This window comes from Mytilus trossulus, chromosome 13 (assembly GCF_036588685.1).
Source record: "Mytilus trossulus isolate FHL-02 chromosome 13, PNRI_Mtr1.1.1.hap1, whole genome shotgun sequence".
Taxonomy (NCBI): Eukaryota; Metazoa; Mollusca; class Bivalvia; order Mytilida; family Mytilidae; genus Mytilus; species Mytilus trossulus.
In genome coordinates, this window is record NC_086385.1 from 7,154,031 (window position 1) to 7,226,119 (window position 72,089).

General features: G+C 33.2%; 2 protein-coding genes across 3 annotated transcripts; both read left to right on the top strand.

Annotated features, from left to right (window-relative positions):
• Positions 1–28,403: 28,403 nt before the first annotated feature.
• On the top strand, positions 28,404–49,815 carry LOC134694606 (tubulin delta chain-like). 2 transcript variants are annotated; one of them, XM_063555637.1, is made up of 12 exons: positions 28,404–28,585; positions 32,187–32,282; positions 32,847–32,899; positions 33,752–33,830; positions 34,894–34,952; positions 38,782–38,923; positions 39,219–39,371; positions 45,383–45,478; positions 46,345–46,417; positions 47,001–47,148; positions 48,588–48,748; positions 49,685–49,815. In XM_063555637.1, exons 1-12 carry the CDS (start codon positions 28,491–28,493, stop codon positions 49,751–49,753), a joined length of 1,224 nt encoding a protein of 407 aa, XP_063411707.1. In that variant the 5' UTR covers positions 28,404–28,490; the 3' UTR covers positions 49,754–49,815. The 2 variants fall into 2 exon arrangements, with proteins under 2 accessions (XP_063411707.1, XP_063411708.1); XM_063555638.1 differs by lacking the exon at positions 32,187–32,282.
• A 7,072-nt stretch (positions 49,816–56,887) lies between these two features.
• On the top strand, positions 56,888–60,262 carry LOC134695376 (tereporin-Ca1-like). Its single transcript, XM_063556606.1, has 3 exons — positions 56,888–56,992; positions 58,364–58,617; positions 59,858–60,262. The coding sequence occupies exons 1-3, from the start codon at positions 56,959–56,961 to the stop codon at positions 60,260–60,262; spliced, it is 693 nt and encodes a 230-aa protein (XP_063412676.1). The 5' UTR covers positions 56,888–56,958.
• The last annotated feature ends 11,827 nt before the right edge of the window (positions 60,263–72,089 follow it).

Sequence of the window (72,089 nt, forward strand, 5' to 3'; positions counted from 1 at the left end):
GACATACGTACCTAACTCGACGCACGCACGTAACGGGACCGGTTATTGCTAACCAATTAATTTTGTTAAGTGCGTACCTTAAGTTTTAACTAAGTATTCCTAAACTATGTAACTCCTTCATAACATTTTTTTTTCAATATTAAGAATGTCTAAGATGATGAAAAACGAAAGAAATCATGATTTTTATACATCACGTGATTATTGAGATCCCCGCCTAAACCTCACTGTCATAAGACCACGTATATTTACGTATCTTTGACTATCATACGATTCATTTGAGTTGTCTTTCATGTTTTTTTACCGTGACTTTGTTTTTACGATATACTTTGCAAAATTTCATGAACCTTTTATTATTTGATATTTGTATTGCTTTTGTTCGAAATTCATAAATCAATAGAGAAAAAAACATATCCGTGTTAATTATCAGTTTATAGTACATAGTAATTGGCCAAAAATTTACATACAGCTAATGATTAAGAACTATTTATGTCGTTCTGTTACACAACTGTACTAATATGCATATGGGTGTGCCTGTCCCAAGTGAGGAGCCTGTAATCATTGCGTGTCGTGTGTTGTTGTGTTTTCGTTGATTTTTTTAACATTAGTTGTATCATTATATAAAAGTTGTTTTAGTTGTTTTACAAGTGTCATTTAGTGGCCTCTCATAGCTGACTATGCGGTATGCATGGGCTATTCACATTGTTAAAGTCAGTACGGTGGCCTATAATTGTTATAATGTCTGTGTCAGTTGTCTCGTTGGCCAGCATACCACATCTTTTTTAAGTACATGTCACAAATTAAGTATAAAATGTCTTCTACGTACTTTGATCATCAAAATTATTTCCATTTTCCTAAGATACTGTTCATTCACCTGTGCATGAAGAACACGAAGTTTTATCAAGAACCGATTCACTATTGATATTCACCCCACATATTCCAAGTTTTAGATAAGTTTGATTAACATGCAATACATGTCTTGGTATTCCTAAACGGAAGATTATATATACAGAAAAGGAAGTATACTAAACAACAAAACTAACTATTTTATGTATTGTGTCTGTTAGCGCATCATTGTAAATATAACGGAATGTGATGAGTCTGTCATCAAAGTGAGAGGGTAAGCGCTATAAAACCAGGTTTACTCCACCATTTTCTACATTTGAAAATGCCTGTTCCAAGTCAGGAATATGACAGTTCTTGTCAAATTGTTGTTTATGTGTTTTGTGATTTGATTTTGCCATGTGATTATGGAATTTTCGAATTGATTTTCCTCTGAGTTCAGTATTTTTGTGATTTTACTATTAAGATCGTTTGTGCCCGCTTGAATGGTTTTGCACATGTCATTTGTTAGACCCTTTATAGCTTGCTGTTCGGTGTGAGCCTTTACTTTGTGTTGATGACCGTACCTTGACCTAGAATTATAAATTGTTATTTTGATGGAGAGTTAATTCATTGGCATGTATACCACATCGTCCTATAGCTATGTATAATATAATATATTGTTTTCTCTGCCTTTGACATTGACATAGGAGCAAAATTCTTCTTAACCCATTGTGTTGTAAATTTTGCAAATATTTCATATAATTGACACTTACCATCTGTATTAAAAACAATTAACAGATTCGATAAGTATAACATGATCCGACTGTACCATGAAACAACTTCCGTTTAAGAAAATACACATCCATGTATATATGTTCGTCCTTGCAAATTTTGTAATGACTATAAGAAATTTATCAGCTGATTTTTTTAAGCAGTAACATTGCAGCTAGTGCCTATATGATCACATGCAATAATTGTCTGTTTACATGAACACTCGTATTCAAAACTAGGCCTGTAATTCAATTTAAGCAAATATCTTCATTTTAGGGTGGTGTATATTCTGATTTTACACCTGTAGAGGAAGCTCATGAAATATTCCAAAGTGTCGTGATAGAAGAAAGGCATCACTACGATGATTATACACTGAATAAACTGCGAGAACATAGATCTCTAATTCATAAAATACTTAAAGACGACGTTAATGTTCGGGTATCCATTTTTATAAAAGAAAAAGAATATAAGTTTAGAATTGGATCAGGGATGAGATACCTCATTTTCAAATCTGAATGGAGTTACGCATTTAGAAATGATAACAGATTGTTGCAGTTTGCATGGCGTCACAGAGAAATTTCAGCTGTGATCTTTTTTGGAATAGTTTGTTCAATCTCGCAATGTTATCTAGATATCGACACGTTTAACAAAATCCGCCCATACATACTTTCAATGGTGCCTGCATTAGGGTCATCTCTGTTAACTAACTACGCGAGGGATGTAAGAGATCAAAGACCATAGAAGTGAGATGAAAAGACGCATTTTGTGCAATAAGTTCTAGACTTTTATTGGAGATTGTTTGATCTTTACAAATGTAATGTTTGAAGTAGATATGTAAAGTATAATATGTGTTTTGTTCGATTTGACAGTTTCTTCTCATATTGGTCACGAAACGAAACATATAAGAAATTTCGGGATAACATACCTAGCTTCACGGTACAAAATACTATACATGCAACAAGCTTTTGCATCAAGTAACCGTGGTGATGATATGTATAATATTATAATATTCAGATGATGCTTTATTTAACACACGAGTAAAAAAATGTAAAAGATACGTCAAAAAGGGCTTTAGGTTATGCATTATTTGTACAACTTTTTTGGATTTTTGGTTCTCAATTCTCTTCAACTTTGTACTTGTTTGGCTTTATAAATATTTTGATATGAACGTCACTGATGAGTCTTCTGAAGACAAAACGCGCGTCTGGCGTACTAAATTATGATTTCGGAACCTTTGACAACTGTTTTACTAACCACAAGTACAATGTGTCTGAAAGAGAAGGTGTTTGCCAGAAATTGTTTTATCTCCTTAAAATAATTCAGAAAGACAATGTTCTCGATGATAACATGTTTGACTATCAAAATGATTTTCAGACTGTTGGATACCTTGTCACAACGGTGTCTACTATTACAGAAAAAAAACTGTCATGCTTTGATGACATCTTCCTTGAACTTATGTTCATATGCGTCTTTTTGTTTACGTCAAGAATGGATTTTATGGACAACGTCAAGGTTTTTTTTTATTAATTTCAAACATTGTATTTTCAAAATAAAAAATATCACGCAAACGGTTAGAATTGTAACGTCAAATCATTGACTTGATAATGAGATGTTATTTTCTTTTTTCAATGAAACGCAATGAGTACTTGCTGAAATATGACAGATGTTCCTTCTGTGTTGTATAGCTGATGTCTCTTTGTTGTTAACATAATGGGCTTTTTTTCTATTTTCATTTAGAGTAAACTCTTAATAAATAATTTTGTCAAAAGCACTTTTAACATTATCATAATTCATATTCATAATCATATTCTAATTTACGATACAATTAACTAAAAAATATTTATGTAGAAATGATCAATTTATATTTTTTGCAATTGTTGTCATTATGAATAACTCGGGTTGCTCTGTATATGTCCATGTCACACCATTGCCATATTATCTGTTATCATCATTCCATTGTCGATATTGCAAATGATAAAATCTACAATGGATACTTCCGACATTTGAGATACTTGTGTGTTCAATAGTTTTGAATTTATAAATCACCCACAAGATGGGGAAAATCATTCCAGTAATACTTACTTGAAGCAGCGATCCACTGACAAAATCAACTGAATGTACTTCATCTAAACGAAATCCCTAGCAGTTTGATAGAATTATTCGTCTAATATTTAATATATATTTACAACAACTTCTACATTTTGACAGTTTTGGATGTATCGAGACTCACCCACCTTTATTACTTCTTACGCATAATGTGTTGCCAAAATAAACACTGTGTATCATCGTACAGCAGATATAGGTACTAACCAAGCGGGCGTGAGCGATTTTGATCTTACACGGTAACGAAAAATCATTGTTTTGTTCACTTAATATTAATGTGTACTTCAATCTTAACATAATTGCTGTTTTAAGAAATGATTTGGTCGTAGGTTGATGATTAGAGATTTCTCATTATTTTGGTTCTGTTGTTAGCAATTTTAGTTGTGACGTTATTTACGTTATGACGTCATATTCAATGTCAACAAAGAAACGCTGACATCAGGTAACTTTTTTTTATAACGAACAATTTTAAAAATGAATTAGTATTAAGTTACTTTCTGATTCCTTTAGCGGATTTGGCTATACTTTTTGGACCTTTTGGATTATAGGTCTTCATCTTTTATATAAGCTTTGGATTTCAAATATTTTGGCCACGAGCATCACTGAAGAGACATGTATTGTCGAAATACGCATCTGGTAAGAGAAAATTGGTGCCGTAAATTTTATTAGCCTGATAATATACATTTTATTGAAAATCTCATGCAAAGCAGACCGGACACGGAAGTAGATTTCTGCGCAGATCCAGAAATTCAAAAACGCGACAAAAAAAAAATGATCGATAAATTTTCACAATTTTTTTTTTTTTTGAATTTTCTACTGTAATAGGGGACTTCGTCCCCATATCATTTCGTATTTAATGTAAAGTTCAAATTACACTGAGCTTTGTTTTCATCATAAGCAACTGCATTTAAGAATATATTTTTTTGTAACTTCATTGTGCATTTTTGGTGTAAACACGTTGACCGAAGAACATTTTGTATGAAGCGCTAAAAATGTTTGCACGGTCAACGCTTTTACAACCGAATGAAGTTACAAAAAGAAGCATTCAATATTTATAATTACACTTTTTAGATAGGATCATGAAATCACGATTTTTAATCAAGTTTTGAATTAATTTACCTGTGCCTTTTATTTTTGGACCACGTGTCATCACGAATGATGAATTGTACTGTGTAGTAAAGTTGAATAAGGAATAAGGAATAAGGCGAAATTCCAGTGTAGCCAATCAGAATAACGTATTCTAATGCAACATACATCTAATTTAATTGTTTTGGTATTGTTTAAAATTTGATAGAGGCAAATACTTAAATTTCTTTTCGTTGAGACTTGGGGTTTTTCCCCTGTGATACTATTTATAAGTTCAAGGTTGGTTAGTGAGAGTAGTTGTATAACAAGTTCTTGTTTTGGTTATAAATATAGATGGGTAAAATATGCTCGTGAAATACTTTGGCGGTTTAAAAAGTGGGGTCCCGTTATATTATATAAAGAAAATTTGCGGGTGTCATTTATCGAAAGTGCTTGCTCACAGTAACTACGACAGTTTTTGCAGTTTACGAGTTTTACGATCCGCGATCACCAGAGCTTCTTCAAGGAGAAGAAATTACAAACCGTATGATCGTCCGGTGGAAAAATCAACAAATGGTTATAGCCGTGCAGACAACAACGGTACAAAATTCAACACCAAAGAATTTGTTCGTGGCTTTAGCCAATTCAACGCCAATGACAGGAACCGTGGTAAACCAAACAGCAATTTCCAATCAGCAGTGTGCTTTTTCTGTAACCAACCTGGTCACTTCGCAAGAGCCTGTCCATTCAAAGGAGCCCCATCTGCAACAGTCAGCTCACCAAAAGAACAGTTGCCAAAATCAACATGAGGTGAATTCTTCACAGTCATCAGTTATTAATGAAGTTGAGTATAGTTTTGATATTATTAACAATTATGAGACAGAATCGGGAAAAACACTTATTAATGTCAAAGGCAATTTAAGAAGAAATGTTGAGTTCTGGAAAAATGTTTTATGCGCAAATGATTTTATTATTAATACTATAAATTTAGGATATATAATACCTTTTGTTAGTGAACCGAATTTGGCATTTTTACGAAATAATATGTCTGTTATTAAATATTCAGATGCCGAAAAATCCAATTACTTGACTCACATTGTATTAAAGAAGTCACATGTACACCTTTTGTTGTGAACCCTTTAACGGTATCTGTACAAAGTTCAGGTAAAATGAGATTAGTACTTGATTTACGTCATGTTAATCAATATGTTGACAAACAAAAGGTGAAATATGAGGGTGTTAATGAAGCGTTAAATTATGCAGTTAACGCTGAATATGGGTATAAATTTGATTTTCGGTCGGGATATCACCATATTGATATACATGATGATCACAAAAAATATTTAGGCTTTTCATGGAAATTTGGCAACAAAATCAGATATTAGACTTTTTCTGTTTTACCATTCGGCCTATCATCAGCTGGTCATATTTTCACTAAGACAGTTAGAGTTTTAGTTAAACATTGGAGATCTATGGGTTATCCCATCATAGTTTATTTCGACGATGGTTTTGGTTTAGCTATTGATTTTGATACATGTACAAAAATGGCTAATCAGATTCGTGCTGATTTGAAAAAATCTGGTTTTGTTGCTAATGAAATTAAAAGCGTGTGGACACCACAACAGAGTATTGAATGGTTGGGATTTATTTAGAATTTTTCTAATACATGTAGTACATTAGAAATACCAAATAAAAAATTTCAGGGTTTGCATTATTAGAAGGTACGATTACTGCTCACAAGGAAGCTATTAAACCAAGAGTTCCAAATGGTGAAGTTGAAATCATCCCTTCGTAAATTTTACGGACGCCATCACGAGTTGGTTGACCGTTATGGAATAACCGTTTCACAAATGATATCGGATATGTTCCTTACGTCGTAACTACAATCACCTTCCCTTTCATGAATTTGACCTACCGAATTAGACTATTTACCGGATTTGTAATCACATAAGCAACACGACGGGTGCCGCATGTGGAGCAGGATCTGCTTACCCTTCCGGAGCACCTGAGATCACCCCTAGTTTTTGGTGGGGTTCGTGTTGTTTATTCTTTATTTTTCTATGTTGTGTCATGTGTACTATTGTTTTTCTGTTTGTCTTTTTCATTTTTAGCCATGGCGTTGTCAGTTTGTTTTAGATTTACGAGTTTGACTGTCCCTTTGGTATCTTTCGTCCCACTTTTAGACCAACTTGTAGAAATTTAGCTAAAGTATGTGGTAAAATTATATCCATGAAACCAGCATTGGGTTCTATTTGTCAAATTATGACTAGATATTTGCATATGATGATTAACACTAGGATATATTGGGATTCTTTTATACATTTAAATGACGACATTTTACAAGAACTCAGATTTTGGTATTTTCAGTGTGAAAAATTACATTTTAAATGTATAACTCCGATGTTTAGATTAACTGAACGAATTATATATTCAGACGCTAGTGAATATGCTGGCGCAGGTTTTACTGTAGGTGATAACCATATTGTACATTTTATGTGGGATAAGGAAGACAGAATTAAGAGTTCTACTTGGAGATAATTAAAAGCTGTCAAAAATATATTAGAATCATTACAATTAATGTTATGTGGAAAACTTATTAAACTTTATACAGACAATCAGAATGTTGTTTAAATTGTACAGAAAGGTAGCATGAAATTAGACTTACAAGTTATAGCATTAGATATTTTTCACATATGTTTAAACAACAATATAGTATTAGAAGAAGAATGGATACCTAGGAATGAAAATACCTGCGCAGATGCGCTTAGTAAAATATTAGATTTCGATGACTGGGGTGTTTCACAAAATATTTTCAATTTTTTTAATTCTTTATGGGGTCCATTTACTTGTGATACTTTTGCAGACGACAGAAATAAGAAACTAGCTGTATTATTTTCGAAATTTTTTACTCCAGGTACATTAGGTGTAGATGCATTTGCATATGATTGGTCAAAATTTAATAATTGGGTAGTTCCTCCTGTTAATTTAATTACTCGGGCAATCAATCATATGCAGATGTGCAAAGCCAAAGGTGTTTTATGTAAATGTAACGCATCATGTAAATGTAACGGAATTTGATGAGACTGTTATTAAAGTGAGAGGGTTAGCGCTATAGAACCAGGTTTAATCCACCATTTTCTACATTTGAAAATACCTGTACCAAGTCAGGAATATGACAGTTCTTGTCCATTCGTTTTTGATGCGTTTTGTTTTTTGATTTTGCCATGTGATTATGGACTTTCCAAATTGATTTTCCTCTGAGTTCAGTATTTTTGTGATTTTACTTTTTAGTAGTACCAAAATGGAAGTCTGCCATTTTTTGGCCTAGAATTGTAGATCGTTTTACTGACACCTGTAAAAGATTTTAGAGAATATAAAAATCCAAAAAAACTTTTTTGTGGCTGGATCACATGACAACAGTATTTTTGCAAAACAGCCATTTAACAGTCACGTGTTGGTACTGTTAGTTGATTTTAGCTAATGTTTATTTTTATGAAATGTATGAATCACATATGAGTGTGAAATTTTATGTATGAACATTATTTGTTAGGTCGCTGGGAGCGACGTGATTGGTTGCAAAGTTGCACCATGGAAGGTTGTAATGTATGAACATTATTTATTATAATGTATGAACATTATTAATTATAATGTATGAACATTATTTATTATAATGTATGAACATTATTTATTAGGTCGCTGGGAGCGATGTGATTGGTTGCAAAGTGCACCATGGAATGTTGTATAGTTAAATTTATGTATACAGATATAATTCAAAAATTTTGATTTTCATTTATTCTTTTTTCTTTTTATAGTCTCAATGAAAACAGTTTGAAGATTATGCCAATAATTCAAGATTAGCCAGTGTGATTGAAGTGTTACCGTCTATTATAGAATCATCTAAAGCCAAGTCTACTAATAATAAATATCGTATTTATTTTGAAAAATTTCGGAAATGGTGTGTTTTGTTCGGACTACAGTATTCACCAGCTACATCTACTACTATTTCGCTTTATTTCTAAATATGGTATAGAGAATGATTTGTCTAGTTTGAGAATATGCGTGTTATGTTTATTAGGTTTTTCAGGTTTCCTAAGATACAGTGAATTAGCTGCTATAAAGGCAAAACATATTACCTTTTTTGTTAGTTATATGCCTATTATTTTAGAAAAGAGTAAAACCGATATTTATAGGCGATGTAGTACAGTTATTATTTCTAAAACCGGGGGAAATCTTTGTCCCGTTAAGTGGTTATTAAGATATATGCAGTTAGCTAACATTGAGTTAGATTCTGATCAGTATATTTTCCGCGCATTGTGTTTTTGAAAAACTCGAGGCATTCATAAGTTGTGCAGTAAGAATTCTCCACTTTCTTACACCAGGGCACGAGATATTTTGCTGGCGGCATTGGAATCTATAGGATTAGATAAGAGCAAATTTGGTTTGCATAGTTTAAGAAGTGGGGGGAGGCTTCTACTGCAGCTAATTTTGGTATTTCAGAGAGATTACTGAAAGCTCACGGTCGTTGGTCATCCTATAGATCTAAAGATGGTTACATAAAAGATAATATTCAATCACAAATGGCAGTTTCTTTGAATCTTGGCATTTAATTCATATTTCATTTATTCCTTTGATATGTCGAAGTTACTGCGAGCAACTAAACCTATATCTAGAGGGTTGTTTTATTTATTATACCAAGGATTTAGTAAAGAAATGTTTTAAATTCGGACGAGCATGGCGAGGGAGAATTTTATTAAATTCCTTTTCGTTGAGACTTGGGGTTTTTCCCCTGTGATACTATTTATAAGTTCAATGTTGGTTAGTGAGAGTAGTTGTATAACAAAATCTTGTTTTGGTTATAAATATAGATGGGTAAAATATGCTCGTGAAATACTTTGGCGGTTTAAAAAGTGGGGTCCCGTTATATTATATAAAGAAAATTTGCGGGTGTCAGTTATCGAAAGTGCTCGCTCACAGTAACTACGACAGTTTTTGCAGTTTATTGTGTCATAAGAATGTGTACATATATATGATTATGAATTGTTTAATTATAGTCCATTTAAATGTATTGGACAAATGTGTTTGTATTTATAATATGTTGGTTTATAATGTTATTAAACATTGCTTACTAGAAAAGAAAAACGAAGTTACTGCGAGCAACTAAACCTATATCTAGAGTTTTGTTTTATTTATTATACCAAGGATTTAGTAAAGAAATGTTTTAAATTCGGACGAGCATGGCGAGGGAGAATTTAAGATTTTATAAGCTTAAGGATTATATATATTATATATATTCATTAATATACAAAACCTTATAGTGATATGACATTATTTGTAAATAGAGAGGTATGTTTATGTTTTGTTTGCTAAATCGTGAATATAATCACTGTAATGCAAATGATATTGGTAGTTATTAAACTTCATTGTAATAAACTTTAGATGACGTAAACATTGACATTTAAAACTGTATATTGTAGTGTAGGGATTAATACAAAAATACTGTAAAATGCCTCTTATAGTGTTAATTCTTTAGTGTAAGTGTTAATTCTTAAATGTAAGTGTTAATTCTTAAATGTAAGTGTTAATGTAAACATCGGGAGAAAAAACAATTCGGAAACAGTATTTTAAACAGTTGCTTTTAATCATTTTTATTTAGAAATGTTCGGTAATCAATTGTTTTCCATGCATTGACATATCAAAACTTTGTAACTTGATATTATCAGTTTATTTTAAAAAAAATTGAAACTAACATTTTCAAGTGAATTGTGTTATGCATTTTAAAAAATTACAACGGTATATGTTTTATAGGGAGAGATTCAAACTAAAGAAGAGTACAGACCAATTAGTGTCCCACATCAAGCATTTGAAATTTTGTTAACAGAGTTCCCAGAACTAACAGAAATATACAAATCCCACTTGCGAGATCTAAGAAGCAAGATATACTCGATTTTGGATGAAACCAACGACAACGTTAGGATAACTGTTTGCATGGGTGATAAGTTTTTCCGATTTCAGCTTGGTACTGGACGAGAAAGTCTAACAATGAAAATTTCGGAGGACGGAGTATTCTACAATAAAAGTTTTCCAGCAAAAGTTCAGGAAGGATATTTTCTTTCTTAAAATACATTTAATTACAGTGTTACTAAGACCTGTTGGTGACCTTCTGCTGTGTTTGTTTCTACGGTCGAGTTGTTGTCTCTTTGACACATTCCCTATTTCCATTATCAATTCTATTACTAATTTTTAACAGAGCCTCAAACATATATTTATATTTTACATTTTATTCATGATGATGGTAGATCTACATTGTGTTTTCCATGAATATACGTTTATATTTAATCTTTGAAATCCACTATATTTTATATATAATTTAACAAAAATCAATAAAAAGGACATAAATGAAGCGTCTTGCTTAATTGACCATGACCCAGTTTACATCAATTGTACATGCTTGCCGCCAAACTTGCATTGCTGTGTATATTTAACAAAAATACTCCAAAGTCGTATCACAGTTCGTTTAACCTATGCTAGATTTGAAATACTTTATTATTTCAAATAACCATATGATGGACGTAAACAATTATCAGTTGATAGTGATGTACTACTTTTATAAACATATTTTGAAATCATGAACTTTTTCCGAGATTAATATATATATAAGTATAAACACAGTATATGTTTGCAGACTTCTAACCTTTGATACCTGTGATATTTGGACTTCTTACAGAAAAAAACATATGTATGCAGCAAAATTTGCAATTGCAAATATCAGTTTCAAATTGGCATTCTTGTTAATTATTTAATGATTATAGCTTTTATTTATTTTTAATTTACAAGTTTGATCGTTTATATCAATATACAATGTTATTTCCATTGTTTTATGCAATGAAGGTCTACATATAATAGTAATGCTGCAGCTGATTTAATAAGTTTATGTAAATAAATCGAGAAAAAAAACTTCGGTTTCTTTATAGTACAATCTGAATAAAATTTGGATCTATTATAATTTTCATTCGTATAGTTCTGGACATAATATTCAATTTCATGATGCTTGATGTATAGGGAAAACGGAAGTATTACATTTTCCCAGCATTAGGTTGGCCTTTTGTGTACCCAAGACAGGGCGAAGGAAGTCAACTTAAGAACGCTGTGATAGGATGTATTAAAGGGTACAAGTTATTTTTTTTATTTATCTATTAATAACTGCAGTGTGTATATTTACAATATAAATTTTAGAATCTATTGAAATATTTTCTAGTGAATTATTCGAAAATGTTGCATAATTAGTAAAGGTTGAATCAAGTGCATTTGGTTACTATGCAATTATTCTAAAAATAGTAAAATCACGTGAAGGCCGCGTGGAGTCTGCATGCACAAAGCGTGATAGATATTGTTCGGAACCAAATTGCGTTCTGAAATTCTCTTGACTTTTTATTACTTTAACATATTCCCAATCATTTATTTATTTAGTATATTGATATATAATAAAGCCTGACGAAAGTTCATTCTGGATTGTTCTTAAATACTCGGATACATCGGGATTTTTCAATCTCTAAATTCTGAAAATCAAGTGAAGGCTGCTTGGAGTTTGCCTGCAGCAAAAAACGTGAAACCTTTGGGGGAACAACGTAAAAGTAGCATGTTCTGACAGAATATTAGACTTAAGTGAAATGTTTTTGACATCTCTTTTGAAAAAGGTCAAAATGGCTGCCGTTGATATGGACACAGCAAAATTTGAAAAGTGAACCATTTACGGCCTTCAACAATGAGAAAATCAAATGCATTATATTTAGTTAGAATTTGTTGAAAAAATATGAAAAGTGAAGCATTTACGGGCTTCAACAATGAGCGAAACCAAATGCATTATATTTAGAAGTTGCTTTAAAAAATATGTAAAATGAAGCATTTTCGACCTTCACCAATGAGCTAATAGCAACTGTTGTCTAAAGAGTGTTTCAATGGAAGTCGCGAATTTCTGTATTCTTCCCATTATGATGTCATTGGTCTGTATTCTTAATTTTTGTTTAATTATTTTGTTAAAATTTCTTTATATTTTACCACCCTATTAGCCTTTATTTATTTATATTGGGGTATAAAAGCGTATAGTATGCATTTACAGTTTAAGATGCCATAAATAAATTAATATAATTTCTGACACTATAAATTCTGTTAATTAGATATTTATTTAGGCGCTCCATATAAATAACATGATAAGAATCAATCAAGTTCATATGGACAGGTTACTCGGACATTTTTCTATAAATAGAGAATCAGGTGAAAGCTGCATGGGTTCTTATTATAGGACATTAATCACGACCAGGTCAAAAATGTTGCATAATTAGTAAAGGTTGAATCAAGTGCATTTGGTTACTATGCAATTATTCTAAAAATAGTAAAATCACGTGAAGACCGCGTGGAGTCTGCATGCACAAAGCGTGATAGATATTGTTCGGAACCAAATTGCGTTCTGAAATTCTCTTGACTTTTTATTACTTTAACATATTCCCAATCATTTATTTATTTAGTATATTGATATATAATTGAATCCCACAATTCACATTATGTAAAAATTTTAAGAGTAAAAAATTAATGTTATGTTTCAATAAATTCAAAATAAATTATTGCCATTCATTATCAATAAAGTTCTATAAAAAAAAATAAGGCTCAAAGAACTTTTGATATTATTCATACTAGCAATAATAACGTACATACATGTTGGCGTATGAAATATACAACGTCGGAGTGACAATATTGAAAACAATTTAAAAAAAATACTTTCAACCAATCAGAAGACAGTGAATACACCACATTTATGTATTCAACAATGATAATAATAAGGTAAATCAAAGGAGATGTAAAATTAAATATGTGTTGGCCTTAAATATTCACTATTGAATTAAATTTTCTAAATATACAGAATGGAAACGCAGTATGTAGAAAGAAGACAGCTACGCGAGCAAGGCTCTTCAACGCAGCGAAACACTGATGCACCCGTAATCATGGTAATAAGTATAGATTTCAGCATATTCCTTTAGAATAATATCCTTTAGAATAAAATATTTATATATATATATATATATAAGTACGTCTGAGTCAGTGACAACCCTACAACAGATGTATCCATCGGATCGCCATCAATGATGGTGATACATGGCTGTGTACATAATGTATATACAACTCGTCTAAACATCAACCCAACAATGTTAGATCTGTAAATTTGCTTTCGCAAATTTTTGGTTCTTCCCTCACCAGGATTCGAACCCATGCTTCTGTGATATCGTGACACCAAATCGCCTGCACTGCAGCCGTCCCGCTAGACCACACGACCACCTGGGCTCTCAAAAAAAAGAGCTTTCGGTGGCCATATGTTACCTTTCCACGTCAGTTTTAATCTAGCGGCGTACTACAGTACATGATATATAAGGCATGAAGATGTTATTGTTACAGATCAGCTAAATTATCTATAGTAAAGGATCCTACAAATTAATGTAAGATACAGTCACAGAAAATAATTATATTCATAAGTACGTCTGAGTCAGTGACAACCCTACAACAGATGTATCCATCGGATCGCCATCAATGATGGTGATACATGGCTGTGTACATAATGTATATACAACTCGTATAAACATCAACCCAACAATGTTAGATCTGTAAATTTGCTTTCGCAAATTTTTGGTTCTTCCCTCGCCGGGATTCGAACCCATGCTTCTGTGATATCGTGACACCAAATCGCCTGCACTGCAGCCGTCCCGCTAGACCACACGACCACCTGGGCTCTCAAAAAAAAGAGCTTTCGGTGGCCATATGTTACCTTTCCACGTCAGTTTTAATCTAGCGGCGTACTACAGTACATGATATATAAGGCATGAAGATGTTATTGTTACAGATCAGCTAAATTATCTATAGTAAAGGATCCTACAAATTAATGTAAGATACAGTCACAGAAAATAATTATATTCATAAGTACGTCTGAGTCAGTGACAACCCTACAACAGATGTATCCATCGGATCGCCATCAATGATGGTGATACATGGCTGTGTACATAATGTATATACAACTCGTATAAACATCAACCCAACAATGTTAGATCTGTAAATTTGCTTTCGCAAATTTTTGGTTCTTCCCTCGCCGGGATTCGAACCCATGCTTCTGTGATATCGTGACACCAAATCGCCTGCACTGCAGCCGTCCCGCTAGACCACACGACCACCTGGGCTCTCAAAAAAAAGAGCTTTCGGTGGCCATATGTTACCTTTCCACGTCAGTTTTAATCTAGCGGCGTACTACAGTACATGATATATAAGGCATGAAGATGTTATTGTTACAGATCAGCTAAATTATCTATAGTAAAGGATCCTACAAATTAATGTAAGATACAGTCACAGAAAATAATTATATTCATAAGTACGTCTGAGTCAGTGACAACCCTACAACAGATGTATCCATCGGATCGCCATCAATGATGGTGATACATGGCTGTGTACATAATGTATATACAACTCGTCTAAACATCAACCCAACAATGTTAGATCTGTAAATTTGCTTTCGCAAATTTTTGGTTCTTCCCTCGCCGGGATTCGAACCCATGCTTCTGTGATATCGTGACACCAAATCGCCTGCACTGCAGCCGTCCCGCTAGACCACACGACCACCTGGGCTCTCAAAAAAAAGAGCTTTCGGTGGCCATATGTTACCTTTCCACGTCAGTTTTAATCTAGCGGCGTACTACAGTACATGATATATAAGGCATGAAGATGTTATTGTTACAGATCAGCTAAATTATCTATAGTAATAGGATCCTTTACTATAGATAATTTAGCTGATCTGTAACAATAACATCTTCATGCCTTATATATCATGTACTGTAGTACGCCGCTAGATTAAAACTGACGTGGAAAGGTAACATATGGCCACCGAAAGCTCTTTTTTTTGAGAGCCCAGGTGGTCGTGTGGTCTAGCGGGACGGCTGCAGTGCAGGCGATTTGGTGTCACGATATCACAGAAGCATGGGTTCGAATCCCGGCGAGGGAAGAACCAAAAATTTGCGAAAGCAAATTTACAGATCTAACATTGTTGGGTTGATGTTTAGACGAGTTGTATATACATTATGTACACAGCCATGTATCACCATCATTGATGGCGATCCGATGGATACATCTGTTGTAGGGTTGTCACTGACTCAGACGTACTTATGAATATAATTATTTTCTGTGACTGTATCTTACATTAATTTGTAGGATCCTTTACTATAGATAATTTAGCTGATCTGTAACAATAACATCTTCATGCCTTATATATCATGTACTGTAGTACGCCGCTAGATTAAAACTGACGTGGAAAGGTAACATATGGCCACCGAAAGCTCTTTTTTTTGAGAGCCCAGGTGGTCGTGTGGTCTAGCGGGACGGCTGCAGTGCAGGCGATTTGGTGTCACGATATCACAGAAGCATGGGTTCGAATCCCGGCGAGGGAAGAACCAAAAATTTGCGAAAGCAAATTTACAGATCTAACATTGTTGGGTTGATGTTTATACGAGTTGTATATACATTATGTACACAGCCATGTATCACCATCATTGATGGCGATCCGATGGATACATCTGTTGTAGGGTTGTCACTGACTCAGACGTACTTATGAATATAATTATTTTCTGTGACTGTATCTTACATTAATTTGTAGGATCCTTTACTATAGATAATTTAGCTGATCTGTAACAATAACATCTTCATGCCTTATATATCATGTACTGTAGTACGCCGCTAGATTAAAACTGACGTGGAAAGGTAACATATGGCCACCGAAAGCTCTTTTTTTTGAGAGCCCAGGTGGTCGTGTGGTCTAGCGGGACGGCTGCAGTGCAGGCGATTTGGTGTCACGATATCACAGAAGCATGGGTTCGAATCCCGGCGAGGGAAGAACCAAAAATTTGCGAAAGCAAATTTACAGATCTAACATTGTTGGGTTGATGTTTAGACGAGTTGTATATATATATATATATATGCATCTTATATATGTGTTTTTGCATGAATTATAATATTGAGCTTCGAGATTTTTAGAAACTTTTAAACAGTAGACAAATTTTCACAAAACAGACGATTGTGATAGGTGCAAATACAGTTGAATCCAGGATAAAAATTCAATACGCTAGACGCGCGTTTCGTCTACACAAGACTTAGATCAAAATAGTTTTAAAGCCAACAAGTACAGAGTTGAAAAGCGTTGAGGAAACAAGATGCCATAATGTTGTGTCAAGGTAGTCTGTTCCTGGGATAAGACAATCCATATGTTCTCGAAAAATTCAAAGAACATGTCAGGACATTAGTCAATTTTACACGCCTTTGTGATATCATGTTCATATAGAAGGCACGCCTGTATCATATGTATCCCTGCTCCATGAAAGTTTCATTAACTTTTAGAATCATCTTTCGGCAGGTTAAATTGAGAATGGAAGTAGAGAATATATTAAAGAGATAATAACCCGACGAAAAAAGCGGATAACAGCCTAAGGCAACTAATTGGTCTTCAACGAGAGAAAAAGCAGCACCCGGGGGTATGCCTTAGCTGGTTCGTGAATACAAAAATGTACTAGCTCAGTTAAAGTTAAACCTGGGTTTTAGTGAATATCATTCGTGCGTTTAGGGGCATTGTCACTTCGGTTTACATGTTGAGCAAGTGGTCGGAAAAATTTGATGTTATATTTCACGAAATATTTTGGTAAATTGAATTCTCACAATTGACAACTATCCTTGCTTTCATCTTGTGATTCAGTACCTACGGAATACAATATTTTAGTTTACCCTACACAATGAGGATAGCTAAGACGTGTTATGAACGTTAATAGTGCAGCGATACAGACGATGCTCTCTGTCTATCAAATGCTGTCATAAATGCGCTCATAATTGGCGACTTTTGCCGGTGGAGGACAAATTCGAAAGTAGTCTGATGTCATAGCAGATCTATAATAACCAGTTTACTTTTGTTTATAAGTATCTGTGAGCGATACAGAACATGTCTTGTACAATTTGGCGACCTAAGGTGTTTGTAAATTATTTGTAAATAAGTTCTACTCCATTCCTGACGCGTTCGCAGTTTCATATTTCATTCAAGCCAATCGAATATTAGATACATCAATCAGGTGAACTTAGAGGTTCGAAAGAAATCAACATATATTCAAACTCAGAAAGAAAAAAAAAAAAAAAAAAAACAAGAGTCGACAAAAATATAAGGTTAATAATGAACAAGTTCAAACAACATGAAATGTACTGGAGAATGATAAAGGATACACATGTATAAAAAAAGTTTAATTAATCTAATATATTTCTACATTGTACGTAATCCTTGTGCATGTTGTATAAAGTTTTTATAAATTTACCTGTAATAAAAATACTTTTATTTATGGCAACTGCATTCAACTTTGGATGCATCGGGTAAACACGCCAAATTTGTCGATACGATTGAATGCTTTTGCTAAGACAGACAACGGTTGCTGTAATTTACACCAACTTTTAAGGATTTCTCTGGTTTGATAAATTAATCTGGTTTTATGTTGATATACAATATGTTGCAATTCCACACCACTCAGTCCAAGTTCTAGTCCAAGCAGAAGATTATCATAACCAATGCATGTTGTTTGAGAAATTTTCAAGTAAGAATTCATCTAGAGGAGATCCCAAGACTTCTGCACGCAAACCTATCAATAGCAAATAATAATTTAAAAAAATATATATGGAATAATTGCATTTTGATTTTTGATACTGGCAAGATGACAATATAGATATTAAGCGATCCCACAGTTTCGCAGTTATACAATGCCATTATTCTTTGAATCGTCAATTTGTTTAACCCGTTTATTAATATTGTGTAAAAATATATAAGAAGATAAGGTATGAGTCATAATTTATACAAGTAAGCTATTATATATTTTTTCCATCAAATTTGGTGTCAGAACTTATTTTAGAGAAAAATTACATCCCCGGCCCTTTTTGCAATTAAATATTTGTTACTACCTTAATTTTCTCAATTGAAATGTATATTTTTTCTATGTCTTGGCCTTTTATAACATAAGGATCAATTTAACAAAAATTGTCCTTCTATTAATATTATAACTGTCAATGCCAATCAAGGACAATCAATCAGGCGCGGATCCAGAAGGGGGGTGTCGGGGATTGGAACCCCCCTTTTTTGGACGATTAATGCATTTGAATGGAGACATGTAATTGGAACCCCCCTTTTTTAATGGCTGGATCCATCCCTGTCAATACAGTACAACACAGTTGTAACATGAGAGGGAGCATCTGAAAGATTTAAACCACTTAATTAGTGTAATGTTATACCATCTAGAGTAACAGAAAAAGAACCTCGTCAAATAAAAAAAAGTCATCTTTCTGAGTCATCTTTCTGAAACAAAACAAAAACGCATTTAACTTGTAAAATCTAAGAGCGGCCAGCTTTAAATCTTGTAATGCGATGTGTTAAATTGTACTCGGAGTAGTGTTTGAGGCTGTAAATACAGGTATATTATATTTTATTCATTTGTTATCATAAACCTTAATTTAAAACTAGCTAGCTACACGTGAACAGATAAGTAATACTTTGGTATTCTTATACACATATAAAACCATTAAAGCTATCACCCCTTAATATGTTCGTTTCTAACATTCCAAAATATTTTAAATAATAATGTTTTCAAATCAATTAAACTGTAAAAATCTATAGAATGACCAAAACGCAACATAAAATAAAAGCAAAGTAACGAAAAAAAATTTTGAGAAAATATTTAAATGTAATAAGTATTATTTTCAAATACCACTATGTACATTATTTTCATTGAGATGAAGAGTTTATATTTAATATGTCAGTGAAGAAAAGAGGGACGAAAGATTCTAAAGGGACAGTCAAATCTAAAACAAACTGACAACGCCAAGGCTAAAAATGAAAAAGAAATAAGGAAAACAATAGTACACACGACACAACATAGAAAACTAAAGAATAAACACGAACCCCACCAAAAACTAGGGGTGATCTCAGGTGCTCCGGAAGCAGATCCTGCTCCACGTGTGGCACCCGTCGTGTTGCTTATGTGATTACAAATCCGGTAAGAAGTTGTACCATAACCTAATGAAGTTCTCTGAAGGTTATGGTACCGCCCTTTCCAGGATATTAGTATGCAGTATGGTTGTCTCCGATGGAGTGGGTTAATTCACAGCACTGACAGAGTAGTACAAATACTACTGCTTAACCCCTTTCACTATATCAATAGTGCCTTTTTCTGATGGGCTGTATGTAGCTCTAAGAAATGGTTTTGGAAAAGAAGACTCTCGTTCCCCACTTTCTTTTCTTCATATTTCTTTTAGTCTCTCTTCCCTTTCTCTCTATCCTTTCTCTCTCTACTCATTTTCTTTCCCCCGAACCATTCTCTCTCTAACCACTCTTTCTCCCTACTCCCTAACCATTATCTCTCTCTACTCTCTAACCATTCTCTCTCTCTCTACTTCCTAACCATTCTTCTCTCTGTTACCCATTCTTATCTCTGTCCCTTATCTTTTCTCCTCCCTGACAGTGCAAAAGAGAGTGAATGTGTGCGAGATAGAGAGTGAGAATTTGAGTTACAATGTGAATGAGGATGTGAATGAGACTGTGAGAGAGAATGTGAGAGACAGCGAGGTGAGAATGTGAGAGAGAGAGAGAGAGAGAGAGAGAGAGATATTGAGAGAGTGCAGACAAAGTGGCGATCCTGTCAGTGAGGGAGAGAATGTGAAAGAGTGCCAACGAGAGAGAGATTAGAGAGTATTAGCGAGAGGGAGATAGTTAGTTTGAAGAGAAGGAGTGTAAGGGATAATGGAGTGTGAACGTGATGAACTGTGAGCAAGTGAAAGAGTGTAAAATGAACGTGATCGAAAGTGAGAATAAAGGAGTCTTATACAGTAGAAACAAAGTTTAGAGGGGAAGAAGGAAGTTAAAGATTACAAATAGAAACATTTTCTTTTGTTTACTTTAAATATCTTAAATTAAGAACCTAAGGTACAAATGTACATTTCTCCTCAAAAAAATATTATTGGGGAGAAAAAGGCATTAAAAAGAGGGGCGAAAGATACCAGAGGGACAGTCAAAATAGATCGAAAATGATCGACTTACAGTTTTTTTCTAAAATGTTCATTGAAAGATCGAACCTTGTATATGTATTAATATTTTTTTTTAAACTTTTACCAGGCGTCGGAGAAGAAATTTTCGAAGGAAGAACTAATAAAAAGCACAATAGTTAACCTTCTAGCTAATATAGCTCAGAGGTGGATTTTAAGAGGGACCAGGGGGCCGGGTCCCCCTTTTCTGGGAAAAACTTGGTTGATTAAATTTGGGAAGCTTCTTGTATAGTAGGTGTTTGATCGTTTTTCAAGGAAAAAAAGAACAATAGTTAACCTTCTAGCTAATATAGCTCAGAGGTGGATTTTAAGAGGGACCAGGGGGCCGGGGGCCGGGTCCCCCTTTTCTGGGAAAAACTTGGTTGATTAAATTTGGGAAGCTTCTTGTATAGTAGGTGTTTGATCGTTTTTCAAGGACGCTCAATGACCCTCCGTATTAGTTCTTTAACATTTGTTTTAGTCATTATTGAATGTTTGTTGCTCATTAAATGGTGACATTTCGTGCATAAATAAAAGCAACAGTAGTAAACCGCTGTTCAAAACTCATAAATACATGGACAAAAAACAAAATCGGGGTAACAAACTAAAACCGAGGGAAACGCATTAAATATCTAAAAGTGTTGAAAACATTTGAACCAGATGTTGTTTCGATTGGTCTTGTGGTTTTTTTTGTTACAAGAAGAGCACCTACCTGCCAATATTATAAAGGCCGGAGGTTTGCATCGTCTTGCAAAACCTCGTTTACTGTTGTTTTCCTGCGACCGATATTATGCCACATATTATTTCTTGAATTATTTAAATCTTTATTCCACATTGTATTTCTTGAATTATTTAAATCTTGGACCAGATTATAGAGGTGGATTGATTGACTATGAGACAACTCAACTGGTTAAATAACGTTGGTGTAGACAACTAAAAGATGGTCGTACAACCTTCAATAATGAGTGAATCCCATACCGCATGCGTCTGTTTTTTTCCATGCACAGACCATTTCTTTAATTATCTAAATCTTTAATTAGAAAGTAGTTAATCAACATATTACATCAGGATCTGTTTACTAGAGAGTGCCTAAGGAGTGGGCTGTCAGTCAGCTTAAGTCAGACGAACTGAGTTACGTCCCTTGATAATTTTGCTTATCAAATGGAACTGAATAATGTATGACTTTTGAACATCCTGTAGGATTTTGATTTGTAAAATGGCATTGATTCTTAGTCATATAGGCTGTCATATCTGAAAAAACAATGTAATTGTGAATTGGAAGATATGTGATTTGTTAAACAAGAAACTAGTACACCAGTTGTGTGTGACAATTATAACAACATGAAAGATTGTGAACTTAAATGTTTCTGAGAGACAGCAACCAACGATACACACTCTTAGAGAGCATTTTACATATCTTACCTACTAGAAGTAGGTTACTTAATAATGTTAGATAAGCTGTAGAGAGTTATAAATTGTTTGATGAATTTTTAAACGTTAACAGCATACATTACGCGAATAGAATAAAAAAAAAACAGTTGAAAACCCTCAAATATTAGCATTATGAAGCCATATAAGAGTATCAATAGAGTATCGAAACACACACGCAACCGTGTGGCATTAAACAGCGAGAAGAAAACAATACCGCGTAAAGTATGTTTCTAAAAGCCATGACAGGAAAAATATGAAACAATGCAATTGCGAAAAATAACGACCTTTTTCATTACAATAATCTAAAGTTTACAAAAAACTGGGTCTCATAATATTTCAATGAAATGTAATTAGTCAACGTATTTCACAAAGATATTTTAACTGACAGTTGATATCATGCATCTCAACTCCGTAGAAAGGAGTTATGTCCCTTGATAATTATGTTTATCAGATGGCACTGAATAATTTGTTAGTTTTGTACATCCTGTATGATTTTAATTTGTGGCATAGCATTGATTTTTACTTACAATTGCTGTCATATCTGAAAAACAATGGTATTTTCAATGGGCAGATGTATAATTTGTAATGTAGTTAACTACTACCAACTGTTTTGTGTGGCAATTAAGACAACATTATAAAGATTATGAATTTATTATTTTTGAAAGAGACAGCAACCAATGAAACAAAGCACCAGAGAGTGACAGTCTGACTGGGACAGTTTATATCTAAAACCTGCTAGAAGTAGGTTACTTAATGTAAATAAAACTTTAAAGAGCTTTAAATTCTTTGATAGGATATTTGAACGCCCACCAAATAGAAAATGTTTATCTCTTTAGTTGCATATCTCTTCAGTTGCATGCAATATACATGCATGATATATTTATTGATATATATTTTTTTTACTTTTACCCGGTGTCGGAGAAGAAATTTTCGAAGGAAGAACTAATAAAAAGCGCAAAAGTTAACCTTCTAGCTCATTTAGCTCAGAGGTGGATTTTAAGAGGGCCCGGGGCCCCCTTTTCTGGGAAAAACATGGTTGGTTAAATTGGGGATAACTGAAGCATATTGGTGCATGCCCCCTCTTAGGCAGTCAGTGGGCCCCGCCTTTGAAAAATTCCGGATCCGCCACTGTAGCTAAAGGTCACCATTACAATTACATACATCTTCTTAGAAACAATTGTGACATGTAAACTAAATATTGTACGATGATACTTGCAGGATTTTCAATAAGATTATTTACAGTTTTACAAAAATTACGGAAATATGTCTTTACATTTGTACTTTAAAATTCAAACTGAATTAAAAATGCAATCATATATATAAATAGTTCCAAGCATACATTACGCGCGATAATAAAAATAAAATCAGCAAATTTACAATCTGTCCTCTCTCTGGAGGCGGTAAGGGAGTATAAACAGAGTATCGAGATAGTTTTAAGTAAGAGTTGCTGAGGAGCTGACTATTATGCATCTCTATTCCGTAGAACTGAGTTATGTCCCTTGCTAATTATGCTTGTTAAATGACACTGAATAATGTGTTAGTTTTGTACATCCTGTATGATTTTAATTTAAAAAACAGCATTGATTCTTGTTTATTAAAATAGGCTGTCATATTTGAAAAACAATTGTATTGTCAGTTGGAACATGTATGATTTGTTAAACAGGTAACTACTACAACTGTTGTGTATGGCAATTATAACTACATTAAAGATTATTAATTTTCATCTTTTTCAAAAACAGCAACGAACGGCACAACAAACCAGCAGAAAGCATGCCTGGGACAGTTTACATCTCAAACTTACTAGAAGTAGGTTACTTATTTTTAATTAAACTAAGGAGATCTTTAAAATCTTCGATAGCATACTTAACGCCCTCACCGTACGGCCTTCAACAATGAGCAAAGCCCATACCGCATAGCATGTACAGTATGAAACCTTCACACAGTTAAATAAACCTTCAAAATCGAGATGGTCCAAAGACGAGCTGCCAGATATGTCTGTAACAGGTACCGTAACACTAGTAGTCCGACAGACATGATAAACTCATGAAACTGGCGTAGACTGCAGGAAAGACTGTGAGCACTTGAAGATTTATACAAAATAGTTCATCAAATCATAGCAATCCCATATGTTTTCTCATACCATTAGACAGTGGAACGAGCTAAAATCATAATTTTACTTTTATATACACATTTCAACCGAAGAACATATACATATATTTCTCTAATTCTATGGAAATTTATCCTTTTCTGAACCCGTTGTATAAAAAAATTTAATCAACGTGTGGTTGCTGGTGATCTCAAAAGATCATTGGATGATTTTAAGGTTCATGACCTTTTAAGCTAACTGGATGAATCAAAATATGATAACAGGTGTTAATGAAATTGACAACTTCGTGCAATGTGAAAGGCACTCGAAGGGGATTTTCGGTAAACAAAAAAGAAAAATGCCTTTTTAATCATTAGAGAAACAGATTCTTACATAATTACTCGTGGATTATCGGATTTATCCAATCTCGATAGTTAATTTATAAATTTTAAAGTCCTCGCCGAGGCGGCTCGGACTTTAAAATTGATAATTTAACTTTATCTATTGGATAAATCCGTGATCCACTGGTATCAATGTAAGAATCTATATATATATTTATCCTGCAATTGGGTGTCCTACTATACAGATACAGCCCTACATATATCGCTATGCTGTATCTGTATACTATACAGATATCGCTTTAAAGCTCCGCCCACTGCCGGACTGAGTATTGTTTGAACCTGTGTGACCTCAGAATGTGTATTCCAGTTGCATTCCCATGACGATGTCAATTGTCGATTTCAAAACTTGAAAGTGTATGATTGTGCTACAAATCAGCCATGTCAATTTCAGCATGCATGTTTAGTGAATGTCAAATCTGAAGCGTAGGACAACTCTTACACTTCTTTTTCAAATTCAACAATGTTTTGTTATTTGTTTTTACTGTTGAAATTAGTTGTTATGTTATGAATTGATAACTATTCATCTTGAGCGATGAATTATTGTTGACCATTCGAGATTTTTTTTTTGCGAATCCGTCTTCAGCTTAATGTTGGATTTTGATATTACTACGCGGACCTCAAGGGATTACAAATCGTTATTATGTTAGTTTTTTGTGTCTTTTAATATACAAACAATATACAGAATTAATTGCAGGATAAAGACAATAACTGTTTAGTGTCTTTAAATATCAGCTGTATTTGTACTCGGCTCGAAACAGGTGTAGTAGCTCGTTAAAAGCTCGCATACACCTTGTTTCCTAGCCTCGTACAAATACGGCTGATATTTAAAGACACTAAACAGTTATTGTCTATATATTTTCTCATATACCATAACCAAGTGGAATTTAATGCCAATCCAAAAAGTCATTGTTACTCCAGTCAACACTAGCAGAGAACAGCTCACGCCATCGTTCAAGTTAAGCCAACTGTACAGAAATCTTACATTTTTTTCTTATGTTATATATGCTGTTACACCACTGTATGTTACGCGCATGTTTTTTGCTTGCACATGCCATCCAAAAATGTGCATGCCTTAAGCAAGGAGCCTAATACATGGTTGTTGTTGGATCATGTTTGTCATATTTTCGTTCGTGAATTGTCAAATGACAAAACTTAGCCGTTTGGGATATTTTGCTAATGGTGTAGAGCGGCCATATCATTACAATAGGACTATACATGCCCCATAAATATAAATGTAAAGTGTATGCCAATTCCTATGTCGAATCAATAATTTTTCCGCATATTGGTAAATTATACATGTTTTTACCTTCTGTTAGTGTACAAATGAACAATGACCCGTGTTGTTATAAATCATGCAGTTAGTCATATTAGTTTCCCAAACGTCACAGTTTGATTTTTTTCACATTATTCATGTGAATGTCTTTTACCGTGCAACTATAGAGGGGGTATGACCTTTATCGGGACTCCTGGATCGGGTATTTTTAAGTTCGGGATTTCTGGATTTACCCCTTCGGATTCCGGGAATTCTTTTTTTCAAATTTCGGGATCCGGGATTTAACTTTATTTAAATTCGGGACCTCGGGATGTTTTTAAGCCCGGGATTTCGGGATCAGGACCCCTCCTACCCCCTCACTATACATATATATATAGACCTGTTAGTCCAATGCGTTTTGTTGAAATATACTTTTTCACTTTTTTGGTCTTTTGGAAAATGTTGTTTTACAGTACTAGTGCTGTTTTTAGACCCTTTTACAACGAAATTTGTTTAACATGCACACGTATAAAAATTGCGGTTTTTATCCAACGCAATCATAGGTTTGAACGTAGTTTTCAATTTAGACTCGTTTATATATATAGATATATATACATAAGTACGTCTGAGTCAGTGACAACCCTACACCAAATGTATCCATCGGATCGCCATCAATGATGGTGATACATGGCTGTGTACATAATGTATATACAACTCGTCTAAACATCAACCCATGTTACTGTGATATCGTGACACCATATCGCCTGCACTGCAGCCGTCCCGCTAGACCACACGACCACCTGGGCTCTCAAAAAAAACTTTCGCTGGCCATGTGTTACCTTTCCACGTCAGTTTCAATCTAGCGGCGTGCTACAGTACATGATATATGAGGCATGAAGATGTTATTGTTACAGATCAGCTAAATTATCTATAGTAAAGGATCCTACAAATTAATGTAAGATACAGTCACAGAAAATAATTATATTCATAAGTACGTCTGAGTCAGTGACAACCCTACAACAGATGTATCCATCTGATCGCCATCAATGATGGTGATACATGGCTGTGTACATAATGTATATACAACTCGTCTAAACATCAACCCAACAATGTTAGATCTGTAAATTTGCTTTCGCACATTTTTGGTTCTTCCCTTGCCGGGATTCGAACCCATGCTACGGTTTTTACTCTCATTCTTTAGGGCTATACGATAACCTATAATTACTTCAGTTGTACTCTGTAGCGGGCGTATGACATTTGCGCCGATTTTGAAAATTTTCATTCTTTCATTTGCGCCGATTTCATTTTTTCATTTGCGCCGATTTTTTATTAGCTCCTAATTAGATTTACAGGTAAATTATTACTTGTACATGTACTATACCAATGGTAAAATTTGGTTCTAAATGTTTTTCATTTATGTTTAAGATAATTTTGATTCATATTTTTCTGCAACTTCATTGTAACATGATAGACATATTGCGCACTGAAACTAGCCGAGGAGACAATTTTTTAATCATCAGGGGCCATATAGAAGATAAGTGTCCTGAAATATAACAACATATCTGACTAATGTACTTTAAAACTGTGTAAAGCCAGAGTCACCACGGATTTTATTGTCAAAACACAGATCGAGCATAAATATGTGGCAGATGTCCGAAAGACAGAGGGTAAAGAACTACGGTAACGTTCAGGGAAAATGTCTGGAAATGTATCTTGTAGGCCTTCTTCCACCTCCACACTGTGAGCAAGGGACAACTGTTATATACATGTTATGATTGACAATTCATAAATTTGTACAAGTGGCTAATGGAAGAGGTCTATAATGTTAAATGAAAAATAACATGACTTGGATGGAGAGTTCTCTCATTGGCACTCATATCACATCTGCTTATATCTATTCACCTGTAATTTACCTGTAAAAAAAATCGGCGCAAATGAAAGAAAATATCGGCGCAAATGAAAGAAAAAATCGGCGCAAATGAAGTGCAGATCGGCGCAAATGCAAAACGCCGCTACACCGTCTGTAGCTAGTTGTCTTATTGGCAATAATATCACGTCTTATTTTTAGCCTCCCCAAGGAGATTAGTTCTTATAGTGATTATTTGATTAATACCAAATGTTTTATGATAATAATCTAGGAGGTTTTATGTAGGACTATATTTTTGATTATTTGAGTTATTTTGTTTAAAAAAAATAATGATTATGTAATATATTGACAGAAAAATTTTACGATTATGTGAATACTTGCAAGTTGGACACTCCCACAAGGGGCCTCTATTTTCATAATGAAGATATTAAACGCGGAAACATTTTACCGAAGTTTTTTTTTTCTTTTTTTCTCACAACATCCGGTTGAAATTCAGATTTCGGTCTGTTTTCAATTATACATTGTTTTACAGGACAACGGCATTGTTATGCACAATGCAGTTTTTAACTGAAGATGTCAGCAGTATTTCTACATGTCGGTCAGTGCGGAAACCAAATAGGAAAGGCTTTCTGGAAGAAAACATCACAAGACAAAGCTGTTCATGAAGGGTACAAAAAAAATCTAGTCACTTCGGCACATACTGACCTAGTCAAATTTGCAACCCGTACAGTTATTTCGTCTCCGAGTATTAACAATATATATAAAGTGAATGAGTACTTTTTGTTTTTTACTTTCGTGAATCTCATTTCTTCTCCCTATCAACAGGTCAGGAATAACCACCAATTTGTGGATTATACCTCAATTGACGTATAATGCAAGTGTAAAAGTGGAGCATCATTTAACTTTTAATACAACCTATGTTATGACCATCGTTGTATCCTCCTCAATCCTAGAGTTTCAGTTTGGCCAAAGCCTGCTGCATCTCTTGCATTGTCTTAAGAATGCATATGTAAAAAAAATCTTTTGTTGAAACATCTGTACTATTGGCCGTACTTGACTTTAAATAATGAAAGTCAAGTATTAACAAAGAGCTCCATTCATCTGTGGAGTTGTCCTCATAATCACATGACTGCAGACAGGTGATTAGTGGTTAAATTTGCCAAATTGATCAAGAATTGACAAGATAACAATAGAAGAAACTTCAAATACAATTATTGATTAAATGCAATATGTTATGTCACTATACTTTTAAACTAGGAATGTTTGACATGTTTTCATACCACAATACATTGCAATATGATTTAAAGAAAACAATGCGCCATTTTCTTTGAATAATTTGATTTGATAAACAAAGAAAACATCAATTGGTCTATACACATGATACATGTACCATTATATATGTCAATTAGTGGATTATACGTCAATTGAGGTGCATGTATAATCCACCAATTGGTGGTTATTCCTGACCTGATTAATTTCAAAAATAGAAGTCACTTCTCCCTATAATTCTGAAGTGCATACATTGATATCAATGGAGTAAGACTGTGATAATCATGATAATATATATATATTTTCTGTCTTTTTGTTTTACAATCACCTACAGTACAGGTAGGGACTTATTTTTATGGAAGCCTTAATCCGTCTAGGTGTCAGACTGGTCGGACAGTTGTCCCAGAGTAATAAACACCTGCTGTGCAATATCCAAGTGGAAGGTCGTAAATCAATCTGTACCAGCTTGATTAGAATTAAATTTTACCTGTACAGATATATTTGTATTTATGGAGAATAGATAAATGTAAAATATTGTTTTGTATTCAAAGAGAAAGAATTGAAATTAAAATTAAATATAAGAATTTAAATTAAAAATTGAATATTTAGAATTAAAATTAAAATTGAATATCATGAATGTGGGATTTTTTTTTTTATAATTTGAAAATGAAATAAAAGACGATTTTTAACAATATATTGTGTTGCCAATCATTATAATAGTTTTGTGCCAATAAACTATTTTGTATTTGCATTTGCATTTGTAAACCGAAAATATTTCATCTAATTCAAAATAATAAGCCTAATAACATCAATCGAAGTTTAAATCAAATTGTTGAGACATCAATCCCGTAAATTATACGAGTTTTCATTGATGGTTATATTATTTCCCCCTTTTAAGGTCCTGTTCCTTTATATGTTATTATTAGAAACACAATTTTAAGTATAAGGCCAACATATCGTATTTATAAAATATGTATAGGCATTGTGAATAAAGTTATTTTCCTTTTGATACAACTTTCCCCGTCGGAGCCTCTACATCAATTCACACCTGTCAATCATTTCTCGCAAGTAAAACATTTTGGTCAGACAGATCACTCGTGCTTTCTATTTTGACATATTTCCCGTTAATCTCTTAGAAAGTCAAACAATTGTTTTTTTAAATACAATATTTATAACGCCGTGATCATATTTCGATTCCTATTTTTTATTTAACAAAAAATTGTTGACAATCGAAATATTGCCTTTCTATTTTCATGTCTCAGTCGACTCTTTTATGAAAATCGCCGGTGTTTTTATTATAAATATATTTTACGAATCGATACACGAAAATCAAAATTTAACCTTATATAGTTCATTGAATAAATGCACATTTATACCCCAATGGGGTTGAAGGTTAATCGTACTATTCATGATCAGCTGTCTTTACTTTTTCGTCGTACTTCTAGTCATTCTATAGCTCGCGCAGTCCGTAAGAATTTTTAAATCGATGTTGTCCGAAGTTTAAAGGAGTTCTCCAAAGTAAAATATTTAAATGGGAATCCGGGAAATGACTGATAAAAATAAAACAATAAATAAAAGAAGACTAAATCTTGTTTTGATTTTACATGTATGTAAATCGATTAAATTTCTATTCTGGTCAATCGATCAAGAGCCTCAAAACTAACGCACAATACTGTCAATCATTCCACATCAAATTTAATCATGAATGGATTTTCCCACGGTCGTTCAGTAAGGTCACCTGAGTTTACTGTTACGACATTTCCCGCCATATAAGAATCTCGTGCAGTGGACAAAATCGATCTTTAACATCTTTTATTAGCATTCAATAATATTGTGAGTGGAGTCAAGTTAAAGTTCAACCACGTGCACACGCTGTTGATCACTAATATGTGTATCATGCAATTATCTTTTCACGGCAAATTTTTCTTAACAAATTGCTGTTAAAAATATATAACATACAAGTTTCCTTTTTACATGGATTGTGCGTAAATTAATATTACGCAATTAATTTAAGTTCGAGATTTCGGGATTAACACTTCGGGATCTGGGAATTCTTTTTTTCGCGATGTCGGGATTTTGATTTATTTAAATTCGGGACCTTGGGACTTCGTGTTTTTAAGCCCAGGATTTCGAGATCCGGACCCTATTTACCCCCTACCCCCAAATGCAGATCAATTATTTAAATTTAACATAATGAACAAACACGGAAATCTAAAAATAAACTTATGTCCGGGAAGAATCAATAACTTCTTCTAGTGTTATTATTTGCGTTATATTTTATTGATACATCTCCAACTTTGAAGTTTCGGACAATAAATTGTTTACAGTAAAAGTAAAAACTACAAAGAATCAGCAATCTACTAAATAATATATAAGTATTGCTCACTGTAATTATTTTTTATATCTCGGAACTGACCCAACACAGACTGAATTAAATATTAAATACATATTATCAGAGACTGCTAATGGAATTACGAGTAAAACAAAAATAACCGTAAGCTTCCAGAAATAGAATACATGTAAAAATATTAATGTTTGAAATTTTATGCAAACAAATAAGAAACAGATACACAAAAAAACAAACAAAAAAAAACAACAAAGAACATAGAACAAAAATAATTTTGAGGAACAAATTAGAAAATAAATAGCAGTTGAAATATAAAAACCATAATTAAAAAAATAGGCTATTTTTATTAAAACAAAGTTTTCTCCAGTACTTCACCTGTAAAAATATTTTATGTCAAAAACAATGTAATCAATAAAGTGACTGAGAGGTTAAAATTACAGGTAACCTGATTCTGAAATCAGTGAACCGTAATTCTAGCAGCAGGGATTAAGATGAAAGGACAAATATATTGCCAATCACACCTGGATTTGTTGATTGATGGCCATACTACCTACCATAAAAATGTCCGATTATTGATATCCGACTAGACGGATTAAGACATCCATAAAAATAAGTCCCTACCCGTACTGTAAGTCTCTATTTCTTCCTTTCAGACACACTTTCATACACCCTGATGGAAAGCAAAGATCTGTACATGTAGATAGTGAACCAAAAGTGGTACAAAAGGCTTGTAAAGGTCTAAAAATAAGGTAGAACAAGTAAACAGGCAATTCAGAAATAGCATTTATTATTGTGATTGTTCAACAATATACTCATTATTACTGGGATATTTATTATTACAATTTACATGACTTATAGGACCACCAATGAATTATCACATTGTGATTGGTTAAACGTCGTCACGTGGTGACCCCCTATGAGACCGTATGGGGTTAGTAAGTTTCATATGGGGTTCATGACACGTTAATGGCGACGTCATCTATTAATGTTGTTGTGTTTCATTGTTTATTTTTCAACAAAACGCAGCAGAAAAAGTCCAGAGTCCCCTATGGATTTAACTAACCCTCTATGTATCCGTAGGGTGTCACTAGTGAACCATATAACTTAAAATATTAATTTTATTAGAAAATGCTATCAACATGATCTAGAATTGAACTGCATGTTGTTGGGGTTTTTTTTGGATGCCTTGTTCTCATCACAATTCAAATGAGAATACTAACAATTTTATGTATAGAGAAATGATAACAAAATTAAAATGATTTACAGCAACAAACAATTACATGTACCTTATTATATATTTGATTTTTTTTCAGAGATGGAAATATTGTATCTGGGAAGAGAGGAAGAGGAACAAACTGGGCATTAGGTTTGTTGTCATAACACATTAGCCGACCGTGCAAGGGCTGTATAGCCAGTCAAGGTCGTTAAAAACTTCCATTTGTTGTCATAGCAATGCAAGAGTTATCTCTCCTCCTTTCAATATACATATTCATATAGACATGAACTTTCTTTTGATAAAGTACTAAAAATACACAGAAGAACATAGACATTAAACAATATATACTTTGACAAATAATGGTTTGCCTTTATAAATTGTGACTTGTTGGACAGTTGTCTCATTGGCATCTTCTTAATACTATTTATTGTGATAAAGCCCTGTAGATATAAAGGTACATGTTGAGGAAATAAACAAATCACTTTTACAGGCCTAGGGTATTGAGGAAATCACTGTAAACTTTGGTGATTGGATGTAAAAAGGGTTGGGATTATGATTGATACATTTGTTTTATTGGTTTTTGGAAAAATGCTACGGAAGAGTAAGCAGAACCTTCTCTACACATGGCACCTATTGTGTTGCTCATGTACACACAAACTCCTTGTCTAATTTAGTAGGTCAGATTTGAGGAAAAGAGAACTTATGGTTTAATATGACAAGTGCAACATATCTGTCGTCATTTAAGTTCAGAAACATCTGGTTGCATTTATTTTTGTTATAGTTTAACAATAACTGCTACTAACAAAAATATTCTTGAATGATTTCAACCAAATTGCTCAAATTCAATTACACAACATGCAGGTTGGGTGTTTGATTATTTGATAATTTTTCTGACAATTCAAGTATAAACATGGACATGTACATGCTTATATTATTTGGGGATGATTGGCAACTTATTTCTACCTTAAGAGATTCACACATATTTTATTAAATAATTTATAGGTTACCATGGACTGAAGAAGACTGGAGAGGATCACATACTAGAAGATACTGCCAACCAAGTCAGGAAAGAAATTGAGAGGTAACAATATTTTATTGCAAAAAAATTTATAACATTACATAAAGTAATGCTATAATTGAAATGTTGATTTCAATATTTACATATTTTTTGTCTTGAATATAATGCAGAATAACTTTTTAATTCACAGTAAAATTTTATGTTGCATTGATATTTAAGGAGAATTATAGCATCTACACTGTACATCTAAATCATTTGTAAATATATAAGAAATACTCCTTCATGATTCTTCATACAGCCCGCAACCAGCCTTGAAGCCCAATGGACAAATATCTACTGAAAAGCAAGGTCTAAATAACTGACTTAATTCTGAAATCCAAACACAAAGACAAAACTACATTATTTTGTATATAAAAAAAGCAATAATTAAGGCTAACTTGTTGCATAAATGAAGATAAAGTTATTTTCTTTGCCATATGTCACTAAGTCTTGCATAGGTCAAAGGGAAATAATCAAAGTAATATAATTAGTGTTAGTGTTAAAAGAAGATACACAAGAGATATTCGCATCGAAGACGAACTGACGAGGCCATGGAAAAAACTGTCAACAGAACAGATTATAGAAAACCAAAATTTGTTTTTCATTTCTTGTCAACTAATCAAATTATTCATCAAAGACAAATATTTAAAATTTGTCATCTACATAAATGACATAAAAGGGGCAGTTATTTGAATGATTGAAATTATTTATTCTACCGTGGATTTATTATTTTTGGTGGGATAAAAATTTTAGTAGATTATGTTCGTAAAGGCAAAGCAAGAATTAAATTTTTAAAACAATACATATTTTTATAGGCTTGTATACTGACTGACAAAAATGTGAAATCAATGTTCTGCTTACATTAATTTTTTTGCTCATTCCAAGAAAAGTGGTGCTCAAGAAATTGTATTGATCTACATTATTTACTGGTTGAATCAGTTGTATACGTCAATATAACAATATAAACTAACAACACACAATATTCAAAGACCTTTAGAGGTCAACACAATCTGCAACAGAAAGTAATTAGGTGCATATACAGTATCTCAAAATAAGCCTTGGCCTAAGAATTTCATTTTTTATATAGATGTGATATGTACAGTGGTTGTATAATGATGCACAGTTTGACTGGTGGAACAGGTTCAGGTTGGTATTTGTATGTATGTAGGTACTATAGCATGTATGTAAATGAAACAACAACATTTTGTTATCTCCCCTTGGCCTCTGAATGTAATTTTTTCACATGTCCAAGTTCCATCAATGCTTGATTTGATTTATGGCTGAAACTGGCTTGTAAAATTATAATCTGCATAATGATACAGCAGCTTTAAAATAAAACAATATGAAAGCATACTCTATATGGTCATATATTTAAACATTAAAGTACAAAGTTCTAAAAATGAAACAATTCTACATCATATATTTTTGTTTAATATCATTTATTCAATATTATATATCCTGATGTAAAAAATTAAGACAAAGGGATACAATCCAAACCAGTCACAAGACCTCATGATATTACTTTGGTTTGTCTTTTTGTGATTTGTGGAAATATCAGGTTCAACTTTATAGGGATCTGTATATTCTTAGAAAAGGTATTATCCAATTATTATTTCTGTACCATGCATGGGGGTCATAACAACACAGAACCTGTATTTATTTGTATATTTTTTAGGATTAGGATCTCGTTTTTGTGAGACAATGATGGAGGAATATCTCATGAACAATCTGATTTCCTAGATACTGTGAGAATCATTCCTAAACATAACCTTGGATAGACTTGTATATGTTTTTGGATTAGGATCTCGTTTTTGTGAGACCATGATGGAGGAATATCTCATGCACAATCTGATTTCCTGTACTGTGGGGAACATTTCCAAATAGAACTTTACATTGATTTAAATTTTTTTAGGATTGGGATCTCCTCTGTGTGAGGCCATGAGAGAGGAATATCCCATGAACCACCTGATTTCCTCTACTGTGCAGCAGCCTTCCCAAATAGAACTTTACATAGACTTTTATATTTTTAGGATTAGGATTTAGTCTGTGTGAGGCCATGAGAGAGGAATACCCCATGAACCATCTTATTTCCTGCACTGTGCCACATCATTCTAACATAGAACCTTAATATATTTGTATATTTTTAGGATTAGGATCTCGTCTGTGTGAGCCTGTGAGGCCATGAGAGAGGAATATATTTTTACATTTTTTCTTCCCCCTCTCCCCCTCCCCTTTCCCTTAAATAATATGATTTTTCCCATTGTGTCTATGATTATGCTCTCAAACTTATTTTAGAGTTTACATGTTAATGAATAAACACTACAAATTTACTTTAAAACAACAGATTTTTTTAATTTAAAAGGAAAAACTATTCATTGTATTTTAAACAACTTTTCTTATTGATTGGGCCACTATACTTTTAAAAAATAAAGAAGATATACGTCCTGGAATATAACAAAATTAATGGACATGTTTTGATTATACAATACCAGTATAATCGTAGGGAAAATTTCTTTTAAAGAAAAAATACTGATGTTTCCTTTTGTATTAAGAAGTTTTGTTTACAACAAAACAAAAGCTTTTATCACATGAAATTGATCCCTCGTCTATGTGTAGTCATTACATTGAAGGGCTACTCTCATTCGAGCCAACCTTTTGAATAGATTTCTTCATAATGACAGTTTTATTTTCTTGACCATCGTAAATGAAAAAGTTGAGACGTAAAACTAGGCTAGAAACATGTGTGTCACTCAAACGACTTTAAAAACGTCTTCCTAATCAATTACCGATATTTAAGTCAAAGGATAATTAAAGTTTTAAATCCGAGATTTTTCTTGCTTTTGGACATTTTTCGTCCGTCACAACAACAGCTTTCTTTTCTAAACTATCTTTAAAAGAGGAAGAGACGTCAAAAGTTTGCTTCAAACACGTGCGTCACAAAGTGGTAAATAAATTCTGTATGTGACATTTAACAGAAGCCATTTTGTCAAACAATTCAATCAACACCTTTATTAATATAGTCCTTTGTTGTCGATAGCTATACAATGCAATCAGCTGATTATTGATTTTCTGTCCAAACCTTAATGAGGTCAAGGTGAATTCCGAGTATTGTCTGATCGGGTACAGTCCGAGAAACTCGAAAAAAGTAAATAACCAAGATGGAGGAAAATAAATCGTTCTATATATTTCTTTCGCCAAATTCTTTCGCAAATGACGAATTTTTATCGCCACAATTATTATTTTTTCGCAAATTGTGAAAATGGCGACCGCCAGCGGAAACCCTGCTTACACAGAACCTTAATATATTTGTATATTTTTGGAAAGATTAGAACTTGTTCTAAATCTTTACTTAGGCACCACCCTCCCTAACAACAGGACAGGTTAGCTACTGTTACTAAATGTAGTCACACTAAAATATAGTTCCCTATGGTTCTCATGAATGTGCACATAATACACAAATAAACTGAAAAAACTGGGTATATTATTGCAGCAGTTCATTCAAGAATGTATGTAATTAAGTTGTGTTGATGTGCAGGCTTTTTTAAAAACATTTTGATTAGGTATGAGGGTATTGATTCCACTAGTATGATTGACAACTGTCATTATCACTAAACAATCAGAGACAAGGTGGACCTTTAATTACAATGCCCCACCTCCTAAACTGCCAATCAAATTGACCACATTACCTATCAACCTCAGTCTTACATAATTTTACAGACCACTCCAATATGCATCTAATTCTTAATACACAAGCATTTGACCTCATAATTGAATATACAATTGTGTATATTAGATGTTTGCTATTTATAAGGATGATAGCTAGATTTATTTATTGCCAATTACTTTTGATCTACATTACATAAAGTGATTCTGTAAATTATTTCTGAAAGATAAATGATTAATGGATTAACAAGATCTTACAAAAATGAAATATGAATATAAATATGAATATATAAAAGGTATTCAAGTATGGCCTATGATTTACTTGATAAATTCCCAATAATCATCTGTAATTAATCAACAATTTTTTTTATCAGGAATTGGCTTGAAACAGTTTTAAAATTTATAAACTTTAATTATATAAAACCTTTGTTTATTAGTTTATTTCCCATCAAACATTGTGTCTATTTTAGTCATTTAAATTTTTACTAAAAGTAAATATATATTTTTGCAATCAAGAAAGAATCCATATTTCAATAAAATCGGTTTTTTTAATTGGTTTATGTTGAAAAATAAAATTGAAAATGCCCTGTGTTTGAAAATACTTTAAAATTTGATCAAAAGGCACTCTAAAACTTTTAATTTTCAATGCCATATCACTCTCTTTCAACGAACAAAATGCCCCAAAACAACATTTTTAGATTATATTTGTTCAATGGCACTTTAAAGCTTTTAGCTGTTGGTCTAAATTTATGTCTTACAAGGATATAGTTGACAACATTTACTAGAAGAATTTTTGCATTTTTTTGTTTTTTTTTAAACATGTTCTGAATCAGCAACATAATTAGATATAAACTGCAGTTTAAATAAAATTGTGCAAATTTAGAGACTCATATTATTTAATTTGAGCTCATTTTATCCTCACACTGGAAAAGCAAGTTTCCTTCTAAAGACCTGCTGTAATGCATTTTTCAGCAATAGTGCTTTATAAATGTTCATTTCCCCCCACCATACCTTAATATGAAATAATTCAAACTATTCTTCTAATCTTTCCATGAGTGATATCCATCACTTTGATTAGGATTAGGATCTCGTCTGTGTAAGGCCATAAGGGAGGAATATCCCATGAACCACCTGATTTCCTGTACTGTGCCGCATCATTCTAACACAGAACCTTAATATATTTGTATATTTTTAGGATAAGGATCTTGTCTGTGTGAGTCCATGAGAGAGAAATATCACATGAACCATCTGATTTCCTGTTATGTGTCCCATCATTCTAACACAGAACCTTAATTTATTTGTATATTTTTAGGATTAGGATCTCGTCTGTGTGAGGCCATGAGAGAAGAATATCCCATGAACCATCTGATTTCCTGTACTGTGGCGCCATGTTTGACAGGAGAAAGTCCGTTACAGAATTATAATGCTTTGCTAACACTGTCATACCTTCAAAGGTAAAATAACATGCAATATTTGGGACATTTTATGATAAGCTTAAAATCTTCTAACACAACATCATTCGAATATGATATTTAAGGAAAATCAGGAACAAAAAAAAGAAGAAAATGAAATCTAGGAATAGATTTGGTTTAAGAAATTTCTAAATTTGAATACAAAAAAAGATTGAACAGTTTTTTGGTTGTTTTTTTATTTGCAAACTATGGATATTTTGTAATAAAAATCATCTTTTACAAATGCAGTTTTTGTTTCAGAAATATATTTATAAGGACAAATATTATTGTTTTTCAGGAATACTGACTGTGTTGTTCTGACCTATAATGATGATGTTCTTGGAAAACTTCAGAGAAAGATGGAGAGTGTATCTTTTGATACCATGAACACCTCTATAGCATCTGCTCTCGGTGGAGTATTCCTGCCCACAGATACCATGACACCAAAAAGGTTAGATTATCTCCCCTTGTATAAAGTGGCCATGTTTCTTTTAATGCCATGAACACCTCTATAGCATCTGCTCTCGGTGGAGTGTTCCTGCCCACAGATACCATGACACCAAAAAGGTTAGATTATCTCCCCTTACATAAAGTGTCCATGTTTCTTTTGATGCCATGAACACCTCTATAGCTTCTGCTCTCGGGGGAGTATTCCTTCCAACAGATACCATGACACCAAAAAGGTTAGATTATCTCCCCTTATATAAAATGACCATGTTTCTTTTGATGCCATGAACACCTCTATAGCTTCTGCTCTCGGGGGAGTATTCCTTCCAACAGATACCATGACACCAAAAAGGTTAGATTATCTCCCCTTACATAAAGTGACCATGTTTCTTTTGATGCCATGAACACCTCAATAGCTTCTGCTCTCGGGGGAGTATTCCTTCCAACAGATACCATGACACCAAAAAGGTTAGATTATCTCCCCTTACATAAAATGACCATGTTTCTTTTGATGCCATGAACACCTCTATAGCTTCTGCTCTCGGTGGAGTGTTCCTGCCCACAGATACCATGACACCAAAAAGGTTAGATTATCTCCCCTTACATAAAGTGACCATGTTTCTTTTGATGCCATGAACACCTCAATAGCTTCTGCTCTCGGGGGAGTATTCCTTCCAACAGATACCATGACACCAAAAAGGTTAGATTATCTCCCCTTACATAAAATGACCATGTTTCTTTTGATGCCATGAACACCTCTATAGCGTCTGCTCTAGTTGGAGTATTCCTGCCCACAGATACCATGACACCAAAAAGGTTAGATTATCTCCCTTATATAAAGTGACCATGTTTCTTTTGATGCCATGAACACCTCTATTGCCTCTGCTCTAGGTGGAGTATTCCTGCCCACAGATACCATGACACCAAAAAGGTTAGATTATCTCCCTTATATAAAGTGACCATGTTTCTTTTGATGCCATGAACACCTCAATAGCTTCTTCTCTAGGTGAAGTATTCCTGCCCACAGATACCATGACACCAAAAAGGTTAGATTATTTCCCCTTATATAAAGTGACCATGTTTCTTTTGATGCCATGAACACCTCTATAGCCTCTTCTCTAGGTGGAGTATTCCTGCCCACAGATACCATGACACCAAAAAGGTTAGATTATCTCCCTTATATAAAGTGACCATGTTTCTTTTGATGCCATGAACACCTCAATAGCTTCTTCTCTAGGTGGAGTATTCCTGCCCACAGATACCATGACACCAAAAAGGTTAGATTATCTCCCCTTATATAAAGTGGCCATGTTTCCTTTGATGCCATGAACACCTCTATAGCTTCTGCTCTCGGGGGAGTATTCCTTCCAACAGATACCATGACACCAAAAAGGTTAGATTATCTCCCCTTATATAAAGTGACCATGTTTCTTTTGATGCCATGAACACCTCTATAGCTTCTGCTCTCGGGGGAGTATTCCTTCCAACAGATACAATGACACCAAAAAGGTAAGATTATCTCCCTTATATAAAGTGACCATGTTTCTTTTGATGCCATGAACACCTCTCTAGCCTCTGCTCTTGGTGGAGTATTCCTGCCCACAGATACCATGACACCAAAAAGGTTAGATTATCTCCCCTTAATATAAAGTAACCATGTTTCTTTTGATGCCATGAACACCTCTATTGCCTCTGCTCTCGGGGGAGTATTCCTGCCCACAGATACCATGACACCAAAAAGGTTAGATTATCTCCCCTTAATATAAAGTGACCATGTTTCTTTTGATGCCATGAACACCTCTATAGCTTCTGCTCTTGGGGGTGTGTTCCTGCCCACAGATATCATCACACCAAAAAGGTTAGATTATCTCCCCTTAATATAAAGTGACCTTGTTTCTTTTGATGCCATGAACACCTCTATAGCTTCTGCTCTTGGGGAAGTGTTCCTGCCCACAGATATCATGACACCAAAAAGGTTAGATTATCTCCCTTATATAAAGTGACCATGTTTCTTTTGATGCCATGAACACCTCTATTGCGTCTGCCATTGGGGGAGTATTCTTGCCAACAGATACAATGACACCAAAAAGGTTAGATTATCTCCCCTTACATAAAGTGACCATGTTTCTTTTGATGCCATGAACACCTCTATAGCTTCTGCTCTCGGTGGAGTGTTCCTCCCAACAGATACCATGACACCAAAAAGGTTAGATTATCTCCCCTTATATAAAGTGACCATGTTTCTTTTGATGCCATGAACACCTCTATAGCGTCTGCTCTCGGGGGAGTGTTCCTGCCAACAGATACAATGACACCAAAAAGGTTAGATTATCTCCCCTTATATAAAGTGACCATGTTTCTTTTGATGCCATGAACACCTCTATAGCTTCTGCTCTCGGGGGAGTATTCCTGCCCACAGATATCATGACACCAAAAAGGTTAGATTATCTCCCCTTAATATAAAGTGACCATGTTTCTTTTGATGCCATGAACACCTCTATAGCTTCTGCTCTTGGTGGAGTATTCCTGCCCACAGATACCATGACACCAAAAAGGTTAGATTATCTCCCCTTATATAAAGTGACCATGTTTCTTTTGATGCCATGAACACCTCTATAGCCTCTTCTCTAGGTGGAGTATTCCTGCCCACAGATACCATGACACCAAAAAGGTTAGATTATCTCCCTTATATAAAGTGACCATGTTTCTTTTGATGCCATGAACACCTCTCTAGCCTCTGCTCTTGGTGGAGTATTCCTGCCCACAGATACCATGACACCAAAAAGGTTAGATTATCTCCCCTTAATATAAAGTAACCATGTTTCTTTTGATGCCATGAACACCTCTATAGCGTCTGCTCTCGGGGGAATGTTCCTGCCCACAGATACCATGACACCAAAAAGGTTAGATTATCTCCCCTTATATAAAGTGACCATGTTTCTTTTGATGCCATGAACACCTCTATTGCCTCTGCTCTCGGGGGAGTATTCCTCCCAACAGATACCATGACACCAAAAAGGTTAGATTATCTCCCTTATATAAAGTGACCATGTTTCTTTTGATGCCATGAACACCTCTCTAGCCTCTGCTCTTGGTGGAGTATTCCTGCCCACAGATACCATGACACCAAAAAGGTTAGATTATCTCCCCTTAATATAAAGTAACCATGTTTCTTTTGATGCCATGAACACCTCTCTAGCCTCTGCTCTTGGTGGAGTATTCCTGCCCACAGATACCATGACACCAAAAAGGTTAGATTATCTCCCCTTAATATAAAGTAACCATGTGTCTTTTGATGCCATGAACACCTCTATTGCCTCTGCTCTCGGGGGAGTATTCCTGCCCACAGATACCATGACACCAAAAAGGTTAGATTATCTCCCCTTAATATAAAGTGGCCATGTTTCTTTTGATGCCATGAACACCTCTATTGCGTCTGCCATTGGGGGAGTATTCTTGCCAACAGATACAATGACACCAAAAAGGTTAGATTATCTCCCCTTACATAAAGTGACCATGTTTCTTTTGATGCCATGAACACCTCTATTGCCTCTGCTCTCGGGGGAGTATTCCTCCCAACAGATACCATGACACCAAAAAGGTTAGATTATCTCCCTTATATAAAGTGACCATGTTTCTTTTGATGCCATGAACACCTCTATTGCGTCTGCTCTCGGGGGAGTATTCCTGCCCACAGATACCATGACACCAAAAAGGTTAGATTATCTCCCCTTAATATAAAGTGACCATGTTTCTTTTGATGCCATGAACACCTCTATAGCTTCTGCTCTTGGGGGTGTGTTCCTGCCCACAGATATCATCACACCAAAAAGGTTAGATTATCTCCCCTTAATATAAAGTAACCATGTTTCTTTTGATGCCATGAACACCTCTATTGCCTCTGCTCTCGGGGGAGTATTCCTGCCCACAGATACCATGACACCAAAAAGGTTAGATTATCTCCCCTTAATATAAAGTGACCATGTTTCTTTTGATGCCATGAACACCTCTATAGCTTCTGCTCTCGGGGGAGTATTCCTGCCCACAGATACCATGACACCAAAAAGGTTAGATTATCTCCCCTTAATATAAAGTGACCATGTTTCTTTTGATGCCATGAACACCTCTATAGCTTCTGCTCTTGGGGGTGTGTTCCTGCCCACAGATATCATCACACCAAAAAGGTTAGATTATCTCCCCTTGTATAAAGTGGCCATGTTTCTTTTGATGCCATGAACACCTCTATTGCGTCTGCCATTGGGGGAGTATTCTTGCCAACAGATACAATGACACCAAAAAGGTTAGATTATCTCCCCTTACATAAAGTGACCATGTTTCTTTTGATGCCATGAACACCTCTATAGCCTCTGCTCTTGGGGGTGTGTTCCTGCCCACAGATATCATCACACCAAAAAGGTTAGATTATCTCCCTTATATAAAGTGACCATGTTTCTTTTGATGCCATGAACACCTCTCTAGCCTCTGCTCTTGGTGGAGTATTCCTGCCCACAGATACCATGACACCAAAAAGGTTAGATTATCTCCCCTTAATATAAAGTGACCATGTTTCTTTTGATGCCATGAACACCTCTATAGCCTCTACTCAAGGTGGAGTATTCCTGCCCACAGATACCATGACACCAAAAAGGTTAGATTATCTCCCCTTAATATAAAGTAACCATGTTTCTTTTGATGCCATGAACACCTCTATTGCCTCTGCTCTCGGGGGAGTATTCCTGCCCACAGATACCATGACACCAAAAAGGTTAGATTATCTCCCCTTAATATAAAGTGACCATGTTTCTTTTGATGCCATGAACACCTCTATAGCTTCTGCTCTTGGGGGTGTGTTCCTGCCCACAGATATCATCACACCAAAAAGGTTAGATTATCTCCCCTTAATATAAAGTGACCTTGTTTCTTTTGATGCCATGAACACCTCTATAGCTTCTGCTCTTGGGGAAGTGTTCCTGCCAACAGATACCATGACACCAAAAAGGTTAGATTATCTCCCCTAACATAAAGTGACCATGTTTCTTTTGATGCCATGAACACCTCTATTGCGTCTGCTCTAGGGGGAGTATTCCTGCCCACAGACACCATGACACCAAAAAGGTAAGATTATCTCCCCTTATATAAAGTGACCATGTTTCTTTTGATGCCATGAACACCTCTCTAGCCTCTGCTCTCGGAGGAGTATTACTGCCCACAGATACCATGCCACCAAAAAGGTTAGATTATCTCCCTTATATAAAGTGACCATGTCTCTTTTGATGCCATGAACACCTCTATAGCTTCTGCTCTTGGGGAAATGTTCCTGCCCACAGATACCATGACACCAAAAAGGTTAGATTATCCCCCCTTGTATAAAACATTGTTACATTTAATATAATAATCCATTAAGATTTTTTGAATATCACTTTGTTTACATAAAAAACACTATAATTTCATTAAGGAATGACTGTAATATTTTTTCTGTCTATGAAGAAATAACATAAAAATATGGTGCACACTGAATAATGCGCGTTGCAGGTTATTTTAAAGTGAGCAACACATTTTTAAAGTTATTTCAAATAGACAGAAAAATATGACAGTCATTTCTTATAATTTAATTCTAAATTCCATTTAACCAGATAAATCATGAAAAAACGTCATGCTCACATGACAAAATTATTTCTATGAGCTGATAAACAAAACAATGTCAGCCAATCAGAAGATGCGTTACATTCAAAATTAAATTATTTAAGTATATTTACAAATACCTAATGTTAATTTGAAAACATTGGATTTGTCTGCTTTTAAATTAGATAATATTGACATGAAAAATAGCTTGAATTGTCTCCCCTTACTCATGAAACTTTTTTTTTTTTTTCCTTCTTTAAAGATTAAAAAAACATTTTTCATCATAGAGATTTATTTCATTTCACCTTTAATACATAATACAGTATAAATAATTATAGTATACATGTACACATATTATTAATCAATTTATTGTTACATTTTTTTGTTTTGTAGTGGGCCAAGTATTGGTATGGAACCTTGGGAGATGATAAGATCAGTTTGTCCTCTTCCAGCAAATAAATTTGTACAGGTCCATCATATAGCTAAGAGGTAAGTTAATTAAGTATAAAATTTACTGTAAAATTCAGAATTTAATGAGAGCATTTATTGTTATGATTCTTGAAAAACAATAATGTGAGATTAAAAATTGCTATTTCAGGATAATCTACATGCAAATATAAATGTATCTAATTTAAAAATGTTTGTTCTTATATTTGATTACCTTGAAGGTACTTTAATTTGTGGGTATCAATTGTAGTGGTTTAAGCAATATTAATATGTTTGTGGATTTTAGTTTTCTAATAAAAAATAAATAATTGAAAAATTAAAGCCTTTAGAAATGAGGGTTACAAATTGTCTTGATTGAAGGAAATTGCAAAGTAAACATTGACTCGTGTAAATCATAGTGATAACACTAACCCTACCGATGGGGATCTTTCCTTGTCTTGATTTTGACAATGGTTGTTTTATTTGTAGGACATTTAAGTCATCCACAAAAACCATGAAAATTGGTACCCCACGAATAAAAGTACTTTCACAGTCATGACAGTATCTCACTTAGTCTCATAATTGTAAAGAATAATAAAAAAATTGCCATAATTTCTGAATTTACAGTAAACAAAAGCAAACTTTGTGCCTGATAATACTGATCTGATATCAAATGAAATAAGAATAATTTGGAAAGGAAATTATGATTTACTGTTACTCTATTACTGTACAAAGAAGATATCAAGGGGAAAATAAAGGATGCCTAAATTAATTGATGAAATGATTTTTATTTTGCAGTTTTAATGTCACATTGAACGATACTCTAGCTTAAAACTTTAGTCAGTGATTTCAGCTTCACAATCAGTAGTGCTCCAAATTATAGGAGGTGTATACTAACCAAACATATATTACAATTTTATCTATTACAGTAAGATGTCTTGGGCAGGATTACAGAAACAGATGAGCCAAGGCATTAGACGACATGATGGGAAAGGAAATGTAGTATCCTTATATATATAATTAGTATCAGGGTCACAATTAGGTTTACAAAATCAAATCAATCAAATCAAATATTTCCTAACCAAAGGGCCCTTATAGGCAAATCAATTACAAAAAATTTACAGAAAAGAGAATAAAAAGCAAAAGAAAAAAGGTATATAAAAAATGGGCAAAACAAACTAAAAAGATAAATATGGACTTTTGTTTGGTACAGCTAAAATTTAAAGAATAGGGAAGAAAATATAAAGTGTAAGTGAAATGCCTAAAACATGAAAGAAAACAAGAACGAAGGACATATAAAATAGAAGTTGTGGTATGATTGCCAATGAGAAAACTCTCCAATAGACCAATTAACACATGACAAAAATTTACAACTTTAGGTCACTCTAAGGCCTTCAACAATGTGCAGGCCCATACTGCATTGTCAGCTTTAAAAGGCCCCTAATTCACAAATTATGTGCTGTCTTATGAGTCTGACCACTTTTTGACTCTCCCTTTGGTGGTCTCTAAAAACAGGTTTCACTGTATGTTATTTGATTAATCAAGATGAGAGGAACATTCACATATTTTCCTTATACAGTATCAGTTTGGTAGTATAGGTAATGTAGTGATAGCACGAGGTGACAGTACAGAGTACAGATTTTACCCCCAGATGACACAGGGGCTGGAGAAAAAGTTCCGTAAATCTTTTAACACGGTCAGCTGGAATCCCTTCCCTATAGATATCTGGACAGGTATGTGTAAATTAATATAGAAATAAAAAGATGTGGTATGAGTGTTAATACATGTTATCGCTATTTGTCCGCCATTACTGAATATCAAACAGGTTCCTGTAAAATTTTGACATCATAAAACATAATATCTGAAGCCACAATGGATAAGTGATTGTTGTTGTCATCAAAAGTTCAAGCGACCGGGTCAGTCGGATTAGTGATAAGGTGTATGATACAACTCTTCATCAAGGTCAAAATGTATAAAAAGCAAACAATTTAAGTTCAAAGTACGGTCTTCAGCACATAGCATTGACAATTACATTAATTTAGAGATATATAGTCTTTTGTAGACGTCTAATTTTTTCTATCCATTTATCAAGCAGTTTGAAACTAAACTGACCAATGAGAGAAGAAGAAAAAAAAACACATCTTGATAAAACCTCACAAAATTAGTTTGTACCAAAAAAAATAATTTAAATTTCATATATTTTACAGTATGATTGATAACTGTCTCACAAACTGGATACAATTATTCTTTACTTTGACCTGTTCAGTAAAAAAATATTAATTAATTGAACTTTATTAGTCTTTTGATATCATAAAGCATCTATGCTACAATAGCTTACGGGTACCCCAATTCTTGTTTTGACTAATAATGGAAATTCTAACACGATGTCCTTCAAATGCTTTGAGTACAAACCCGTGTGCAAATATGAATATATTGCTTGGACTGTTCTGATTGTATGGGAAAGGTTAATAATGCCTTCACCTAGAGCACTTCAATCCAAAACAATTGCCTTATTTGTCCTATTAGAATGGAAATAATTCATGGGGGCTTGAATGTATTGTGATTTTACTATCATAATGGGTTGTCCATTATGTCCATTATGTCGATATTTTACCCCTCACTATCACTTAGTGTAAAAATTTTGTATAAAGGTTCAACTCGTGGCAAAATCAGGATATATTCAAGTCCCCAGGAATTATTTCTTAAACAATTTAGTGGTTTTTCCAAGTTCTGTCCTTTACAAAATGTGTCATTCTTTGAACATTTAATTTTGTGGTTCCCCTGTACCCACAAATCAAGAAAATTTGGTACCCAACAAATAATAATGAATCCACATAACACGGAAATTTAAGGGTGTATTTTGAAAGAAAACACTAAAAGAATCTAAAATGGCAATTTAGGAATTAACTACAAATGTTCTTGTCTTTTTATAGGAAACCATAAATCTGTATGTTGATAATGTATAAAACAAAAACTAATAACCAACTGTTCAGGAAAGTATTTTTAAGAATGAGAGAAGTACATAGATCATGTTCATTGGAGAAGACGTAACTAAGTTGTAAAACTTGTGTCTAATCCATTTGTCATTTTGAACAATAAAATATGTTTAAACTATGTACATTATGTATCTGTAGAAGTTTGATCTTGTATTTTCAATAATTTATTGTTTCAGCCAAAACCAACAGTATTGGACCAAAAGACACAGCTTCAATTACAGTAGCATCAAATTCAGAGTCAATAGTAGAATACCTGGAGACTGTCTATGAGAGGTCAAGGGTCAAATTTGCTGCCAAAGCATATCTCCATTGGTACAACAAGTATGGAGTTACCAATGTAAGTAGGATAGTGTTTAGATATTTTAATTTAATTTTGGATGTAACATATGATTTCTGATTGGCTGCAGTGTTTTCTCTTTATCAGCTCATAGACATAATTTTGTCATGTGACTGTGAGTCATCAACATTTTTTCATGTTTACTTCAGTTTGAAATGGAATTTAGAATTAAATATTAAGAAGGAATGTAACTACGCAGGTTAATCATTTGTCATAGACAATCACTCACCTTATATCAACGTGTTTATGACCTTGAAACTGCATTTTTGTTAAGTTTTATTTATGAATTCATTAAAAGTACAGATTACTTGAATTTGTTACCTCATATGCTCCAAATTAAAAAAAATTTTTTTTTACCCTGAATATTTTCTTTGGAACAGTTGTAAGATTGCAGTATTTAAAGAATGTCTTGAGATCAATAAAAAGAATAACTAATCAAAGAATTCAAATAAAGAAAACATGAGCTACATAACAAAAAGTGAAAATAATGGATTCATGTCTAAAAGAGGTTTGGTGGCCTAGTGTTAAATGTATAAGTAGTTACTAGCTATATATAGCCAGTCAACACTTAGGTTGTGAGATAAAACTTGTGCAATAGACTCCAATCGTAAAATTGACTAGGATTGTCAGCTTCTCTATCGAAGGTCAGTGGTTTTTCTCTAGGCCCTACAACTTCCTCTGCCAATAATAACTGGCTATCACTAAATAGCCAAAAAGCTGTGCTAAATTAACTGGTGTTTAAACGCAAAGCATCAAAAATCAAATCTAATGTCTGAATAATTATTATAAATGGTAAGAGATATTCAGCTAATCATTGCACGTCTGTGGAGAACAAGAATAACATTGAAGTAGTTGCTTTTGAAAAAACAGGTCTGAAATCATTTTAAACAGAAAACATGACCACACTTAAATGTTGTTTTTTTATATCTTTTTCAGGAGGATTTTGAAGAAGCATTTGATGTTGTAGAGGACATTATACAGAATTATAAAAGTGCATTTTCATAAAATATGAATGAAATTTATGATTTTAATATTCATGATCATCAAAACAAATGTTTGTCTTATGTTTTAGCTCACCTGGCCCAAAGGGCCAAGTGAGCTTTTCTCATAACTTTGGGCCCGTCGTAGGCATCGTCTTTTAACTTTTACAAAAATCTTCTCCTCTGAAACTACTGGACCAAATTAAACCAAACTTGGCTGCAATCATCATTGGGGTTTCTAGTTTAAAAAATGTGTCCGATGACTCAGCTAACCAACCAAGATAGCCGCCACGGCTAAAAATAAAACAGAGGGGTCAAATGCAGTTTTTGGCTTATATCTCAAAAACCAAAACATTTAGAGCAAATCTGACATGGGGTGAAATTGTCATTTTTTTGCTTATTAGGTCAACATCTATCTGCCCTGAAATTTTCAGATGAATCAGACAACCTGTTGTTCGGTTGCTGCCTCTTAATTCTTAATGTTAAGGAAATTTTGCCGTTTTTGGTTATTATCTTGAATATTATTACAGATAGAGATAAACTATTAACAGCAAAGTAAGACCTAAAAATAAGTCAACATGACCAAAATAGTCAATTGATCCCCTAAGGAGTTCTTGCCCTTATAGTCAATTCGATCTTTTATATCTAGGTGTTATGTATTCAGGTTTAGTTTTCTGTAATTAGTTCAGTTTCTTTGTGTATATCTCTTTCATATTCATTTGATAAAATTTACTGTTTGCAATAGCATGAATTGTTCTATATAATAAGAATGTTCTTATCCCGGGCATAAAAACAATGCCGTATTTGGCGAAACCTTTTCAACTTTTGATCTTCAGTGCTGTACAACTTTGTACTTTTTTCACTTTCGATCTTTTATATCTGGGCGTCACTGGTGAGTCTTGTGTGGACAAGGCGTGTTTTTGGCGTATTGAATTTTAAATTTGATGCTTTTTGTTAATCTATTAATCATGTTTTTCTTTGTCTAATATGTTCTCCTATTTATATGTATTGTAGTCCTGTAATATTATGTTGTCATTTCAATGTTATATTTAACTTTGCCATTAAAGTGCGAGGTTTGGCATGCCATAAAACCAGGTTCAACCCACCACTTTTATTCCCCTTTAAAAGTGTCCTGTACCAAGTCAGGAAGATGGTCATTGTTATATTATTGTTCGTTTCTTTGTGTGTTGCATTTTAACGTTGAGTGGTTTGTGTTTCCTCTTATTTTTGAGATATTGAGATAAGACGTGGCACGGTACTTGTCTATCCCAAATTCATGTATTTGGTTTTCATGTTATATTTGTTATTCTCGTGGTGTTTTGTCTGATGCTTGGTAAGTTTCTGTGTGTGTTGCGTTTCAGTGTTGTGTCGTTGTTCTCCTCTTATATTCAATGCGTTCCGCTCGGTTTTGGTTTGTTACCCCGATTTTGTTTTTTGTCCATGGATTTATGAGTTTTGAACAGCGGTATACTACTGTTGCCTTTATTAAACAATTTTCAAAAAAATTGTAAATTTTAACTAACTTTTTCCACTGTAACTACTTGGCCAAGTTTATTATAGAAAGAGATAATTGTAAGCAGCAAGAATGTTCAGTAAAGTAAGATCTACAAACACATCACCATCACCAAAGAACAATTTTGTCATGAATCCATCTGTGTCCTTTGTGAAATATTCACATAGACCAAGGTGAGTAACACAGGCTCTTTAGAGCCTCTTGTTATATTGTCTTTTTCTATAACCAAAAGACTTAAAAACTTCTATATAGGCATATATGTCAAAAAATTTTTGGTTTTTAAATTTTTATTTTGGTATGTTAAATAGAGCTTTAAAATACAAATGGAACATTCAAACTCTCAAATGTCTAGGATTAAATCTGTTTTTAAGATACTATATTTTATACCTCAAAAAATTTATTGCATTGGGTGTAATTTTTTGACCATCCCTTTGTCTGTCTGTCTGTCTATTAGTCAGTCCATCAGTCAGTCTGTCTGTCCCTTGTCAGTCAGTTAGTTAGTCAGTCAGTCTGTCCATGCGTCCATTGTTTTTGTCATAGCAACTTCTCTAAAACCACACAACAGAATTTCAAGAAACTTTGTAGCTTATAAGGACATACTACAGTTTGTAGATGTGCATTTCAACAGGAAATTATGATTAATTTTTTTTTCTAGAAGTTATATATATAGGAATACGCCCCTTTGAATTTCGGATTTGGCCTAAATATACTACTACAACAGTTTGTCATTGCAACTCCTTTGAAACCACACAACAGAATTTCATTAAACTTTGTTGTCAATGAAGACATAATATGTTAATGTGCATATCCACAATAACATTTTTATATCTTGACTTTTGTAGATTTATGAGTCTTTGAACTGAGGAATTTGGTGATTTTTTTTTGTCAAGTGACAATGTGTGGGAGTGGGCTCACATAGGTTCCTTTCATTTGCGTAAAGAACGACTCTAAGGTTTACATGTCTGTCTGTCTTAGTTTCTCTGATCTTGGTCTCATTTTCATGGGTTCAATGACAACGTTAAGTTAATGTGATAGATGTACAATTAGTTGTATACACTTGACCTTTACAACTGTCAACATAAAATAAATCCTGGTTGATTAAGCAGGTGAGACATTTCAGCGTGGGCATTTTCATCAAAATGTAAAAATTTGGACTGATCCAAAATAGAGGCCCAATTCAATATTTTGACTTTTCATTGTTCAGTGTTGCATGCCAGTAGTTATGTCCCCTTCTAAGATTTTATAACCAAAAGGTCAACTATATTTGGTGTGTGAAATGATTATGAGTAGAACCTGTATCAGTTTGTCTGACAGCGTTCCTTTTACCTTGACACCTAGTTAATGGTTCATTAATCAATAATAAATTTTCTCAGTTTGGTCTGTTTCTTTTATACCATGAGTAATAGGTAATTTATTGTGTAGTAAATGGTTAAAGGGTGTACATGTATGTCTGACTTGTTTTTTTCTGACCTTGACCTCATTTCCATGGATACTTGATAATGTTCAGTGCAAATACGTAAAACACTTTATCGTTAGGACTATCAACATACAACCATTCATGGTAAGTAAAGTAGGCCACACATTTCACTGATTCTGCTCTTGCTTGCTGTATTTTGTGAATGGAGGTTGCATTTGTGTAATGACAATGCAATTTCCCATAGGAATTCCTGAAGCACTTTTACTATGAAGTTTTTGAAAAATTGTATCCCAGATTAGAAAGTTTTTTTTGAAGGTCAAAATATAGGGCTTTACGACATATTTTCAACTTTTGTGTACGTCTCAGAGTTTAAACTAGCAATAACATTCTTTATAACCTCTACCTTTACTTGATGGTTTCAACAAAATGCATATGCATTTTTCCTGGCAACATTCCTAAGTTATGTCTCTACGAGATGAAACATAGATATCATATCTGGAACCCGTTCTTAAACAGAATTAATTATCTATGAATATTATAAAGAGGCGTGGTTTGGACAAAAGCTGTATTTACAAAATGCAACCTGGAATGATTGTAAGGTGTACATGTCTGTTGAAGGGTTCATCCCGTTTCTCATGTTCTTTAAAAATATATGCAAAAGTATAGTTGTGTTTTGTTAATTGAAAGGTAGTATGGTATACCTGGTTGTCTGGCAGGGTTCATAGAAGAGGTGTCACGGAATAGAAGTTCCTTTATAATATAAGTTCCAAAAGGAAAAAATATTCTGGAATATTTTCCACTGGATTACATATTACAGTATATTACGGATTACAAATGTGTCGAGGTTTGTGATTGGATAACAACACAGAGATGTCAGTATATATTCAGGAAACTGCCGGGGTATATACGACGTTTTTATCCCCAATTGGAACCTCAAAAAACGTCATCATAACACCGGTTACTATGTGACGTAGTCAAAAGCTATCAGACTATCAGAGGCTCACAGAAGGAAACAGTGACGTGCTTCATTAAATAATACATTTTTGATAAAAAATCACGCAATTAACACTTTTAAGGTAGATGCATGGTATACAGCCATTTTGGATTGTACAATCACAGAACAAAGTCGGTCTAGTTATTTGACTAAATCTGCAATTTTGAAGACACATTTGTAATTTAATGGTTATACTGTTTATTTATATAAAGAAAACTTGTTAATTTATTGTTTTATTTAAAACATTTTAACAAATATGAAATTTAATATCATTGTTTTCAAATGAGCCTTTTAATGGATGATAACTCTTTCAGTACAAAATTTATACTGGGGTAATAGGGATTTTTTTTTAATTTTTACTTGTAGTTAGAAAACAAGTGCGATGAAACTATGTTTTCTTTTTATTTTCTTAAAACATATTATGAAACCTATCTTCTCAATTTAATCTATCTTATAGATTTTTTTTATGCACACTAATGTGTTTTTTCATAAACAAACTAATCAAACTTAGTCAATTTTCAACGACTTATAGCTTTAAAAATAGCGCGATGACCTATCCTTTTATTACATTTTTGAAAAAAAGCATCGACAAATCTTCATCTTAGCAAATTATAAGAAAAATTCTGTCTCAAAAATATATATTCTTATGATCTACCTTAATACTTAAATTTAATATTAAAAGTGTTATTATAAATGATTACATACACGATAAAACTATGTTCACAGCAAATTAGATAATCCTTCACGTATGCCGAACATATCAGGTTGGGTTTTTCAACTTATAAATGTGTTGTCAACAAATACATGCACTGGAAAATAACTTTAAGTCAGGGATAATCTGTAATGAATGTGTAATTCAGGTCTCAGAAAGTGTATAAACTGTGACATTCCTGGCTAAGGGGTTATATCCCCTTCGACTTTGGCTCAGGGGATATAAACTCTGAGCCGGGAATGTCACAGTATATACCCTGTCTGAGACATGAATAACATTATATGTTCCTAAAGGAATAAATGGTATAGAATATTTGTTCTAACTAGAAGTTATGACAATTTTTATAACAAGGTTTCCGATGGAACTTCTGTTAGTCGGAACAAAAATACGTTGACAGAGGAACTGGCAATGCCATACACCGAAAGAAGGCTTACAGAGAAAAAATGCTTTATTACTTTATTGGTAGTTACTTTATCATTTGGTACAAAAATTAATTCGTATTAACTTTTAAAATGTTTATATTATTGAAAAAGCTCCAAATTATCTCCCTTTGGTGCTAAAATGCCATTTTTGGGCATTATAATTGAAATATCTTTTTTAACTCATTGGTGACCTATATTTTTATTAATATTTTCAAATAAGCTGTACTTAAACTAAATTATTGTAAAATTTGAGAGGTTTATGTAATTAAGTTATTTTTTTTATTTTGATATTACCTCTACATGTATTTCTCCTATTAATTCAACAGAAAAAAGTAGCTTTACAAACATTTATGCTTCTTTCGAAGCCAGATTGTGAGCGTAAATGAACGGTGACCCCATTTTTTGATTTCACTTTTGTCGAGCCTTCGACTTTAGTCGAAAAAGCGAGACTAAGCGATCCTACATTCCGTCGGCGTTGGTGGCGTCAGCGGCGTCAACAAATATTCACTCTGTGGTTAAAGTTTTTGAAATTTTAATAACTTACTTAAACTATACTGGATTTACCAAACTTGGACAGAAGCTTGTTTATGATCATAAGATAGTATCCAGAAGTAAATTTTGTAAAAATAAAATTCCATTTTTTTCGTATTTTACTTATAAAAGGACTTAGTTTTTTCTGTGGGGAAACATTACATTCACTCTGTGGTAAAAGTTTTCAGAATTTTAATAACTTTCTTAAACTATCCTTGGTTTGTACCAAACTTGGACAGAAGCTTGTTTATGATCATAAAATAGTATCCAGAAATAAATTTTGTAAAAAAAATCAATCCATTTTTTCCATATTTTACTTGTAAATGGACTTAGTTTTTTCTGCGTGGGCAATTACATTCACTCTGTGGTTAAAGTTTTTAGAATTGTAATAACTTTCTTAAACTATCCTTGGTTTGTATCAAACTTGGACAGAAGCTTGATTATGATTACAAGATAGTATCCAGAAGTAAATTTTGTAAAAAAATAAATCCATTTTTTCTGTATTTTACCTTTAAATGGACTTACTTTTACTGCGGGGAAACATTACATTCACTCTGTGGTTTAAGTTTTAAAGATTTGAATAACTTTCTCAAACTATCCTGGGTTTGTACCAAAATTAGACAGAAGCTTATTTATGATCATAAGATAGTATCCAGAAGTAAATTTTGTAAAAAGAAAACTCCATTTTTTCTGTATTTTACTTTTAAATGAACTTAGATATTCTTCCAGTTAACATTATGTACAGTCTGCAGTTAAGGATGTCTGCTGGTCATATTTTGGAATTTTCGTCAGATTTTCGGAATTCTCCGGTTTTATCCATTTGAATGATATATAATGATATAATGATATAGCTATGAAAAATCAAGAGAGAACATTTTCCCGCCAAAATTCCAATGGATAATATCTCGAAAACAAGCACATTGACCCCTATATTTTTGGGGCTTTTTTGATTCCTCAATTTATTTCCTATCAGTACATACTAGTTTTATGAAAAAGTTATTTATTCTGAAACTGATTAGCAAACATCCTTAAAGTTTTCAAAACATTTATCAGATTCATTAAATATCCTAGAAGCTTCTTACAATCATAAGATAGTATCAAGAGGAATATTTTCATTGATTTTTTGCCTCGTTTTTTTTAGCCTGCGAGCAACAGTAAAAGTAGGCGAGACACTGGGTTCCGCGGAACCCTTACAAATTTTTCTATTAAGTATAAGATAAAGTCCATTTATAGAAAAAATATAGCGAAATATTAAAAAAAAATGATAAGAGAACCCTTTAATACCATCGAAATTTGCATTCGTATGTTTTTGAAAACTTAAATATTGGTTATTTTAAACAAGGGAAATCAATGATGTAATATGGAATTATATAAATACAAAGGTATTTTGAATGGATCGACACAGTCTACAACCTTACAGGTGCATTAATTGGTACGACAAATGTTATGGTTGCTGTTGTCCATTCCATACGTTTCATTAATAATAATATTTGCATTCATGCATATGTCTACTACACATTAACCGTATAACCTTTGCTTGCAATCTATCAGGATAGATCATATAGGTTATCAACATCGTAAGAACAGGATCAAAAGGTTATCAACTTATTCCACTTAGACTTAATCCTAACGTCCACAAACATGAGAGTTTACCTTCTGATATGTTGTCTAACTGGTATGTACGTGCACACATTTTTTGTCAATATTTGCATTGAGAATTTTGAGGCATTCTTTTTATGCTTTAATGTACATATTTGTATACCTCACAAAAAGGAGGGACGTATATATAAATCGCTATGCCTGCTCGTCGTTATGTATATCCAACTGTAGAACCGGACCAACATGTTAAAGATAGTATACTCGAAACTACGTCATCAACGGCGTCTGTGACATCTATATTTATCATGTTTAGGTTCAGTCTGTTGTTAGGGAAATATTTTTAGCAATCATTTCCTTTGTGAAACTTTCTTTAAATCTATAGAAAATCTTTTTGTATGACAGACAGAAACAACAGCAAAATTTTCTGCGGTTGGGGGTATCGGTAAATTCAGAAAAGCTATTCAGACGGATTGAATTGATAATTTTTTTTATCAAAGAACCAGAATTGAAATTTTGTATTTTCGCCAGAAGGTCGTTTCGTCTACAAATACTCATCAGTGACACTCAATTAAAAAAAAGTTGAAAGACCAAAAAAAGGACGAAGTCTAATAGCACTGAGGACCAATAATTATTGAAGATATTAATCTTTAGTTTTGTGCTCTATAATTGCGGAGAATCCCACAAAGGTGACTAGAGTATATAGTCACTTGGTCCTTTTCCCCGAACGGCAGTAAAACACTTGCCGAAGTTGGGCGTCCGTTGGCTGTACGGGATGTATCAAGTTCGCAGTCACTTCCGTCAGAAGGGGGACGTTAAATCCGATGCCTCGTGTAAAGAGAGCGCCACGTTCTTTGAACGCTAAGAACCCTTGCATCAACTCTTTTGAGTGGTTCGTAGGTGGCCTGTTGCAATTCAAAATTTTTGACCCTATCCAAGACACTCTCATTTTCCAGTGGCAGTCCAAATTTTCCCGACCATCATCCTAGATGGCCTCTATCGTATCAACCTACCTATTGCGTGTATTCATTGTGAACTTGTTCTCGACCTGAATATGCATTAAATATTTACAACAGGACGTTTATCAACCCACAATTAATTAATTAATTGTTATTAAGGAGTAAGTACAAAATTCATGAGGAAGCCAACTTTTAAAAATCCCTTATGCTTTTCATTTGGCAGATCTATAAGATGAAAGATAGCGGAAGTTGCCGGGGTTTACCGATGATTGTAAGGCATTTTTGATAGCTAGGGTCTTCAAATTAAAGTATTTATGCATTATCGTGAAGCTGAATATAATCTGTTATTTTCCAAATCAAAATGTTTTGACATAAACATACTAGTGATTTATAAAATTTAAATCCGTTCGCAAAGTCTTATTTTCAAAATGCTTGAAAAACAGTTATAATATATTACATTAAACAATATAAGATGTTTTTTTAACTTTCAGGGCTATTTTCCAGAGTGACTGGTTTAATAGACTGGGCAGCTGCTATAGCGGCAGCTGGATCGGCTGCAAGTGCTGTAACTTCCGGTGCAAGTGTTCTTAATGGCCTTTTAGGTGGTTCCGGTTATAGTGTTGCCTGTACGGTGGAAGTAGAAAACTGGACCAAATACCCTTTGATATACCCCGAATCATACATCAATGGTGGCATTATTCAAGCTCCACCGGTGGCAGTGAGACCAGGACAAAGGGAGCAATTCGTAAGTAGCAGACATTCATGACCGGTTTAAACGTTTCTAAATACCATTAATGCGATTTTTGTTTGTAATATGTATTTCAATTTGTATTCATCTGTTAAGTTAAGCCTTTGCAACTAATTTGCATAGTTTGTTCTTATGTTTTACTGTTACACCACTGTCACAGCTAGTTAGAGGGAAGATTGAAATCCCTCCATTAAGTTTGACCCCGCCAAATGTTGTAAGTATGTGCCTGTCCCATGTGCCTGTTTGTAATAATGTTCAACCATGCATAAGCAACGCAATGGTACATATTATTGTTTTATTCATAAACATAAAAGAAAAAACATGTGTAATCACGATTATTTAATAATTTATTCATAGTGTAGACAAATTGTGAATTGTGCACGCTAAAATGAATGATTTATAACTTGTGTAATACATATACACGACGACATACAATAGATTAGTAGAAATTTAAACAAAAATGGTATACTTACCAAACTTTATAAGTTAAATCCTGTTTATAAAAGAATATTAGACACACTCGGTAATGCGATAACGCACATGCTTGCCGAACTTTTTCTAAGCCCAATTTCTTTCAATGGAACACGGATCATTCGATAAAATTGATAACGGAAATAATTCCGGAAAATTTAAGATATAAAAAAAAAAAAAAAAGACAAGAAATTTTTTAACAAAGATCTGTATGTGTATTCACAATATTTATTTAATATATTTGTGAAATCAATTATAACTATAGATACTAATATTATGAATAAGTTATATCTTACCAAATAGTGTTTCCCTAAACTATTAGGTAAACTAACATGAGGGATACTAAGTTACAAGCTGTAAACTTGGTAAATTGTAACAGCAAATTTGAAATAAAGATATTTATTACGTTAAAAAAAAAAAAAAAAAAAAAGTATGTGCCTGTCCCAAGTTAGTAACCGATAATTTACTGTCGTTTGGTTACATAATGCAGAAATATAAAATTCGATAAAAAGAAATTATTCTAGATACTAGTAGACTGGTTTATTTATGCCGACCGTTTTATGGATTTATCATTTTATCGTTTTTTATCCGACCATACCGTACCACTTGGTATTCATTTTATATCGTCTAAAATTTTCCAAAAGAAAAATTGCGACAAAGAGACAAATAGAAATATACATTTTTGGTCTTTTGTGGATAGTTGTCTCATTGTCAATCATACCACATTTTCTTTTTTTATTAATTACATTTAATATTTCATTTGCAGGTAGCGCACAAAACCGGCAATACTGCTACTGGTACATACGGAACTGCATCCTGGTTGATATCGTCTACTAATAAGAGAGCAGTCGTCATGTGGAGTTGTCCATACAGTTTTGATTTACACAGCAACGAACTAGGCGTTGGACTAACAGATAAAGGAGTAACACAACATAAAGACTGGTTCCAGCAAATGGAGACTGGAACAAGCGGCTCTGGTTTAAATCTCCAACGTGGAGAATATTACCAACATACTAAAACAATATCTATTAAGGACAGCCAGTTTGAGGTCACTGGAATAATGGGAACCAGTCATAAAGCTAAAGCTCGTATCATCGTCCGACCCTTTGAGTTAAATGATCTTGCTGACTCATTGAAAAAGCAGGTTGAGAAAGTACCTATTGTTGGCTAGCTTCAATACTGTACAATTGTTGATTTTATTATAGTTCTAAATTTTGTGTGTTAATACCTACCTGACCTGACATGACATACTACTGCACATGTATGTACGTCGTAACTACAATCCCCTTCCCTTTCATGAATGTGACCTACCAAATAAGACTATTTACCGGGTTGTTATTACATTTAGCAACACGACGGGTGCCACATGTTGAGTGGGATCTGCTTACCATTCCGGAGCATTGGAGATCACCCCTTGCTTTTGTTTGGGTTCGTGTTGCTTATTCTTTAGTTTTCTATGTTGTGTCATGTGTACTATTGTTTGTCTGATTGTCCTTTTCATTTTTAGCTATGGCGTTGTCAGTTTATTTTCTATTTATGAGTTTGACTGTCGCTCTGATATCTTTCGTCCCTTTTTATATGGTATGTTAAATGGAAAAGTAGTCACTGCAAATCAACATTCAATGACTATGAATAATCATATGCATGTAGATATCGCATTGACCATTTTCTTGAATCTACTTTAACTTATTTCTTTATCCAAGTAATCGGAACACCTAATTTCAATTTTGATTCAAATCAATTTAGTTATAATCCTTATTCGAATCACTATAAAACATGATAAAATACAAAAAAATCATAACCGATTTTTTAAAATTTTAAGAAAGTCCGTACTACCGTCACAGGAACCAACGGAACTAGATCCTTCTTAATTTGGTTTTTAGTTTTATATGCGTGTTTGTGTACTGTTGTTTGTTTATTTTTATGACCCCGCAACGAAGTTGTCGGTGCCATATAGTTTTACGCTTGTCCGTAATTCCGTCATTCTGTCATTTCGTCATTCCGTAACAAGCCATTATTCAGATTTTTTTATGACCGCGTTCAGATATTGGGTTGATTTTTGTTATCAGAGCTACCATGATGAGTTTCAGATCAAGTATAAATATCTTGCCGCTCAATTATTTTTGCCGAAATGATGAGCAGTTATACGGACTTTTCTTTCTAAACAATTTCAGATATTGGAATGATTTGGGGCATGTTAGTTAACCAAGATGAGTTACAGATCAAGTTTAAGTTTTGTTCCGCGCGGCTAATATTTGCCGAAATTACGGGCTATGGACTTTGATAAATTGTTGTAAATCACAGTTATACAGACTTTTTTTTCTAAACGCTTTCAGATGTTGGGATGATTTTTTGTTATGTTGGTTACTCTGTCTCATGATTAGTTACTCATCAAGTTTACGTTCCGTTCTGCTCGGCTAGTTTTTACCGTAATTTCGTGCTTTGGATTTTGACAAATTGTTGAATCACTGTTATACGGACTTTTTTTTAAATGCTTTGAATTCTTGGGCTGATTTTTTTATGTGTGAGCTAACCATGATGAGTTACAAATCAAGTTTCAATTTCGTTCCGCTCCGCAATATTTTGCAAAATTATGGGTTTACAACTTTGATTTTTTTTAAGTCACAGTTATACGGACATTTCTTCTATACGCCCCCAGATTTTGAGCTGTTTTTTTTTATATTTTAGACTACCATCATGTTTGTGTCCACATGTGTTTTTGAAATTACGGATTTTTCAATTTTTGAAACGGGGTCTTTCGTGTCGCTTAGACACATCTTGTTTCTTTTTTATCCATGGCGTTGTTAGATAATTTTCGCCTTGACTTACATCTCGAAATTGAAAATTAGGGTCGATTAAAAACAAAATTTTATAACAAATGAGATGATTTCAGCTTCCCAATTGTGAAGTTGTCATCTGTCGAATAATATCAAGTATAGCTCAGACTACAGTCGATTAATATAAGGTATAGGTCAGACTAAAGTCTAGTTAAATCAAGGAGAGGTCAGCATTCAGTCAAGTAAAATCAAGTAGAGGTCAGACTACAGTGGAGTAAAATCAATTATATATCAGACTAAAGTTGAGTTAATTCAAGAATAGGTCAGACTACAGCCCAGTTAAATCAAGTATAGATTAGACTACAGCCCAGTTAAATCAAGTATAGGTTAGACTACAGCCCAGTTAAATCAAGTATAGGTTAGACTACAGCCCAGTTAAATCAAATATAGGTTAGACTACAGCCCAGTTAAATCAAGTATAGGTTAGACTGCAGTCGGTTAATATTAGATAGGTTAGACTACAGCCCAGTTAAATCAAGTATAGGTTAGACTACAGCCCAGTTAAATCAAGTATAGGTTAGACTGCAGTCGGTTAACATTAGATATAGGTTAGACTACAGCCCAGTTAAATCAAATATAGGTTAGACTACAGCCCAGTTAAATCAAGTATAGGTTAGACTGCAGTCGGTTAATATTAGATATAGGTTAGACTACAGCCCAGTTAAATCAAGTATAGGTTAGACTAAAGCCCAGTTAAATCAAGTATAGGTTAGACTGCAGTCGGTTAATATTAGATATAGGTTAGACTACAGCCCAGTTAAATCAAGTATAGGTTAGACTACAGCCCAGTTAAATCAAGTATAGGTTAGGCTGCAGTCGGTTAATATTAGATATAGGTTAGACTACAGCCCAGTTAAATCAAGTATAGGTTAGACTACAGCCCAGTTAAATCAAGTATAGGTTAGACTACAGCCCAGTTAAATGAAGTATAGGTTAGACTGCAGTCGGTTAATATTAGATATTGGTCAGACTACAGCCCAGTTAAATCAAGTATAGGTTAGACTGCAGTCGGTTAATATTAGATATAGGTCAGACTACATTGGGGTGAAATCAAATAGAGGTCAGAGTATAGTCAAGTAAAATCAAATAAAGTAAGACTACAGTCGAGTAAAATCAAGTAAAGGTCAGACTAAAGTCCAGTAATATCAAGTTAATGCCATACAACAGTCTAGTTAAATCAAGTATATGTCACACTACCGTCGAATAATATCAAGAAAAGCTCAGACTACATTCGAGTTATATCAAGTTTAGGTCAGACTACAGTCGATTTATATCAATTATAGGTCAGACTACAGTCGATTTATATCAAGTATAGGTCAGACTTCAGTTGAGTTATACCAAGTATAGATCAGACTACAGTCGAGTAATATAAAGTTAAGGTCAGACTACAATCGATTTATATCAAGTTTAGGTCAGACCTAGTCGAGTATTTATCAATTCAGTCGCGAACGCAAAAAAGTTTAGTCATTTCCTTATCCTGAATTTTAAATTGAGATCCATAAATTGTGTAATTGGCTAAATCTCTTTTAGTTTATCTTTACCTAGTTTTTAAGTAAATAAAATAAACTACTTTTTTGATTGAGTTAAGTCTGCCAATTGATATTTTATCGTATGGTTTTCTATGTTGTGATGTTCTACTATTGTTTCAGAAAAAGGGAGAAGGTTTGGATCCATTAAAACGTTTAATTCGCTGCAAATGTTTGCACCTGTCCTAAGTCAGGAATCTGATGTACAGTAGTTGTCATTTGTTTATGTAATATATACGTGTTTCTCGTTTCTCGTTTTGTTTATATAGATTAGACCGTTGGTTTTCCCGTTTGAATGGTTTTACACTGGTAATTTTGGGGCCCTTTATAGCTTGTTGTTCGATGTGAGCCAATGCTCCGTTTTGAAGGCCGTACTTTAACCTATAAGGGTTTACTTTTAAATTGTTATTTGGATAGAGAGTTGTCTCATTGGCACTCACACCACATCTTCCTATATCTATACACATTTCTCTATCTTCTAGTATGGGTTGCATAGTTTATCTATATGCATGTTAATGCCTTATATATGCGTTAATAAACTGCAGGTGTTTACCCAGGCTTCTGTTGTGTATTTAATTTTATTATCATTTCTTCATTATAACAAACATCATTGTTATCACTGTATGAAATTTTAAACACACAAGGTTATATAATTAGATAAATAGAATATTCTTATTTTCTCATTCTGTATAGGCCATTTCATACTTTTACTGGCATGCAGTATGAGGTGTTTATCATTAATTGTTTGACAACGAAACTGAGTTTCAGTTTTCCAATATTGTGTAATAGCAATAGCAATTTTATTTTTTCAAGTAATGGTGCTAAGCAAATGAGAGTTCGTCATATACCGTATAGCGGGTTATTTTCGCGGGTGTAGAATTTCGCGTTTTTCATTGAACAACGTATACGAAATATTTTGGCGGTTATTATTTTGGCGGATTGAAAACTTTTATTAATACCTTTGTATGTAAACCTTTAATTTGGCGGATTTTTTTTTGGCGATTTAGTTATGTCCGCGAAAATAAGCTAAAATTTGCACCCCGCAAAAATAACACGCTATACGGTAGTATGTTTTTAATATTCCCAAACTGACCATGGTTGATCGACTGTGTTTCATTAGTTGGTCGATAAATCATATATGGCTTAATTTAACATTTTATAATGATAAAATGGAAAGAAACAGACAAGTTCAACACTAAAGGCCATATTATCACGGAACCAGTTATGTTTTAAATACATTCAATTACTGTAAGGATGTTATTCAGTTATTTCTGTGGAAAGGGAATCAACGTGTTGTTAATCATAGCTAATATTTTTTTAATATCAACGCTGACCTATCTCTTTTATTCATCAAAGGACACTTTTGTTGTATTTAAGGTTGTTTTATTTTTATTTTTACTGTAAAATTTAATGTCATCATTATATTGTAGTCATACAATGTAATTGTCATGCCTTTGTCCCTCTTTTTGGTGTTATTTCTGCTCTAAGCTGTAATAAATTTATTATATTTAAAAATATGTAATGCTACTTGAAAGTTTTATAGGTTGCACGTCTGTAAATATAGACAATAGCGTTTCCTATAAAACCTCTTTTACGGTTATCATGGTAACAAATGTGCTACATTTACTATGAAGTTTTCAAAAACTTTGTCCTCAAGCGAAAACTTTATATATGTTACAGTAAATAGGTGAAATTAGGAATTACACGTAATTACATAACATTTCAGTAAATACCTGTATTTACTAGCCAGTTTAGTAATTACGTGTATTTACTAGTTGTTTCAGTGATTACTGGTATTTACTGATTTATTTGGTCATTTTTACAGCTATTTACTAACTTGATATTTTTGTTATAAAATCAAAGAATAGATATAATTCAAAATACTAATTTAAAATAAGAAAGTAAAAGGGTAGGTTTTTTAGGGTTAATTTTATTAAGGATTAAGGAATATAAAGCATGCACATCAAAAGTGTATACTATTAAGTGTTTGTGAAATGAAACAGGAAAATGGTTGTTTTAACAGTTTTGAAACTCCCTAAAAATCATTTTCAGCATGCAGGACAATGCTATCAATCCACTTATAAGAAATGCATTAAATTGTGAGAAGTTTATAGGCAACTTCGTCACCTCTTATTGCTGATAGACATTCGATAATGGCAAATTTGGTTGAATAATCTTGATAGTTCTTAAAATCTCATAATTTCTTTAAATCTAAATCTCCATCAGGCATACTTTCCCAATGACACAATTCAAATTCCTTTTACAAAATATGTTTATTTAAGACATCTTTTGTCAATCTGTTGCGATGAAGCTGACATTCTTCACAAACAAATTTATACACTTTGATGGTGTTAAGAGTCTAATTTCATATTTCTGTGTTTCTCTTTTTTTTATTAGTTTTTCAAGACTTAAGCTTATTAACCTGCAACAAAATGTTATCGTCGTTTTTATAGAGGGTATCACCAGCCCAGTAGTCAGCACTTTGGTGTTGACATGAATATCAATTATATGGTCATTTTTATAAATTTTCTGTTTACAAAACTGTAAATATTTTCGAAAAACTAAGTTATTTCCTAACCCAGGAGTAAATTACCTTAGCCGTTTTTGGCACAACTTTTTGGATTTTTGGGTCCTCAATGCTCTTAAACTTTATATCTGTTTGGCTTTTTAACTATTTTGATCTGAGCGTCACCGATGAGTCTTATATGTAGACGAAATGCGCGTCTGGCGTTTAAAATCATAATCCTTGTACAGTGACTTTTGATAACTAATTACTTGTATAAGAAACCTTATATTTGTGGATTGTATATGTCAACTAATTGGTCCATCCCTTTTGTTTTACTTTCAATGTTGTCATTCTGTTTCTCTTTGTCGAAACTGTGACTACTGTCGCAAAAGCGAGACAGAACAAATAATTCTGTCGTCAGTAGCGTCCACACATATTCACTATGTTGTTAAAGTTCTTCACATTTTGATAACTTTCTTAAATTATCCTGGATTTTTACTAAACTTGAATAGAAGCTTGTTTATGATCATAAGATAATTTTCAAGAAATAAATTTTGTAAAAATAAAATTTATTTTTCCGTATTTTTCTTATAAATGAACTTAGTTTTTATGTCAGTTAACATTACATTCACACTGTGGTTGAAAGTTTTTTAGAATTTTAATGATTTCTCAAAATATCCTGGATTTCTACCAAGCTTGGACAGAAGCTTGTCTATGATCATAAGATAATACCAATAAGTAAAGTTTTCAAACAAATCCTTTTTCATATATACCTTATAAATTTACTTCGTTTTTCCCCAGTTAATATTACATACACTCTGCTGTATTTTTTAAACATTTATGAGATTTCATAAACCATCCTGGATTTTAATCAAATTTGGACATACGCTTCTTACAGTACTTGCTAAAAGATAGTTTCTGGAGAAAATTTTTAATATTTTTTTCCCATTTTTGTTGAGCCTGCGACTAACAGCAAAAGTAGGCGAAATACTGGTTCCGCGAAACCTTACAATTTTAAATCTGAATACATTGGTAATATATCTCCAGCTAGGGATTAAATTGTAGGTCACATGCATGCGTATTCATTGAGGTCCAATTATTCACTTGCAAGTGCACCAGTACCAGTTTGACTGCTAAAATGTAATTTCACTTTATATCTTATTTTTTGTATATCTCGTAGCTAATGCTCCTACAACAAAAAGGTGCATTTAGGTTAATCACTGTTTAAGAGTTCTCACTGATGTTCTATAATTGATATTGCCATTACTTTTGATCAGCTCACCATATTACAACATTGTTTTAACAGTTAGTAAATAAGTGAAAACATTCATTTTAAAATTAGTAATTACTGGTAATAACTGGGCCGTTTCAGGAAATACTTGTATATACTGAGTGCATTGGGGATTACATGTAATTCCTAAATATTAGTAATTACATGTAATTCCTAACATATACACTACTGTCTTTTAACATATTTCAAGTATATATTGTATTCAAGTACACTTTAGTACACCAATATAATACTTTCATAACGCGAATTCGGTCATTTAAATGGATTTTGTTAAGTTTTTGCGCATGCTTCTATAAACCTTTATTTATATATATACAAATAGGATACACATCATAGACTACCTAATTTGAATTGAGATCTATTCAAAATTACTGAAGTGTGTGCATGATTGTGAAATACAATGAAATAATTGCGCATAAAACACTGTCGAAAAAGAAAATTTAACATGACATACAGACGTAACGGGTGTTGTTTTTTCTAAGGAGAATTTATTTTAGGAGATCCATTACTAAAGAGAATAAATGGTTGATAATATAGGGTATGCTATTTTTGAATATATTAACTGTCCCTTTATATTATGGTATACTTAGTTTTACTCTTATCGATTTCAATTGTGTTAGTTTTCCCGCTCTCAGTTATAACAGTGTATAAAGCTTCATACATTGTTACTACTTGAAATAGGCGACATAACGATTATTCCACAAGACCCACGTGTATTGATTGTCTTTATTCAGCATGTTTTATTTTTGATATCTTTGATAAGTTTATACTTTAAGCTCATTTTCTAAATATTAACTGTTTTGATTCTTATTTATTTGTATTACATCTATTTTACTGCATATTTCTTTGATTTTGCATGTAATCCGTACGCTATACTCCAATCTCCGTACAGCGCTCGTTTTCTTTCTGTATACTTTGTACACTACAATACAAGTATTTAGTGTAGTGATACGAAGTAGGTACGGAACGGATGTGAGCTCTGCGCCGGAGATTAATTATACTCGTAATATTCATTTATCTCATATCCATACAATGTTCTCATTTTTTGTCATAATTAGACATGCTAGAGGAATATATATAGAAAATAAATTGACCTGTTGACTAAATGTTTCAATGTGTTTGTATTTAAATATTTCCTATCAAAAGTTCATTTAAATGACCATTTCTTTTTGATTCACAAAACACTGACATTCACTTTTTAAATACGTCGTAGATTTCCATTTTGTTTTAGTTTGTATAAGACACATGAAATGAATATCTGAGTAATCTGCAGACAAGCGAAACTTAAGACATAACTGAAGATCGATCGTAATCGTTATCATTTATAAATAGGAATATTCTTTTCAATTTAAATGTATGGAATAATATAATTGTTAATGTAATATACGCTCTAATGATCAATCATCGAATTCTTTTTTATATAGATTCTGTCAAAACCATACATTTTGTTTTTAAAATATTATTATTAACATTTGTATTTTAAATACTTCAATAGTTACTGTATTAAACAGGCGGTGTAAATCTTCGTTAGATTTATCTTCTCGTTTCAAAATATCTAAATTTCAATTTACGGTAAAGGTTTAATACTCAGTAACCTTGATTATTTTTGTCAATTCTTTTCTTAACAAAACATGCATAAGTCACAAAGAAATCGGAATAAAAGACAAGAAAAGCATTAACTTAAAATAAGTAAATAGCTATATTTGTTAATTCTTGTGTCATTTAGGTTTTAGTTCCACCTTGGCACTCTTTGGCCAACAACTTACAATCTATTATTATAAATGTTCTTCAGTTTGTTCATTTTTCTCTTATCTTTTATTTATGAACCTCATCATTTCTAATTTTTTTGTTTATATTTTGCTCTTTTATGCTTGAGGAAGTCCTTTATTCTGCACGCTTTACGCATTATTTATTATTCTGAAAACCCTGTGCAAACCCTATTTTATCACTTTTCCCCCCTTTCATTGGCTGAGCAATGATATAGAGAAATATACGGCCAATCAAATAAGCATGAGCAAAAGTATAATATAATGCCACATATGTTTTATATACATAGATATGTGTGAGTACCAATGAGACAACTCTCCATCCAAATAACAATTTAAAAATTAAACCATTATAGGTTAAAGTACGGCCTTCAACACGGAGCCTTGGCTCACACCGAAAAACAAGCTATAAAGGGCCCCAAAATTACTAGTGTAAAACCATTCAAACGTGAAAACCAACGGTCTAATACATATCTCCCTTTTCTAATTATCGATATACAATTCGCACAGTAGGTGTGTTAATATTACTGTTTAATCTTTTGAAGCTGATTTCGATCTTTTATTTATTCAAACTCATCTATAAAACTGTTTCATTCTTATTCATATTTCGCCTTCGGTCTCAAGTAATGAATTAGCTTAACTTCTCTATGAGGGGTGAAGCTTACATATAATATCTCTGTTTAAAGAAACAAACTATAACCACCTATAGCTGGCCAGTGACCTTGACCCTAGTATATAAGCACCTGTTCCATAATAACTTGTCATTATTTTTCTAGAGGGTTTGAAGTGATCACTTCACATAAGTTCTTTTTAGTTATTTTATTTTATCTTAAATTTGGAAGAAAGTTATTAAAGTTACATTAACTTGTCTACGATGTACGACAAGTTCTAATGTTATTTTGTTATTTACAAATAATAATTCCTCAATTGTCTACGATGTATGACAATTGTTGATGGAAATGAATTTAAACATTTCTTGTCTACGATGTATGACAAGTGTTCATGGAAATTAATTAAATATTGTATTGTCTACAATGTATGACAATTTTATATATTCATTAAGTTTTTGCCTAATAGCACATTTGTTACTTAATTCATACTCCTGTTTGTTAAACAGGTAGATATTTAAAAGTATTTCTATTCACCTGAAGGTCGTGAGTACTTTTCACAATTTACACGTGTTTTACCTGCACAGGTACACATTTTTGTATTACAATGGCTGAATTTGTTTATGCAAATGTATTGTTTATGCAAGATGTTTAGAATGATGTTTACACTTACAAGGGTGATGGTTATGATTTTCATCACCTCTGGAATGTTTTAGAAATTAAAGATGATAAATTTAATAGGAATACAAGAGGTATTTTGAATAAATCCTCTTCTTAAACAGTTATAAAACCTAGTAGTTTTATAATAGATCATAATGGCATTGCAATTGGAAATAATTGACAAAGCAACAGAACCTGTAAAAAGTAAGTTTTAAAATCTAGTGTTACTTGTATAACTTCAAAATCTACTTGATTTGTGATTGTTTCTAACGAAAGTGCTGTTGAGATTTAGATAGGCATGTATATTGATACATTTACTATTTATTATTAATGTATTAAAGAACCTGTATGAATCATGAGGTTTGAGACAGTTTCACTGCCTTCAACTCTAGCAGAGTTTGTAGAGAAACCTGCTGCTATAATTAAATTTTTGCCATTAGAGGCTTACTTTAATGAAGATTTAGTTCTAAATTTTGATCTTATCTACTGAAATGATACGGTGTATGTACCTCCTTTTGGAGTATGTGCCATGGCTGATGATAGTCCAGCCGGAGTTGAATTTGATACGTCTTTTGATCCTGCATTAAGGTCTTTTGATCCTGCATTAAGGTTTTCAGAAGCCTTTAAGGCTTCTTTTAGTGAGATTAATGGTCCATTATCTCATCCTGTTTGTGGAACAGTTTAATCATGATTTTGATAAAATCAGGAATATATAAAGTTCATAGAGGAAATACTATCACACTGAGAACTGTGACAATCCTACATGTAGTGTGTCTAGGATAATTAAAAAATCGAAATGGCAATGCCTAGACAGGCCCACTCTGTGGTTTCAAAGATGTAGGAAACCCAGAGATACTTTATTAAGGGGTTGATCATCACCCCTATTGTTGAGTTGGCTATTTCTTGTTGTAAGAATGAGCCATTGGATCTTGATAATACAAGGATTTTATTGTAAAATTATATTTGTTTGTTTTACCATGGTTTTCTGGTTAAACCCATAGGAGATGCTCAGAAATATTTAGATGATAAAACTTATTTGTAATTCTGTTGTGATAGTTGCTTTATCACATTTCTAGTTATGATTGCAAAAAGCAAACTTAGTGTTTATACAAAGATTCTAAAGCAAATTATAGATTCCTTGGAAGAGGTTCCAGGTCTAGCAATTAATTTACTCCCAGCTGTTATGGGAAAGGCAATATCAGTTTTTTTTAACTGCAGAGGCTCTGTTGGTCAACAGGGCGACTATACTAGTAGGCAATTCCCTTCATTGAGAAAAAGGGGACTGAGAATCTCGAAGAGGTCACATTACTCAACCAGTTGCTATATATACAGTAGATAACTTAAATATTATGATTTGGAAAATGTTACTAATGATCTATTGATATTAGATTTATTAAGAAATGGTTATAAAATTATTTTTAATGATGTACCACAAGGTTTATCCTTTTTGAATTAAATACATTTTACCTTTCATAAGGATGAATTTATTTCAGAAGTCCAAAAATTGATAGCTAAGAGAGCTATTTAAAAGGTTGATCGATCAATGGAAAATCAGTTTATTTCCTATATTTTCTTGGTTCCTAAGAAAGATTGGTCTTCAAGGCCTGTATCTATTTGAAAAATTAAAACAAACTTAGTTTGTGGCTTATCAGCATTTGGAGCAGGACCATTTATCTTTTGTTTAGATGTAATTCTTTAGGATAATTATCTATTTATATATATATATATAGCGTTTTGTTTAAATATACCTTTTCACTCTTTTTGGTCTTTTGGAAAATGTTGTTTGTGCTGTTTTTAGACCCTT

What these genes read in the sequence shown, in the direction of transcription:
- LOC134695376 (XM_063556606.1), top strand. Translation starts at nt 56,959, where the DNA reads ATGAGAGTTTACCTTCTGATATGTTGTCTAACTG. An exon ending in TCTGATATGTTGTCTAACTG is followed by an intron (nt 56,993 to 58,363) that starts GTATGTACGTGC and finishes TTTAACTTTCAG; the next exon opens with GGCTATTTTCCAGAGTGACT. An exon ending in CAGGACAAAGGGAGCAATTC is followed by an intron (nt 58,618 to 59,857) that starts GTAAGTAGCAGA and finishes TTTCATTTGCAG; the next exon opens with GTAGCGCACAAAACCGGCAA.
- LOC134694606 (XM_063555637.1), top strand. Translation starts at nt 28,491, where the DNA reads ATGTCAGCAGTATTTCTACATGTCGGTCAGTGCGGAAACCAAATAGGA. An exon ending in AGGAACAAACTGGGCATTAG is followed by an intron (nt 32,900 to 33,751) that starts GTTTGTTGTCAT and finishes AATAATTTATAG; the next exon opens with GTTACCATGGACTGAAGAAG. An exon ending in CCCTATAGATATCTGGACAG is followed by an intron (nt 47,149 to 48,587) that starts GTATGTGTAAAT and finishes TTATTGTTTCAG; the next exon opens with CCAAAACCAACAGTATTGGA.